This window comes from Staurois parvus, unplaced genomic scaffold (assembly GCF_062004578.1).
Source record: "Staurois parvus isolate SC_StPar_1 unplaced genomic scaffold, SC_StPar_1.0 ptg000289l, whole genome shotgun sequence".
Classification (NCBI taxonomy): domain Eukaryota; kingdom Metazoa; phylum Chordata; class Amphibia; order Anura; family Ranidae; genus Staurois; species Staurois parvus.
The window spans coordinates 526,922-599,010 of NW_028318085.1; the positions used below are offsets into that span (position 1 = coordinate 526,922).

At 43.5% G+C, this 72,089-nt stretch overlaps 1 protein-coding gene across 2 annotated transcripts; it reads right to left on the reverse strand.

Moving 5' to 3' along the window:
* Positions 1-10,468: 10,468 nt before the first annotated feature.
* On the reverse strand, positions 10,469-47,464 carry LCMT1 (leucine carboxyl methyltransferase 1). Of its 2 annotated transcripts, none has more exons than XM_089682412.1 (11): positions 47,312-47,464; positions 44,307-44,398; positions 40,070-40,191; positions 35,500-35,576; positions 33,431-33,492; positions 29,538-29,640; positions 27,110-27,230; positions 26,406-26,507; positions 18,540-18,631; positions 14,413-14,510; positions 10,469-11,694 (listed from the first exon to the last, which is right to left on the reverse strand). In XM_089682412.1, the coding sequence occupies exons 1-11, from the start codon at positions 47,380-47,382 to the stop codon at positions 11,672-11,674; spliced, it is 963 nt and encodes a 320-aa protein (XP_089538538.1). In that variant the 5' UTR covers positions 47,383-47,464; the 3' UTR covers positions 10,469-11,671. The 2 variants fall into 2 exon arrangements, with proteins under 2 accessions (XP_089538538.1, XP_089538539.1); XM_089682413.1 differs by having other exon boundaries at positions 47,319-47,453.
* Between the last annotated feature and the right edge of the window lie 24,625 nt (positions 47,465-72,089).

Below are 72,089 nucleotides of genomic sequence, written 5' to 3' on the forward strand. Positions count from 1 at the left end.
CACACAGGTGAACATTGGTAAAAGGCACAAACTGGGTGCACAAAGTCCTACCTTGGTCAGGAACAGTTGATACACCTGTTCCATGCGTGTAACGTGGACGTGAAGCTTTCCACACCACCAAGCACACTGAAGTGCAGGGGGCAGTGCACAACTCACACATTTTAAGTTAGAATTGCAGTATTTAACCTAAAGGTAGCTTGTGATTTTCACACTTTTTCCTCTTTGCTGCTCATGTAAAGTGCACAGCTCACAAATTTTAAGTTAGATTTGCAGTATTTAACCTATAGGTAGCTTGTGATTTTCACAGTTTTTCCTCTTTGCTGCTCATGTAACTGGAAAAAACACAGAAACCTGTAGAGTGGGCACTTGAGAAAGTTGCACATTTCATATGAAATCACTTTACATAGTTGCCTTAATAACTGTTGAGATAGAATGTCTGCCACACACTGAGTGTCTTCAATGAGAAGGCCAACCTACAGGCTTACATTGTTTGAAAAGCTATAAAGCAACGTGAACCAGGGCAAAGTGGGAAGCATAGACTGCATAGGTAATTGGAAAAAATGGCTCCCGTCATGTAGTTCAGTAATTGCAAGCTATTACATGGAAAGGTTTTTAAAATACCAACAATGATGAGACTATTCACAATAATGGATCTCTTTCACATAAGAAAAAAAAATGAAAATAAATCCAATCTTTTCAAATATATATTAAAACCAATGGCTGTGCACTCATTATGGTAACAGATCGCTCAGCTCATGCTTTAGCAAATGACATATCAGTCAGAGGGAGAGGAGCCACATCTGCAGTTAAAAAAAAAAAGAAAAAAAAAAGAAAAAAAAAAGGGAGCTGGTGGAGCTCCGTAGCAATGTCACTACACGTTCTGGTGACAAAATGGCAGTCAGCAGGTCAAGTTTTTGCATTACATCAGCAGTCGGTAGAAAAAAATACACAAATTGACTTCAATCTAAAATGTGGGCTGAGTGCCTTCATGGAGAAGTAAAGGTGCCCATTTAGAAGCTAACTAATTCAAGCCGCTTCAAACGCTGCCCCTTTTCTGCTTGGGTAAGTGCTGCCAAAATGCCGCAAGACAATTATGCGCCACTGGCCTGCAATTTGTCATCAGCGTGTTGTGTTTGGAAAGAGAGGCACTTTAGATGGTTGTGGGATGTATGATGCCAGATTCTTCCTTCCAAGGTCACCGCTGAAATAAAGAGGACCTGCAGCGAGAGAGCGTGCTGTGAGAACAACAAACACAGCTGAAGTACGTGGCCAGAATTTTTGTTTCAGGGGAAAAAGGAGCATTACAACATCTAATATTGACTCAGGATTATATTACACTCCCAGAGCTTCGGTGTGATTAGCGGATGCAGTCATGTCAGGCAGACCATATATACAAGGAGCAAATATGATAATGCACATCTGAGAGCTAAAGTCCAATCAAATAAGGCATTTTTGAACTTATGATAAATAATAAGAATATGGACAGCGCCACTAAAAATCAATCACCAACCAATATGCAACTTAATATGCAAATTAGAAAGAGCAGCTCACCCAAACCCTTAACAAGGTATGCATATAGATCAAAAAAAGGCAGCGCTCCTTCTTGCTATACGTTTACAGTGCTAAAACAACTCTAAATAGATTTAAACCAATCATATATTAAAATCAAAATAAATAATCAAAAAGTAAATAGTCCCCAGTAAAAAGTGTCTTTATGTGACTTATTCAATAAACACAAATTGTGGAAAAAAATATATAAATGTCCAATACCAAAAATATATGAAAGTGCTTATTTCTTCAAAGTTTAAACTTCATGTGAAAAAACACAAATCACCGTGCACAAATCCACCGCCAGAAGCCCCACCCTACGTGTTTCGTCACCCTTATGGAGGTACAGGCAAGAAGTTGAAGGCAGTGTCCGCAGGACCTGGGTGTAATGCTCTGCAAGCTCCTGTGAAAATGATAATAAATGCACGTCTTTTTCCTGCAAATATACACTATATTGCCAAAAGTATTGCCCTTACACGCACATGAACTTTAATGGCCCCCAGTCTTAGTCCGTAGGGTTCAGTATTGAGTTGGCCCACCCTTTGCAGCAATAACAGACTCAACTCTTCTGGGAAGGCCGTCCACAAGGTTTAGGAGGGTGTCTATGGGAAGGTTGGACCATTCTTCCAGAAGCACATTTGTGAGGTCAGGCACTGATGTCGGACGAGAAGACCTGGCTCGCAGTCTCCACTATAATTCATCCCAAAGGTGTTCTATCGGTTTCAGGTCAGGACTCTGTGCAGGCCAGTCAAGTTCCTCCACCCCAAAATGGCTCATGATGTCTTTATCTTTTTGTGCACTGATGCGCAGTCATGTTGGAACAGGAAAGAGCCATCCTCAAACTGTTCTCACAAAGTTGGGAGCATGAAATTGTCCAAAATGTCTTCCTATGCTGACACTTTAAGAGTTCCCTTCACTGGAACTAGGGGCTCAAGCCCAACCCCTGAAGAAAAAAAAAAAAACCCACACCATAATCCCCCCTCCACCAAACTTTACACTTGGCACAATGCAGTCAGGCAAGTACCGTTCTCCTGGCAACCACCAAACTCAGACATGTCCATCGGATTGCCAGACAGAGAAGCGTGATTGGTCACTCCAGAGAACACGTCTTCACGGCTTTAAAGTCCAGTGGCGGCATGCATTACACCACTGCATCCGATGCTTTGCATTGCACTTGGTGATGTAAGGCTTGGGTGCAGCTTCTCGGCCATGGAAACCCATTCCATGAAGCTCTCTACACACTGCTGTGCTAATCTGAAGGCCACATGAAGTTTGAAGGTCTTTAGCTATTGGCCCTGCAGACAGTTGGCAACTTCTGTGCACTTCAGCATGTACTGACCCCACTCTGTCATGTGACGTGGCCTACCACTTCACAGCTGAGTTGTTGTTCCCAGTTGCTTCCACTTTGTTATAATACCACTAACAGTTGACCGTGGAATATTTTGTAACAAGGAAATGTCAAGGATGGACTTATTGCACAGATTGCAACCTATCATGGTACCATGCTTGAATTCACTGAGCTCCTGAGAGCGACCCATTCTTTCACAAATGTTAGTACTGTGCAAAAGTTAGATTTCTCTTCTGTTCATTTACTTTCCATTTTAATGAATAAAAAAAACTATTAACACTTCTATTTCTGAAAGTATTTTTAATTTACAGTATTTTTCACAACTGACTATTACTTTAGCACAGCGATGTAAATGTGGTATAGTAAAGATGGAGGATGAAAATCATCAAAATCTGTGAAGAGATTATGTTTAACCAAATCAGACACTAAAAGATTATTCTTAAAGCGGAGCTCCACCCAAAAGGGAAAGTTCTGCTTTAAGGACTGCTCCCCCGCTCCCCATTAAGGATTGGCACCTTTGGGGGGTGGGGAGCGGGTACCCAAATTTGACAGGTACCAGCTCCCACTTCCAGTCCGATCGCCTAGGTGATCGGAAACAGAAGGTGTCCTCCCCCCCGTAGTCTTTTGGGACACTGACAGGTCCCAGAAGACTACAGGACCATTCATGAAGTGCAGCGCTACTCGCACATGCGCAGTGGGTACCCAGCTGTGAAGCCGCAAGCTATCACAGCCAGGGGCCCACACTGAAATTGCCGACCTCCTGGAATACAGGACAGCCGGTGAAACAGACTGCGGAGGACACACCACGGGACCGAGGGCCAGGTAAGTGGCTGTTTTTTAAAAGTCAGCAGCTACAGTTTTTGTAGCTGCGGACTTATTTTTTGACAGGGTGAGTGGAACTCCGCTTTAATACCTACAGAATGAAATCAATAGGGTACGAGTCCTGATGTATTCCATCTCTGGTCTGGTATCTGCAACTTCCTTTGATGAGAACTGAATTGCTCAGTTGGAAGGGCCCCTACTTGGGCTGTCCTGGTTATCCCCTATGATGCACCTGTATAACTGAAGGAGAACAGCAGGAAATTGCTAGGAGATCATTGGCTGAAGAGGAGACTTCCATCATGTTAGAAAGTGTTGGCCCCTTTCAAAAACGAATGAAACAGGTCAATTATGCCACAAAAAAAAAAGTAAAAGTGTCTTTACAAAAACTGTAGCATTCTAGTTCTGTCATAAAAAGTATTTTTTTCTATTGTTTTCACACACTTCTTTCCTTGTGCTTCTGTTGTCTCTTTGCTGCTATGTTCATCGTTGTTTAACTTCAACAATTTGGAATATTTTTCAAGGAAAATAGAACCCCATAAAGCCCTTATATTTCATCAAACGCATCTGAACATAAATGGAGAGATTTCGGAGTGTAACTAAATATCAGTGTTTTCTGGACAGCAATTTCAGTTAGCTGCTTGATTTTCCTTATTTTCCTACAGCTGCTATAGTCAACAAAAAAAAGTCGTAGATTCTTTCTTCTTTTTCTAAGCAGCTGGTCCTCGGTTCCATCTGTGTATACAGAGTCCAAAAAAAGAGCTGAGAGTGCAAAAACATTTACTATTGTTGTCTGTTCAGCAAAACATAACATTTTTATACTTTAAAGCGGTATTAAACCCAAAAAGGTTATATATTGCAGCTTACCAATCATTATATGTGGTGGATGCATTAGTTTTCTTTTTCAGGCTTTTTCCCTCGGTTTTCACCTGGTGATCTGGCCAGTAACACCTTCTGTATTAGAGCCGGTTCACATATTTGAATTGGATGTGTTTTGAACCGCATCCAGTTTGGATGACATGTGAAAGAACACTGCTTTCTATTGTGCATGTTCACATATGGCCAGTGCAGCTGGAGTGCGGATTCAGTGCGTATTGATAAAGAGTCCTGTCAGTTTTCTGAGCAGTGCGGTCTGGCTCAGGTTCAAGCTCATTGACTTCTATGGGAATTCTTCGGAATCGCACGTCTTGCAGTTGTGAACAGGATAAAATCCTGACCTGATCCTGATGCAAACCTGAACTTAAACACTGAACAACTACTTTGTCAATTAGCTGTGAAAACGGAGAAGCTCCCATGTGTGGATGCACACTAAGAGTGCCTCCACTCTGGATGACAGAGCACAGGGGGAGCAGCAGACAGCAGTGTTAGATGTACTAGCATATTTTGATACAGTAACATATTGAAGCCAAACTCAGGCTCATGCTGCAGTTACACATGCAGTTACAGCAACAGTTTTTTTTTTCTTTTGGAATAAAGGTTTTAGATCAGTGGTCTCCAAACTACGGCCCTTTGCTTGCTTTTATTTGGCCTTTGGGGCACTATTTCAACCACTGATACGAACAATGGGGCATAATTCCCCCCACTAACACCAATGATGGGGCACAATTCCTCCCAATGACATCAACGATTGGGCCCACTGACACCATCGATGGGGCATAATTCCCCCTACTGACACAAATGATGTCATTGGGAGCAATTATACCCCATCATTGGTGTCAGTGGGACCCATCGTTGATGTCATTGGGAGCAATTGTGCCCCATCAACGATGGGGTCCACTGACACCAATGATGGGGCATAATTCCCCCTACTGACACAAATGAAGGGGCACAATTGCTCCCAATGACATCAACGATTGGGCCCACTGACACCATCAATGGCGCATAATTCCCCCTACTGACACAAATGATGTCATTGGGAGCAATTATGCCCCATCATTGGTGTCAGTGGGCCCCATCGTTGATGTCATTGGGAGCAATAGTGCCCCATCAACGATGGGGCCCACTGACATCAATGATGGGGCATAATTCCCCCTACTGACACAATGATGGAACGCTATTCTTCCATGTGACACCAATTATGGGGCACAATTCCTCCCAACAACACCAACGATGGGTCACAATTTCTCCCAATGACACCAACAATGGGGCCCAATGGCACCACTGATGGAGCACAATTCTCGCTGACACTAACAATATGGCATAATTCCTCCCACTGAAGACAAAAAAGTGGCATTGTTTTTGCTCCACTGACATCGGGACCTTTTCTACTTTCAAAGTCTGGCCCCCTCTAAAGTCTAAAGGACAGTAAACTAGCCCTTTGACTAGAAAGTTTGGAGACCTTGTTTTAGATGAAGAAATAAAAGCTGATCACTCTAAGCATCCCTGTCAGTGGGGTAAATGGTTTGTCCCAACAGTATTAAATGAAACATCTACAAGAGAGCTTGTTCTTTTGAAAAACAACAGACTTACTGGCCAGATCACTAGGTGAAAATAATGGAAAGAAAGCATAAAAAAGAAAATGAATACAGTCATATCTAAGAACTGATAAAATGCAAATATAATAAGTGTTTGCTTTTGGGTATAATATATCTTCACATTTTTACGGTCTTGCTGAACAAATACCAATATTAAAATTTGTCTTCTCTCAACTTATTGGTTTAGTGCTCTTTTGTCACATCAGTGACATGTATCTCAGTTGTATCGGTCACCATAAAATACAGCTATGCCTGAAAGTGTGACCCTGTGTTCTCAAACCACCCAAACTCAGCATTTCAGGCTAAGCCAGGATCTTGGACATTGCCAAATGGGAGAAAGTTGGATGTGACTTCAAGAAAGTCAGTATTTTCATATGCAATTTATTGGTCACTGACAGCACTCTTGGGAAACAGGAGAAAAAATATGTCCTGGAATGTTTTGATGATTGCTCTTTTGTGGGCATAGTTTTGAACGTGTAAAAGGATAAGTTGGCAAGTTACACTAGTTTTTAGGGTGGAACATGTGACATGTTCTAGCAGCTGCACTCCGCATCGCCCTCCCTGCGACAGCGGGAAGGGGATCCCCTCCCTGCACTGAGTGCTCTGGTAGTTCATGGATTCTTCCTGCTCTCAAGTAACTGCCTGCCTGTACAATGTACAGGCAGACAGCTATCCTGAGAGTCTGCAAGTGCATGAGATTGCACCCGTGATCTGCTGATTTCAAGTGCATTGCTCTGCAGGCTCCTCAGAAAAAAAAATAAATGTATATTTTTTTTATCCATGCAAAAAATATGCATTTATTATTTTTCTCAAAAGGTGAACTTAACCTTTAACTAATTCACAGGTTTGCTTTTCCATCATAAGAGCGTGAAATACTGGCCTTTCAGGAGACACACAAACAGCAGGTTTAAATGCGTCAGTCAGCTTTCCTCCTGTTCTCTCTCAGGAGCCATTCCTACTGTAAGCCTGATATTAAATTGCACTGAAATATAAAATGCAATACTTAAAACATATTTACTATTAATAGCATTTAAATATGAATTCCAGAAAACAGCTAAATATGACGTTCAAATACATATTCAGTATGTAAACTGTATTACCAGCCAAAGGATTTAATATTCTTTTCAAACACACTTGTGATCTACAGTATATAACCTTCATAGACAGCACAGCCAGGCAGATGACCCCACTATTCTCTGCTGCAGTTAGGTAATACAGTTTAGTCATGGACATACCCTAGCCTGTTGGACAGCGGAGCAGCGGAACACTGATGACATCCACGCTACTCTTTCTGCTGGTTGCACATGAGCACTACAGCAGAGGCCTACTGGCTGGAATGTTGTCTATCCCATTCTGAGGCCTCAAGTACAGGGGATATCAAGACAGAGTCAGATATGTATACTGGTTGCATGTAAAAACACATTTAATTATCAAGAAAATAAAGATGCGATCTCCATATATTGCAAGATCTGTACTTGAAATGCATATATACAGCTTGATGAAGAGCATTGTTAGGGCTCATGTACATGGGACGTTTGGAAAACTCTTCTGAACACTAGAGACTGACTGCTGGAAAACAAAGGTTAAAAAATGCCAGTTTAGCCACGTTTGCATACCGCGTTTATGTCAGTTTGCATTTAGAAGCGTTTTTAAAAGATAACCTCAGGAGACCTTCCAAAATGTCCAGAATGCACTGAAAAACAGTAGATAATTAACTATTTCAGACATTTGTGAGAAATGGAGTGAGCAGAAGCAGAGAGCGCAGTATGTGTGGAGATGACCTGTCATTTCTGGTTGTATTCACTATGGATCCCATCATGAGCATAATGCGGCACGTTCTACCATTTTTTTGCTTCACATGAAACCTGGAACTGACTGCGCTGGTGTACCGGGTCCATTTGAACACATGGAAAATGCTCTGCATGCATTTCTGATGATGAAAAAAGGCTCTGGACAGCATCTGGATATGGAACAGTTAAAAAACGCTTCTAAACGCAAAAGCTTATAAAACACGTTTAAACGCCGGTAAAATCTACTCCTGAACGCAAGTTTGGTGTGTTAAAAAAAAAAAAGGACTGTAAACTGAACTGCCTGTAAACAATGATGTGTACATGGACACAAAGGAAAACATTAGGGAGAGTTCAGGGGCTGATGAAGAAAACCGCTAAACAGTTCCTAAACGTCAGTCAGTTTATCAGCTGCAGTGTACATGAACCCTTATGCTTGAAACTGTACAGTTTTCAAATGAAGATAATGCAATATATGGAGATCGCATCCTCGTTGTCTTGATGCATATGTAAGTGGATGGAGTGGGAGCCCACTTTTGATCTAATTTCTATGTGAGAAACTTGTGGCAAAATTGGAAGTAAGTGTGTGTGTGTATTTATTACACACACACACATATATATATATATATATATATATATATATATATATATATATATATATATACACACATACATACACAGTGGGGATCAAACGTTTGGGCACCCCAGCTAAAAGTTTGTAATAATGTGCATAAAGAAGCCAAGGAAAGATGGAAAAATCTCCAAAAGTCATCAAATTACAGATTAGACATTCTTATAATATGTCAACAAAAGTTAGATTTTATTTCCATCATTTACACTTTCAAAATAACAGAAAACAAAAAAATGGCGTCTGCAAAAGTTTGGGCACCCTGCAGAATTTATAGCCTGCACTGCCCCCTTTGCAAAGCTGAGACCTGCCAGTGTCATGGATTGTTCTCAATCATCGTCTGGGAAGACCAGGTGATGTCAATCTCAAAGGTTTTAAATGCCCAGACTCATCTGACCTTGCCCCAACAATCAGCACCATGGGTTCTTCTAAGCAGCTGTCTAGAAAACTGAAACTGAAAATAGTTGACGCTCACAAAGCTGGAGAAGGCTATAAGAAGATAGCAAAGCGTTTTTAGATGTCAATATCTTCTGTTCAGAATGTAAGAAAGAAATGGCAGTCATCAGGAACAGTGGAAGTTAAAGCAAGATCTGGAAGACCAAGAAAAATATCAGACAGAACAGCTCGCAGGATTGTGAGAAAAACAATTCAAAACCCACGTTTGACTGCACGATCCCTCCAGAAAGATCTGGCAGAAACTGGAGTTGTGGTACACTATTCCACTATAAAGAGATACTACAAATATGGTCTTCATGGAAGAGTCATCAGAAGAAAACCTCTTCTACGTCCTCACCACAAAAATCATCGTTTGAACTTTGCAAATGAACATATAGACAAGCCTGATGCATTTTGGAAACAAGTTCGGTGGACCGATGAGGTTAAAATTGAACTTTTTGGCCGGAATGAGCAAAGGTACGTTTGGAGAAGAAGGGGCACAGAATTTAATGAAAAGAACCTCTGTCCAACTGTTAAGCATGGGGTTGGATCAATCATGCTTTGGGGTTGTGTTACAGCCAGTGGCATAGGGAACATCTCACGAGTAGAAGGAAAAATGGATTCAATAAAATTTCAGCAAATTTTGGATGGTAACTTGATGCCATCTGTGAAAAAGCTGAAGTTAAAGAGAGGATGGCTTCTACAAATGGATAATGATCCTAAACACACCTCAAAATCCACGGGGGATTACATCAAGAGGCGTAAACTGAAGGTTTTGCCATGGCCTTCACAATCTCCTGACATCAACATAATTGAAAATCTATGGATAGACCTTAAAAGAGCAGTGCGTGACAGACAGCCCAGAAATCTCAAAGAACTGGAAGACTTTTGTAAGGAAGAATGGGCAAAGATACCTCAAACAAGAATTGAAAGACTCTTGGCTGGCTACAAAAAGCGTTTACAAGCTGTGATACTTGCCAAAGGGGGCAGTACAAGATATTAACTCTGCAGGGTGCCCAAACTTTTGCAGACGCCATTTTTTTTTGTTTTCGGTTATTTTGAAAGTGTAAATGATGGAAATAAAATTAACTTTTGTTGACATATTATAAGAATGTCTAATCTGTAATTTGATGCCTTTTGGAGATTTTTCCATCTTCCCTTGGCTTCTTTATGTACATTAATACAAATTTTTAGCTGGGGTGCCCAAACGTGTGTGCGTTTGTGTTATACACACGACACATACATTCATACATGCACACACTCATTCCACCACACATAACTCCAGAAAAAGAAAGTTTTCCAAAAATAGCCATTTATAGTAAAGTACATTATATATTATAATAAAACTAACACTTGATAACTTTCATAGACCTGATTAATAGGATATACCAAAAGTAACAGATTCTCTTAAAACAATCATTTCACAATCTATGATAAGAATAAGCACTTTTAATAAGACAGATCATTAAGAATGGAGTTACACAGCCAATAAAAATACTGCAACACATTCCAGCTTAGCTTGTGACACTTACAATTTGTGGACATCCGTGACACTTGCAATCATTTTATATTATTGAATCTGTAATTTATGGCATGAAGAAACTTCTGACATTATGGGTAATCTCTCCTGGCAGATCATCAATCGTTCCCTACACATGAAGAGCTCAAGCCTTCCTCCCCATATGATATAGTTGGCTGGGTCAGGAAGAAGTCCACACCCAATCCTAGTGGTTGTATGATTTTCACTAAGACTAGCAGACACCTCATCAATAATCAGTCATTATGAAAGAACTGCCCATCTGTGGATAAAGGTTTTATATGAATAAATAATAACTAACCACTGTCATCACCCTGTCAGTGGTAAATGGTTTTTTTTTCAACCTTCTAACTGCTACATCAGCAGAACAGCTTGTTCTGTTGAAAAAGAACAGACCTACAGGCTTAATCACCAGGAGAAACAAAAGAAAGAAATCCTAAAAAAGAAAACTAATGCAGACATTACATCTAAGAACTGGTAAGCTGCAATATAATACAGGTTTGCTTTTGGGTTTAATACCACTTTAAATTCACTGGCGTTCCTGAGTGGATATCCACAAACAGACACCATCACCAGGACCAGAGAGTATAGGTCTAAGAATTGAAGATTTGTTGTACTGAAAATGATAATGGGCACCCTTATATGTCACTATGGGCTTTACAATACTTGCAAAAACATTTCAAATAATGGAATTTAAATTAGCTGCAATCTCCAGACAACAGAAGAAATAAAAGGAAAGCTCAGGAAGGGAGCAGTGCCAAACCTTGTACTGTGTAATATTTGCTTATCATAATAAAAAGTAACATAAACAAGCAAACTGTCAATGAAGTTTGCACTTTGGAGGCTACTGAGTACATGCAAATTGCACATTAACTTCATTCCATGCTTGCAGCCAGACTTCCACAGACATGGGAGATTTGTTTATGACTCTGGAAACACAGAAGGCTCACAAAGCCCTTAGCATCAGGAAGATTGTATTCTGTTAGGTCTTGCTAGGAAAATAGAAAGCCAAAATGTCTTCAGTCAGCCAACATTTACCAATATGAATAAGTTAGTGTGATAGGAATATCACGGTCGGTTCACTTTTCTGTACAGTCAAAACATGATTTCCGACAGACCTAGAAAGACAAGAAAGAGGGATGACAGCTATCCGGAACAGACATTAGAATCTTTTATATGTGTGGTCATCTCTTGGATTGTAAGCTCCCAGGGTCAGGCCCTCCTAACCCTCTTGTATTGAACTGTATTGTTGTTGTATTGTCTCCCCTTATATTGTAAAGCGCTGAGCAAACTGTTGGCGCTATATAAATCCTGTATAATAATAATAATAATAATAATAATATTTTCCATTTGGCAAGACAAGAACACATCCCAGGTCTCACAGGGGCAAGGATGAATATGTACGTTAAAGGATAAGTTCACCTTTTGGAACATGTTATATGTTTCACCCATATTAAAAAGGTGGAAGATGTAACATGTTCCAGCAACTGCAGTCTGTCCTGCTCCCCCCCCCCACCCCCCCAAAGCGAAAGCGAGCAGGATCTTCTCCTGACGCCCGCTATCACTATTTGAATATAAAGCGGCCATGCAGGGCTCCACCCACAGAGCCTCGTCATTCTTTCACAGTTTTCTGTGAAACACTTAAACTACAAGCACCGTCATCCTTTGTGGCTGATGGCTTGTAGTTCTGAATGGACTGATGAGCGTCCTTGTAGTTCATTCACAAGCCCTGCAGTTTGTGAACAGTCAGCCCATGTGAAGATATGGGCTGAAAGCTGCAGAGCTTGTCAGCAAGAGTCTGGCATTGCACCCCTGATCATGGGTGCAAAGCTATCCAGGCTGCTTAAAATAAATAAATGCATGTTTTTTCCTGCAAAAATAAGTGCATTTATTATGTTTCCCAAAAGGCGAACTTATACTTTAAAAGAGAAGTGTGGGTTAACAAAAAAAAAAATATATACTTACCTAGGTACCAATGCTGCATCTGTAGCCCCTCCCCCCTGTGAGCACTAAGAGCTGAGCGATTCTAAGACTCTAAGAGCTGAGCAATCAAAGACCACTGTTCTCTCAGTTTTCAGTGTTCCATGAGCAGAGCCAGTGACTGTCAGTCATCGGCTCTCTGCTCCTCCAGTGCTCGCTGGAGCACTGAGCTGTGCATAGGGCAAGAGTGGCCCCCTAGCTGAGAAAGCTGGCGATCCAGACTTCTGGGCAGATCCCGACCATATGATTCGGATCTTTTCAGAGCCTGTACCAGCTCTGTGACCTCAAGCGACAGCGAGATATAACATGCTGACAGCTGAAAACGGGTCATAGAAGTGCAGAAAGAACTGCACTCCTGTGATCCCCAGAAGTACAGCCAAAAGAGCTTTGGCTATACGTCTTCTTTAAAGAGTAAAAGGTTTTCTGTACATAGGAACTGTTTATTGTTAGATTGAAACTGAGCTCAAAAAGTGAATTTTGGATATGTCGTAGCTTATGCCTAAAAGTTTTATTTGTACCTAAGCAGTCACCTTTAAAATCTACCTCTTGTCTGCAATTACTACTGAAGAACAGTATGTGAATGTACCTAGGCATCCTGTGCCTAAAGCCCCATAACTGTATATCTACAGTGTGAGATTTAAGGTACTGCTGCCACTGACTGATAGTCTCAGGAGATTTGGTGATATCACACTACTGTGCTGCCCACTGTTCTCATTGCAGTAGGTTCGGACATGAGGAAGCAAGACCCTGCCTTTGTCTCTGTGTGAAGGCAGCCATCTTAATAAAGGCAGGGTGTATGAGACTCTGGCATTTAGATGTGGGCAGAAAGTACAGGCGCACCCATCCAGCCCCGCTGTCAGCACCCTGTAAAACTCTATAAGAGGAGGAAAGCTTCTGCGGTTGGACAGTGCGCCGAGTGCTACCAACTTTCACAGCAGTATGCGCCCAGAAATGAAACCTTGGAACGTAAACAGATGGTCTTGTGAGAATTCGTCCCTGGGCGTTAACCTTAAAAATTTTGAAATATGTTAATGAGGAACTGAACTCTGGAAGATGTGCGCAAAAAGGCAGGCAGCGGATCTTTTCTACTTTACTGACTTACCATGCCTTGATCTGGACTGTCTTTGTGTGAAAGCAACTCTGTTGATAAAGTGCAGAACAAGGCATGGTAAATCAGTAAAGAGGAAAAGATCAGCTGTACTCTCTGCACCGTTCAGCCGGAAGCAGCTTTCAGCCTCCTATAGAGTTTTACAGGGTGCCGGCGGTGGGGCTGAACGGTGCGCCTGTGCCTCCCCTCGGCACATGTCCGTAGATGACGTCATGCAGGCGGGTGGACTCCCCACGGACAACGTTCAGTTTCTTTTTGAGTGCATCAGTGCTTCTAGAAAGCAGCACAGTGCTTTCTGCAGCCTGACCAGGCTCCTTCTCAGTCTGTCCTGCACAAATATGCGGACTGAGCAGCTCAGCGGCCCTTCTGTCAGACAATTACATGCTCTCCCTTACATATTCTATTTGTTTTTTAATAAATTGAATTGTCTTTAATTACTACACTATAAAAGTTTGTGCTGGATTCTTTGTTTTTCTATCCTGAATCACCTACTAGCATTTCATCTCTTGGATCTTTGCACCTAAGCAGCACCACAAACTGCTATGGCTAATGCTCTTGAATCTCTATATGGTTTATAAGTTTGTTCTATTTTTACAAAAAAAACTTCTATAAGACCATCCACCTGCTGAATTTCCACAGTCTCCATCTCCGAGGTCAGAAGACTCAATTGAGAGAAAAAAATTTAAAAGAGTGGTCCACGATGTACGCATCAGTTTTTTTAAAATATGCTGAGACAAAATGTCCTTACCCAAGTGTAATGAGTCTTTTGTACCCCAGGTGATGCAGTAGTGGAGAAGCAGCTGTTCCAGTAATTCCTTCTCATCCAAAAATTCCAGCTTCTCAATCCTGGGAGAGGGGAGACAAAATGGTATTTTACTTATTTATTGCATTCATTTATATAGTTTCAAAAAACTTTACAGTGTAAAGTTTTACAGAGTACATCGACATCAATCCCTGCCACTGATTACATCACGTCCCCAGCACAAATATACACCTATCAGGGCAAATAACCAAAGCAAAATAACCTACCATTATAGGTTTAAAATTATGGACAAAAGCTGGAGCCCCTAGAGAAAATAAAACATATTGGGGTTGATTTACTAAAGGCAAATAGACTGCACTTTGCAAGTGCAGTTGCACTCATTTTCAGTTGCACATAGTAAGTGTAAATGTGGTAAAGCTTGACTGTAAATAATATCCAATTAGGTGCAGAGAAATTTTTTAAAAATGTCATTTTGCTTGTACATGATTGGATGATGGAAATCAGCAGAGCTCTACCACGTTTACTAAGCTCTAGGGAAATGAATGCAACTGTATTTGCAAAGTGCACAGTCTATTTGCCTTTTGTAAATCCACCACCTCCATGACTCCTTGTACAGATGAGAGATTTACACAAGACACCTGTACTAAAAAGTAACATAAAATGTACCTAAATATTTTTTTTAGTAGGATGGTGTAAGGAAGAGTTAGAACCCCTGTCAAGTTTTTATTGGTGTCTGTGCCTACTACTAGGGCGATGCAGCTTCTCTATTTGTTCTGATTGACCTTCCCTGTTTGCTTTGCTGACCATTGTCATTCAGACTAAAAGCCACTGTTTACAGCTATCACCAGATGAAGAAGAGAGGAGAAATCTTAAACTCACCACTCATTACATTCTGACTATACATTCTTCTTTATATTTACCAAACAACTATGTAGTGCAAGGGCCCATCTGATTGGATACAGTTTATTTTAATAATTTAGGCCTGGTTCACACCTATGAGTGTTGCAATCTGCTGTGAACCAAAAGGTCCCTGATCCTTTGCAAAAACATAACGGCTAAAAACCCATAGATGTGACATAGATGTGAACGTGTCCCATAGGAAACCATGTTGAATGAATTGTAGTGAGATTCTGCAAAATGCAAAAAGCACTAAAAAAAACCCAAAAAAAACAAAACATGGGTGTGAACCTGGCCTTAGTAGGTTCCCCTATTACATAGATTAGGTAAATCTAAAACAGGATAGTACAAAGATTGTAAGATGTAAGGATAGCCATATACGTATACACTTAAAGGATAAGTTCACCTTTGGGAACATGTTATATGCTCCACCCGTTTTTTTAGGATGGAACATGTAACATGTTCCCATAGCAGCAGCTGTGCCTGCCACCCCCCCTCCCTCTGACAGATAGTACGGGGAGAAGATTCCCTGTACTGTCAAATTTGAAAACAACGTGACCATGCGGGGCTCGGCCCACATGGCCGCATCATTTGCGGACTTCCGTGAATTAATGAACTGCAAATCCCAGCTGCCTTAGTGAATGTCGGCTTGCAGTTTTCAATGAACTACCACGGCGCTGTGGAGCGCTGTGGTAGGTCAATTAAGCTTCGGGTCAGAATATCTGCTTGGCTGTACACCCCGTAGGGCAAGCAGAGATTCTGATATTTACTGATCACTGGTCCAAAGCTTTCCAGGCTCCTTTGGACAAAAATAATAAATGCACTTTTTATTTTTTACCTGCATTTATTATTTTTTTCCAAAAGGTGAACTTATCCTTTAACATCATTCAGAGAGGAATCTTCCCTGCTGGCAATTGTAACCAAACAGCCAGCACCAGCAGCTGTCTGCATACCTGGACAGTGACTGCATCAGACTGGATGTAGTCACTCTGTAGCTGATAATTTCCACCTATCTCCTTTGAATTTTCAAAGTTTGTTGAGCTGGGTAGTGTCGGCAGTACCAACCATGGCTTGAATCTTAGCCAAGTAGTAGGAATGAGCCAAAATTGTAGTTGTGTCTAACATAGTGTGCATGGCTTCACCCTACACCCCAGCAGCAGTCTATGCCAATCGGATCTTACAACCATGCCTCTCCTCTAGTAACAACGGTGAATCTTGTTCCCAGTAACAGGAATCTGCTAGTAAAACGGCCAGTGCTTTACATAGCTCAACCTTGTCTTCCTACTAGGACCGAGCAGGATGAGTGTAGAACTACAGGAGGGACACTGTCCTTTTCCTGAGAACAGTGCATGTGCGGTGCTCTCACTCTACAATCAGCTCAAATGAGCCCAGGGGCTGTAACAGGAAACAGAACGCAACCTGCATATGTTCCTCCCTTGGGAAAATTACAGAACTCCCTCTTATAGCGCCAGGTTTTGTGTTAAAAGTATACCTTATGGTGCTACTCCAAGCTACGGGTGGAAGGAAAAGGATCACCCCACCGGCACGTCAGAAGAGGGGAGCATGAGTCCGGGTGATTCAGGTGTCAGCCAATACAAGTGAAGGGATGGACGCAGCTCAACCAACCCCAGGAGTCCAATGTTAAGGAATGGCCTCAGCCACCATACTGGCCATGCCCTGTGATGTATTTTGCCCCCCCCCCCCACTGGGGGGGGCTTGGTCCAAGCCCCCACCCCCCGGTGGGCGGGGCAAAACACATCAGAGGGCATAGCCAGTACGGTGGCTGAGGCCATTCCTCAACATTGGACTCCTGGGGTTGGCCATGCCCTGTGATGTGTTTCACTCCGTCCACCGAGGGTGTGTGGCGGCTTGGACCAGGCGCGCCCCCTCCCCCCCTGTGGCTGGTACAAAGTGCATCAGAGGGCGTGGCCAGTATGGTGGCTGAGGCCATTCCCTAACATTGGACTCCTGGGGTTGGTTGAGCAGCGTCCATCCCTTCACTCACCAGGTTTTCGTTATCATGAATATCATCCACAAGTATGATTGAAAGATTTGTTTTGCATATAGTGCTGCAATGGTGTAGTGTGACTGCATTACCGGGAACATCCCACAGGAGTTGTAGTTTTGGAGTTGCTTTGACCCAGTCAAATTCTAGCCATTACAATTCGGCCCTTGCCAAAGTTGCTCAAATCCTTACGCTTGCCCATGTTTTCTACTTTCAACAAACCCACTTTAGGGTGCCAATGTCATTCCCTTTACCCGTCAGCGGTCATAAGGCTATGGCTGATCAGTGTATGCGTTTTGTTCTGCCAGTCTTAGTGGCGCCCCGGTGCCCAGCAGTTCCCCACTATCATTATGTTCATTACGCCCAGGGTTGGCATGCCAGGAGTCATTAGCCATGGGCACAAAAGCTTGTCATATCTCCCAGGTACACCTCTATGGCTACAGATATGGGTTTCCAAGCAAATTGTTTTGTTAATCTGCTTCTTCCATTCATCCAGTGTGGGGGGATTTGGAGAGGTCCATCTCATAAGAATAAGCTTCCTGGTTTGAAACAGAGCTCTTCAAATTGCTTCCTTTGAGTTTTGTATGGAAGGTGTTCAGTATATCCCACAATACACATACAGTAAGAGTCACCAATGATGTCAATCTGAAATACTGCATTTACCATACTAGTGACTGCACCCCAACAGCGCATTTAGCCAGTGATATACTCACAAACGACAATGGTGAAAAAGCTCATCATGAAGAACAGCAATATCCGGTCCGCCTGTTACGGTAATCCCCACAGGAACAATGGACCTCCAATAGGCTAACACGTTTCAAAGACTTGCCCCTTCCTCAGAGCCTGCGTGCACAGAGCCTGTGCCTCCTTTATAAATGGCCTGTGAATACGGTTCTGTCAGGCTATTTGCATGGGCGGCTATCACGCTCTCACAAAGTGCATCCAACAGTGATCAGGTAATTGCTGGCTGGGTGTACAGCCACAGATAGCTGTGGTCACCACCAACCTGTCATTGAAGTGAACAGGGCTCGGTGGCTGCAGCTAGCTGTTCACAAGTGGCGGAAATAGCTACAGGCATCAGCAATTCCAACTGCTGTCATTCCCACTAGCGCTAGTTTCCCGTGCAAATGTAGTATTATAGCAGGAGAGGCATTAAATAACTGTATGAATATTCAGACATGACACAGGATAGATGTATGAGGTTACATACCGCGCTACATCATTCTGAGGTAGACTGCCATATACTCGGATCATGTCCAAGGCATCTGCTGCTTCCCACCCATTAGACAACAGTCGATCAATCTGCAACAAATACAATCATGTAAAATCACCACTTTTTAAAGAATTAAAACAGAATTTCCACATTTTTATAAATGTCAATATATAAAATGTATAAACATAAAATTTGTACTTAACCTGGTCTAACAAATCAGATATTGCAAGACAGGACATAACCTACATGTCTGTATATATTATTTAAAACACATCTTGTAACTTCATGCTGTTTCTATTTTTCTATTTTTGCCTTAATTCTTTGGAAGTTTAGAGATCCTGGCTTTAATGCAAAGAGACAGTTTATTGTCAGTCAGACTTTAGGGGGGCCAGAACATGGCCAGTAGATAATGCCTTAGGCTTGGTGGTCAGTGGGAGTAATACAATTGCATAGTACCCCTGTAGTCAATAGGAAGAAGAATAGTGCCCCCATCGTTTGGAATTAGTGGGAGGCATAGTGCCCCCATCGTTTGGAATCAGTGGGAGGCATAGTGCCCCCATCGTTTGGAATCAGTGGGAGGCATAGTGCCCCCATCGTTTGGAATCAGTGGGAGGCATAGTGCCCCCATCGTTTGAAATCAGTGGGAGGCATAGTGCCCCCATCGTTTGGAATCAGTGGGAGGCATAGTGCCCCCATCGTTTGAAATCAGTGGGAGGCATAGTGCCCCCATCGTTTGAAATCAGTGGGAGGCATAGTGCCCCCATCGTTTGAAATCAGTGGGAGGCATAGTGCCCCCATCGTTTGGACTCAGTGGGAGGAATAGTGCCCCCATCGTTTGGACTCAGTGGGAGGAATAGTGCCCCCATCGTTTGGACTCAGTGGGAGGAATAGTGCCCCCATCGTTTGGACTCAGTGGGAGGAATAGTGCCCCCATCGTTTGGACTCAGTGGGAGGAATAGTGCCCCCATCGTTTGGACTCAGTGGGAGGAATAGTGCCCCCATCGTTTGGACTCAGTGGGAGGAATAGTGCCCCCATCGTTTGGACTCAGTGGGAGGAATAGTGCCCCCATCATTTGGAATCAGTGGGAGGAATAGTGCTCCCATCGTTGGGAGTCCGTGGAAGGTATAGTGCTACATCCTTAGTATAAGTGGAAGGAATAGAGTCACATCATTTGTGCTAGTGGGAGGAATAGTGCAACATTATTGGTGTGAGAGGAAGAAGTCATGCCCCATTGTTTATGTCAGAGTGAGAAATAGCGTCCAAAGCGTGGATAAAAGCAAGCAAGGGGTTGCATGTGCATAGAAATGTGCTTTTATTAAAGAAGAATGGTAACACTTATACAGCATGTATTGGCTTTTGAGCATCTTGTGTACACAATAGGGTATTATGCTATAGGAAAGCTGCATACAGCTGCCCAGGGAATGGCAACAAGGACAACTTGAGCAAACTCCCAGCTTGAATTCCATGATGCAAAGAAAAGAATCCTTGCTCATCTCCTGCGTAAGCTGAGCTGTCATTAGTACAGAGCATTCTAGATAAGGGTGGCGGGGAGGGGAGGAGGGGGTCACATTCATTTCTTGCAGTTGTCAGTTTTTGAGGATTATGCAAAAGCTGCTTGTCTATTGGCCATAAAAGAATAAAAGTATTGCCTGTCTATATTTAGTCATTTCCATTCATCCATATTGAAAATGATACATTGATTTTTAAAAGACACCTCTGATACAAAAGCATTATTTAAATGGAAAAAGCTGATTAAATCACCAACTACATTTAACCTCCTTTTCTTGTGATGAAAAAAGCCACTGATATCCAGTCTAGCGCCTGACAGCTTGGAACCTATTCTGTTTAAGTCATAAGCAGTGTAATAGACATTCATTAGAAATCTGTCTCGCGGTAGTGCGACTATTGGTGTCACTTATGACAGACTCATATATGTGTCAGTAAATTGAATATGTATCTGTCCCATATACGTGGCCCAATGCTTACACCTGCGGCACCATCATCCATTATGGAAGAGATCTTATTTACCCACCACTTTCCTTTTCTATATGGGGGTGTTTATGTATCTGTTGCAACAATAGCAACAGACAGTAAAAGCAAATAGGATCTGCACAAACTTGTCGCACGTCACTACCCACAATGAAAATGTCACATGGGTCTCATGAATTTTCTGCAAGGCTTCCTAATACTTCTTACACATTGTCAGAAATGCTCCACAAATGCGTTATTAACCACTTGACCTCCAGAGGATTTAACCCCCTTAATGACCAGGCCTCTTTTTGCTACTCGGCGCTGCACTAATTCAACTGATAATTGCGCGGTCATGCAATGCTGCACCCAAACCAAATTTACGTCCTTTTTTTCACACAAATAGAGTTTTCTTTCGGGGTAATTTGATCACCTGTGCGCTTTTTATTTTTCACGCTATAAACAAAAAAAGACCAAAAATTTTGAAGAAAAACAATATTTTTTACTTTCAGCTATAAAAAATATATAGTAAACTCAAAGTTAGTTATAAATTTAAGCCAAAATGTATTCTGCTACTTGTTTTTGGTAAAAAAAATCCCAATAAGTGTATATTGATTGCTTTGTGTGACAGTTATAGCGTCTACAAACTATGGTATAAATACTGCAACTTACGCCATTTTTCTGCTATACAGCGCTGCGCTAGTTTAACGGACAATTGCGCGGTTATGCAATATGGTACATAAATGAAATTTACATCCTTTTCTCCCCACAAATTGAGCTTTCTTATTTGGTATTTGATCGCCTGTGCGGTTTTTATTTTTTGCGCTATAAAAAAAAAGGCTGACAATTTTGAGGAAAAAAAAAACAATATTTTGGACTTTTTGCTATAAAACGTGTCCAGTAAAAAAAAATGCAAAAATCAAATTTAGTCATAAATTTCTGCCAAAATGCATTCTGCTCCATGTCTTTGCTAAAAAAAACCCAATACGTGTAAATTAATTGGTTTACGTGAAAGTTATAGCGTTTACAAATGGCGGGAAAGATACTGGGATTTTTAGGGGTTTTTTTTATACTAATAATGTCAGCGATCAGTGACTTAGGGCAGCGACCAACGACTTATGGCCGGACTGCGGCAGACATTCTGACATTGGGGGGTACTGACTTGGGGTCATTGACATCCCCAAAAACACCAATACAGTGATCAGTGCAAAAAGAAAAACACTGACACTGTACTAATGGCACTGGGGAGGAAGGGGTTAACTTTATTTTGCAGGGAAGGGTTATAGGAATGAGGGGGAGTGTTTTACTAGGGGGCGGGGGTGTGTGCTGCACGGGACACCGCTGATCGAGAGAAACTCTTCGGTCTCGATCAGCTCGTCCTCGAGCTGACAAGGAAGTGACAGACAGCACAGCTACTGCAGCTGTGCTCTCTGTCACTGTTTAGCGCCGATCGCCGGGAAAGAGCCACTAAGGACCGGCTGTGACCCGGCGACTGCCATCTGCGGCGATCGGCGGGACAGATAGGGCGGCGGCGCGACCCGTTTACAAAACACACGTTTTAAAACGTGGTTTTGCCTGCCAGTGCCGCCCTGCTGCCGTATTTCTACAGTGGCAGGGTGGCAAGTGGTTAAATTGCTCCCATTGTACCTGTACCCAACCCCTCCAACGCATCATGATGACCATACAGTGGCATAAGTTTCCATACTATTTATTTTTTCCTGACTCGGACCTACCAAAGCATGGCTTTCTGAGGAGCAGCCGACACACACAAATTTGTCTACTTTTGACTAATCACAATAAATACATTTTCTTTTATGTATTTATTTTCACACAAAAATTGTGATTTTCCTGAAAATAAAAGAAGTTTGTAGCCTCCCTAGCGGTCTGATTATGTCCATATTTCTGTGCTCAAAGCTGTAAATTTTTTTGCATGGAAATACATATTTTTTTTTATTGTAGGCCTGTAATTTTTAGGAATAACTCACTGAAATCTGTCCGAACAAGAGTCTAGTAAACATTCCATGTAGGATAAAACTTGGAACACGAAATCATAATTTAAAAAAATTATCATAAAAAATAATATAATAAATTTAATTAAATGATTAAATAATATAATCAAACCAAAAACACTGAAATTTGAAATATAGCGCCAAGTTCGCACATCACTGAGCAAAGTTGAAAAATCGTTTTCAGTGTCTGATGACGAATTTCCCCACAAATAATTATCGCTCAATTCTGCAAGTGGTTCTGATTTACTATCACTGTTCTCTAGCCGGTCTAAAACCGCTTTTGACCTAAAGGGACGCTTTTTTGACGCCATGGACTTTTCTCAGTTTCAAGGCAGAAAGAACAATAAAAATGCAGGCAGGGCGCCGGACAAAGCACTCGGGACAAAATGTATGTGAAATGGTTTGATACAGTAATGTTTTACTATGTGATTTTAGTGAATGTCACTTTTAAAATTTTAAGACATTGCCAGGGAGACTGCAGGGGGGATATCGCGGGAGCGCAGAACAAGGTAAGTGCAGAAAAGATCCCGGAGCAACGCTGCAGGGTATTCCTGAGTGTAGCTCGAGGTTACCGCTTGTGGTGCTGAAACTTTACCCCGAGCTACACTCGGGAATACCTCCAGGGAGGTTAAACTTATGAACAATTCTAATCACATGTACTTAGGACCGTTTCACACCAGAACGCAGGACAGAAAACCCACGTTCTGTGAGCTTTTCCGGCACCGTATTAAAAACGCGCTGCAGTTGCGATCTGCCACTGGTGTCAATATTAAATTAATGACAGCCCAAGTGCAGGTCGCAAATGTAGTGAGTTTGTCTACACGGGATCATATGGTACAGAAGCACCAAGAAATGCAGTTGCAGTGAGTTTCCAAAAGTAGTGCATGCACTAATTTTGTTGCGGTGCGGCTTCAGCCCATTCAAAATGTGTATGTATGTGAATTGCACACAGCGTGTTCCTGTGCTATTCCTGGTGTGAACCGACCCTTTATGGGGTCTCTCCTAACACACAAAAAAAATTATTATTGGGATTGTATGTCAAACAAGATCCAACAGTAGTTGTCATGTTCTATAGATCTCCTGTTCATGAATATTCATGCACGCATGATTGCACAAAGCTGCTGCTATCTTATCTACACAACAGTAGAGTGAGTCAAAAAGGTTTTCCATCTCAAAATCGATTGTTTCTGTACACTGCAAAATGAACCTTAGGATAAACTGAGGTCAGCTTAATCGACAGGGATGAACAGGTAACTTGTCTAGTAAAAGATTAATGAGACAAACAAAGCCTTGTATCTGAGTTCATGATGAGAACGCATTCGTGGCACATACCTGTGTAGAATCTGCCAAGTCAATACTGACCCTTTTACTGCTCGGCATTGGACATCACAAGACCTCTCAATTGACTGAATTAAAGAGAAGCTGTACTTTGCAGAATGAGGGTCAATTAATAGGTGGAATTTTTTTTACTTCAATAAACATAGTTCGTCAAGAAAACTATAACACCTTGCTGGAGAGAAATCTGTAATTTCTTTTGCGGTGCAAGGAAAAAGTAATATTTTGACAAAACAGGTTGCATTTTGACCATCTTAGAGATAAAGTGGTCAAAATCATCTGGCGAGTGCCTTTTCAGCTTCCTCAGCCTTTAAAAGTATGCAAAAAAAAAAACTTAAATGTTACTCATCAAATGGGAAACCAGTGCTTGATAAGATGCACACAACTATAATAATGAAATCAACTTCACTGAGTCTTTTCTTCATGCCAGAGTCCCCTCTTCATGACAGAGGTCCTACCATCACATCAGAGTCCCCATGTGACATCAAATGTCCCTTTATGACAGACCCCCATGACATCAGGGTACCAAACGACAGAGAACCCATCCATTACATCAGAGTCCCTCATCAGAATCCTCTGATCACAGAGCCACCTAAATCACACCAGAGCCCTATCTTTTGGTTCCAGCAGCGAGGAAGAAGGAAGGAGGTGGAACACGTCTTGAGGAAGCAAACTTCTATCCTCTCCTGAATGCTGGAGACAGCCATGCCTCCAGTCCTGGGTCAGCATCATGAGTTACCATGGTTGGGCAGGATGGCTGCTAACACCATAGCAATAAATGACGCTGTGCATCCTGCCCTAGAGCACCATTGGATGTAATGGTCCTGGCGGCCGACCTGCTAGCATCATGATGTTGATTGAGGGCAAACTGGGTCCTGTGCTTACAGCAGTCTGGGGAAATCCATACAGCATCCCAAGGTGCTGTGCCATCCCAACTGAGAAATACGGTCTTAGAGTGTGTACTGTGGTAGACACTGCACAAAATTGGTGGAAGACACAGAGGAGCGACTGAAAATAGTTTAAGCACATTTAGCACTGGGTGCTTTAATAATTTTTAACAGGACACTGAATTGGAAGACGATGAATTGTTTTCAGGATGGAGTTTTTATGGTAAGCAACATTTTTCTTGGACTTGTATATATGGTTATAACAGAACATGATTATTACAAACAATTCTAAAGTATCATTTGTGATAATTGTTGTTTGATGGTTTAGACACAGTTTACACATAGCACTTATTTAGTTTTCGAACAATAGAAGCGCAGGGCACTTACAGCTTTTCTTCTGCAGTGTGCGCAAAACCTCTGCCTATGTTCAAGTGTGCCACATTGGAAGAAGAGAAATTGTCTAGGGCCACATATAAAATTCACTAATAAGGATAGCTGATGAGCAGTTGCTCCTGAAGCTCAGCAGGTAGCCGCGGCCGCCATTCACTATAATGACAGGTCACTCGTGGCTGCACCTATTTGTGGCTCTCTGCACAGCCAGTGATCACCAGCAGTGATTGCTGCTGGACGAAAAGTGTGTCCAGCAGTGATCATGCAGTTAATCTTTGGCGTAGAGAGCCACAAATAGGTGCAGCTGCTGGTCAAGCAGCCACACCTATCCGCTGAGAGCCACAGGAGGAACTGCTGCTACAATTCATACCGGCCCTAATCGCTGGTGTGAATGTAGCCTATGTATGTGCTGTGTGGGATGGTGGGGGGGTTGTGGGCCCATGCACATTACTGAACAGGTGGATGCCTGATTAGGGGAGGAGAGCAATTCTCCATTTATAAGTAGAAAAAAAAAAGTATGTAGGATCTTTATTTGTACATGTATACTTTACAAATTAAAAGTTAGGTTGAAAAAAAAAAAAAAGTCCTGCTGCAAGTTAACATAATGTGCTAGTATGCACTGCATACTAGCACATTATGATTGACTCTATAAAAGTGATCCGTCCAGCGGTGTGCTGTCATTGCTGACAGGACTTCCATCTTCACCCGGTCTTCCTTCCAAGTTGAACAGCCATACCGTGATGAAGTTACTTCCACACATGAGCCCAGGAGCCACAACTGCAGCACAGTGCTCCATTGAGAGTGCAGAACATATGCACCGGCGACGTCACCAGCTACTATAGATATGAATATCTGCCAAGCAGTGCACATTTAGGAGATATCCACTGTACCTACAGATAAAATTTATCATAGGGTTTACCTGTAAGTACAAGTGACCAAGCGGTGTTTACTACCACTTTATGTCAAAAATGTTCTGTCCCGTTAGTATGAGCCATATGTGCATGAATGTTTCCTCCTCTCTTCTGACTCTTCGACTGTATGGCTTTATTTTTACTTTATTGGCTATTTTGCACAAAGTCATACTTTGTGCAACGATGCAAAAAGTTAAAAAATTGTGTAAATGTCACACTTTATGCTCATGTGCAAGGAGCTTAAGAAAAGTGTCCAACCCTAAAAAAAAGTCTGCTAGCTCACCATAGAGATAGACCACACAGAGTAAAACGTCATTGGAGAGGCTTAGACCTTACAAAAGGGCAGTCAATGGGCTCCTCACCTGAGACTGGAGTGACTGGCAGGCCTCCACTCCTGCCAAGTTGCATTGTCTCCTCTGCAGGTTCTCTACCATGATCTGTCCAAAGCGGTCTGCCATGTTGACCTGGTCAGTAGAAGAACAGAGGTTAACAGAAATTTCTTATCACGGTCTTGCTCTTAAAATCATCAAATAAAACCTTAGTCTGTTCCCGTCAAATGATTGACATCTCGTAAACGGTCATATTCCCATCCTGCCAGCTGAATCAGGTCCAGGAAGTCTGGCGTTTATAGGAGAAGCAGGCAAATACAATATTCTACAACTCTTGAATATTTCCCATTTTGTCAGCTCAGTCACAGGGCGCCTTCCTGGCCGAACGATTACTTCTAGTGGCTATAGTCGTAGGCAGTAATCGTATATAAAAAAATCTAGCTGGTTGCATGTACCCCAGTTGATTAACTTGGGTGCAATCAGCCTGCCTATACATGAATCGAAATGCAGCCAGTTCAGCAGGGACTGGCCAAGATTCCATTCATGTATGGCCAGCTTTAATGGTTTACCTTTTTCACAATTAATCTTCAACACCCCAAGAGCAGTCAGATAGAAGGGAAGTGAGGGGTTTGCTGCTGCCATAAACATGAAATGGTCACAAATGCTAAACAATGTTCATTTATTTTCTAAACAGGCAAGTAACAGACTGCAAAGTTAAGAACATCACAATTCTCTACCTGTTCATAGTTTACGAACATGGCTGTGGGGAAGGTGTCAGCTGCCCATCTCAGGAGGTTGGCAGACTTCTCAGGGGTCATGTAAACCAGCACGCACTCCGCCACAAGCAGTGTTGGTAGCCTGGAAATAAAGACAAAAATGAAGATTTCACATAAAAATCAACACAACCTGGCCAAAAAGAAATTCCGATTGAAAGGGAGTGTGTAAAAGATTAATTGGTAAGTCAGTAGAGTTCATACAATCATAGCTGTAAAAGGTTGGTAACCAACATGTTTGAGGGTTTTGATCATTTCCCCTCTTCTATTCTCTGTGCGTGTCACAGTTTATGTGTGGCTAGTCTCTGTGAACACAATTTGAGGTGCATCAGTAAAACCTGAAGAACCCCAAAATGTGTTGATTGCCAACTTTTAATAAATATAACTGTTGGGATTTAACGGATTCACCGATTCATCTTTTAGGCACTCCACTTCTTTCTACACATTCACTTAATGTCTCTCAACGCAAAAAGGGTAACTGTAGTCAAGCAGCAGATTTTTTGTAAGATTTTTAGTTGCTTCAAAAAATAAATAAATAAGTAATACCCCCCCACCCCCTCTTCTTCACACCATCAAGATATCCAAACTATATTTAGATCCAGCACCACTCCCAACCAAGTTGTTCTAAAAACTGATGTGAATGGACAGATCATTAGAATTACAACAATTTTCAAGAGGACTCGAATTTTAATATTTTTATCACACAAAAAATAAAATACAAGCCATGTACATGTTACTACACAGATACCATCCACTGTATGACAATTTAACTGCCCTACTAAAACTCCCTAACAACTTATAACTGCTAAATCCAATGGCCACTACTCTGTACGGTATATTATTAGACCTTCTTCTGCCTTTGATACAGCTGACCACTTGTTTTTCCTCAAAAAACTCAATTCCTTCCCTTGGACTCCAGAACTTTGCTCTTTCCTGGTTCTCTACCCATCCAATCGTTGATTTTAGGCTCCATCCTTGGATCCTTTCCATTCCCTATCTACACCTCTTTTTTTTGGTCAGCTGATAACCACCCATGGCTTCCAATACCACCTCTATACTGATGACAACCAAATCTACCTCTCTACTCTACCCTTCAGTCACCTCACGCATCACTAATTTACTGACATATGAGTATGGATATCACACCCCTTCTTAAAACAAAATATTTCACTAACGGAGTTCATAATATTACGCCCCACTTCCCCCATGCCCCCGCCGCTGACTTTGTTACTGAGATCACAACTATCAGTCCCATCCCCCCAGGCCAGGGTGCTTGCTTTAATCCTGGATTCAGATCTCTCTTCTCAGCCACATATCCAATCACTGTCGAAATCCTGCCACCTTAACCTCGGTACTAGAATTACTGCCCTTGATCTGATATTCGTGGTGATATCTCACATGTGTGGTGGGATCGCTGTTTATATACAAACGTGTGGATTCGCCTTTGCAGACAAGCATGTGGGGAGTGGGGCGCTTTTGTTTTTGTTTTTTTTACACTGCTCTTGTACATTTGTTATCACTTTCATAGTTATCACAGGGAATATAAATATCCCCTACGATCGCAATAGGAAGTGACAGATCCGCTTTACTGAAAAATCTGACATCTATTAGAACCCAGATCACTCCTCTGCCCTTCAAAGCTTGAGATCACATGGTCTGATGTGGTTTTCAAACCCCTAAGAGTTTGTTTTCATTAGGCAAAACCGGAGGTGATGAAATGCTCATCACTTTGTTTCTCAGACCATAGAGATGGTCTGAGCTGTTCCGGTGTCCGACCAGTTCTATGGTCAGCCGGTGGTTCTGGTTTTGGCCGGCTGAACACTCTGGTTTCTCGGTGGGAAGGTGGGGGAGACATCCCATCCCGCTGCTTGTAAAAGCAATCCAGCAGCCAATTAGCTGCTAGAATTGTTTTTACAAGAAAGCCAACTGCTGGCTGGAAAAAAGCAATACCTGCAGCTGTGTGCATCATCCCAATATAACCCCTGCAACTGAAGGATGTACAGGGACGTCCTTGGGAGACAAGTGGTTAAACTGCCTATGCCATTCAATAAACACTTGATTTCTTCATGGAATGTTGAACATAAGCCTGCTGGAAGGGAGCTAAAGTGTCACCAAATTCCTGTCCCTCATTTTCCACTAACAGTGGCACACACACGTGTTATTTCTTCTACTGCTTAAACAGAGTAAACTGGTCTGCGACCCAAGCGAGTGAAAGTCAGAACACACTTGAGTGCAAACGGCTGCGTGACACACCACCATAGTGCTATGCCCCAGGCCTTCCGGAAGCTGAACTGTCACACCTCGTAGACTAAGCACAGGTTCACATTAGGGTAACATTAAGGTATATTGTCTGTGGGAAATTCTGGGTTTCCTTTTTAAATAAACACCTTACTGTGGGTCCATGCCAACTTTCTTTAGCTTCTCCTCCATGTCCTTCAGGTTTCTCAGATCTGCCCCAATGATAGAGTATCGGGAGGAGTCAAGGCTGTGAGCATCTATAGAAAAAAAAAAAAAAATCAAACAAAAGTATCTGTACAAGTGTTTTAAGACTAGCCACAGACTGGCAATAATCTGTTATGCAGCTGAAATCTATAACCCACAAGATCTTTCAGTGCCTCTGCCTATGTTGGAGGAGGCCATACATACACACGCCTGTCCAGGAGCATTAAATTACTCAGTAACAGGGGCGGACTGACAACTCATGGGGCCCCCGGGCAATAGGGGATCATGGGGCCCCTGTGTCCTTGCCCAAACTCAAAAAAGCCTATGAAAAAGGTACCAGGGGCATCTCATAGGGCCCCCTACTGACCCCAGGCCCTCGGACAGTGCCCGAGTTTCCAAATGGTTAGTCCGCCCCTGCTCTGTAACCATGCAAAAGCAAATTACTTTCTATGGTGACAACAGAAAGAGAAAAGCACCAATCTTTACCAGGGTGAGTGAAATAGGATTTGCCTTGCCTGTATATTTCACCCAGACCAACTTGCATTCTAACCGTTTATCTACTTTTTGACAATTCTTTAATGGATGTCTCCATTGCCGCTCAGCAACTGGTATCATGTTGTTCCTCTACGAGGACAGTTCAGCACTGGTTCTAATGTAGATCTGTGCAGTCCCTGTTTTCTCTGAATCCATCCAAGTTTTATCCTGTGTTGAGCCCTGATGAAGGGGGAGTGAAGTTGCTCCTGAAATGCACTGGCTAAATTTCTAAAACAATTAAAATGATCTTGGATTATTATGTGGTGTTGGTCTGGCGCTCCTTTCTGATTTCTATGGTTTCAGCTACTGCTGGGTGCCCATCGAAGGAATCCTTGCTGCGTGGACACTGCCTCTCAAGAGCTAGAGAACTTGTTTAAAGTTTTCCTTCACCTAATTAGATCTGCAAGTATAATTTGCAAAGTTATATCCTTGTGATCAAGCCAGTCTGGTGAAATGAGTTAAGGAGGAACAGTCCAGGGCGGGGATTATGAGAGTATGCAACCATCCTATCAAATGTTTCAATAAACACCTTTTTTGCATGGAGATTGATGTGTTTTTTCCTTTCATTAGATCTATGATCTAGTCTACTGAACTGTCAGTCACCGCTCTGCCCCTCTGGAGAGGGTGACTGAGCAGCATGCTTGGAGGCTGAGCCAGCTGCCACACAGCCATCTGGGTGGATACCGACATTATTGTTAGGATCCTTCCAGAGCTCTGTGACATTAGCTGACAGAACAAACATAAAATGTATTTGCTTTCAATGCAACTCACAGGACGTGGCAATGGCACTGCATTTTTGACAGGATCAACTATTATGCAGATGATCCGGTATCTAGGACATACTAGTCACACCAGTAAATCTCCAAAAACATATATAATATCTACTGTAATAATATCACCCCAAACCATCCTCTGTTCCTACCAAGACCTCCTGCTCTCAAGCTCTAGATTCCTCCTACCCATGCTCGTCTTCAGGACTCTTTTAGAGCCTCTTCCATCCTCTGGAACTCTCTACCTTCAGGTGATCCCTAAAGAGATGAGCTTTCAGGGAAGTCTATCACAGTTCCAACTAACTGAACTTTTTTCGCTTCCATCAACTCACGCCCCACTGTTAAAACCTTTTGCACCACTTGCCCCACCCTATTAGATTGAAAGTCCTCTTAACACTCGTGTATCTTATTGTATTGTAACTGTATTGCCTCCCTTTAGATTGTAAAGCGGTGCGCAAACTGTTGGCGTTACAGAAAGGCTGTATAATAATAATAATAATAAAAGAGCACCACAGTGGCTAAGTGGTTAGCACTTCTACGCAGCAGCACCTAAGATTGTAAGCTTCTTGATAGCAGGGACTGATGTGAACATAGAATATATATGTAAAGCGCTGCATACATTGACGGCGCTATACAAGTATCTGAAATAATAAATAGTAATAATACAGCCACTACTACATGGTGTCTGCAACAATGTGTCTCCTTTATAATTCAGATGTATAACATACTGGCCATTACCAGACTTCCAGTCTGAGGCTTGACACGTGGGGGGAGATTTACTAAAGCTAGTTCACTCAGTATCTCGTGCACCTGTCCATAGTGATCAATCAGCTTCTAACCTCAGTTTGTTCAATTAGGCTTTGGCAATAAAACCTGGAAGCTGATTGGTTTCCATGCAGAAGAGCACGAGATTCTGAGTGAACCAGCTTTAGTAAATAAACCCCATATCGTCATCATGGTCACATGGACTGCCAGCCTCAGACTACATCTCCCATCATGCATTGTGTAGTCATTCAGCAATGCAGACGTGTGCCCCCACATTCTGCGTTACGTTGCTAGTACCTCCTTCAATGATTTGGGCAGTGCTGTAGCGAAAGCAGTTTGCTGGCTTAATAGGAGGAGAAGATGGAAGGAGGTTTTACGTGTTTGCATTGATTGCATACTATTGCAGCGCAGCATATGAAGGTGCTGAGAGGGATGACTATGTTAGTTTACTATAGGAACACTTAGAAAGGACGTGCTAGAACCATACTTTTGAAATTCATCATCTAGAAACACTCAAAGATAACCTTACCAACATATCCCTTTGCAACTTGTATGTCTCTGCTGTGATGATAGCCTGTCTGCTCGGAGTCTATTGTAAAATGCCTTCTGTGTCACTTTATGGAAATGCAAATCATATTTTTATTTCTAGCATAGCTTTAGTGTCGCTTGAAACTGCCAAAAAATTAATACATTAGTATTGAGTGCAATTACCCTTTAGAATGTTTAATTTCACTGTTCTTTATTGCACTGCTTTCTTATTATATATTCACGCGGCGTGTGTGTTATTACACTTAAGTATACTAATATTGGTGCAATATACTTCTAAAACCGGGAAAAATATATTTCCACCCATACAGACAACAAACAAGTGGTACACAAATAACAATGTGGCTTTTTGAACCTACAATTTTAGGGTAGAAAAAAAAAAAAAAAAGTTGACAGTTGAGCAAAGTGCATGGTCCCTGGAGCAATTTACACCTTTCCCCTTGATATGAGCCTTTTACAATGGGCCAATTTAAGTAGATAAAGTAAATGGTGAAGTTTACGGTTTACGAGCAGCCATAATCAGTTATACAGTGTTGTGCACTATTGGCCATCTATAAAGGTAGAAAGTTTAGTGTGAAAGCAACACTTGACTTACTCAAGACTGAATATGAAAGCTTTTAAAACATGTTATAATAGAACAATCATCAAATTTTATCCTCCTCCAAAAAAAATGTGCCAAAACCCTGAAAAACGGCCGACCAATTAACCCAGTAACGGTGTGAAAATCTGCCAATTTTTTTTTTTCGGCTGAAAAATTGGCCGATTTTCGACCCGTCTATGACCTGCATTAGGCTGCTTATAACACACCAGAAAAAAAAAACATGTACTTATGGAAGAAGTGCCAGATGAATGGATAAAAGAGTCCAAATTCATTTATTGCTCACTCAGATTCTGCTGGCCAGTAACTCTCCTGATCCAGCAATTAGCTGCCTACAAAGATTCACTCAGGAAGCTCTATTTTGAGTCCATTCAAGGTGCTTAAGTGAATGCCTGATGAAGGCGGAGATTTTCTGACCCCCCCTAATGCATTGGCATTTTTTTTTTGTATATACTATAAAATTAATTTGGACTCTCTTATCTTTTCGTCTGGCGCTCCTTCCATTAGTGCATTTTTTTTTTTATTTTAAACATATGAATTTGGTGAAAACATACATAATACAGACGCCCTCGCAGGGGGCATTTTTTTTCCTAGTATCTTTTTTCATGACAGCTATACTAATGTACACACCTATTAGCAGAGAGTCTCCATTGTGGGTTTCCATTATTGGCTTGGAGAGAGGTGGTTTGGACCTATTAAAATAAAAACAAAAATTAAAAGCAGTCAGAAGTTTTCATTTCCAGTTGATGCGGTCCTGATTGGATATTGTGTGTTAGCAGAGAAAAATGACGTTGAAACAACACAGGGCTGTGCCAAGCATTAGATCTTTGTTGAAGTCTGTTTGCATGGCATTGGTGTAAATCCTACAAGCCAGTATATGGCAAAGAATCACTTGAACTATAGATGTGCATGCATCTATAGAGGCATGGCTTTGTGGGCGGCACAATGGCTTAGTGGTTAGCACGTCTGCCTTGCAGTAAATGGGTTATGGGTTCGATTCCCGACCATGGCGCCTCCTGCATGGAGTTTGCATGTTCTCCCTGTGCTTGCGTGGGTTTCCTCCGGGTGCTCCGGTTTCCTCCCACACTCCAAAGACATGCTGGTAGGTTAATTGGATCCTGTCTAAATTGGCCCGAATATGTATATGTATGAATGTAAGTTAGGGACCTTAGATTGTACACCCCTTGAGCGTTAGGGACTGATGTGAATGTTCAATATATATGTATAAAGCGCTGCGTAAATTGACAGCGCTATATAAGTACCTAAAATAAATAAATACATTGGTGGCACTGGTAGTGATCCTTTAAGGATCACTAGTATTCTCATATACAGCTGATAATGGTAATGTTCACATATAGGTTTAGATTACGTTTAAGGGCCAGGCGTAGGAATATCTTTAGAGTAAAGTTAAATTTCTCTTGACATCAGCGTCCTGTAAATCCCTGAACAGCAGTGCTGGGAGAAAGCAGATCACCTTTATTGGTTGCATAGTTCTGTCAGTTTATCACAGGAAAAAAAAAAAAAGAGAGAGGGAGAAGCACAGAGATGACCCCATCAATATGCTGCTGCCAGTTCACTGTTCAATCACAGGCTGGGACCAGGCTTTATTCCTTAACAGCAGTGTAGTCTCAACAAAGGTCAACGACCTGGCTGTGCTGTCTGTACAGATGCCTGGATCACATGACTAGCTGAAAAGAACTGCAAATCCTTAGCCAAGTAAAACAATACAGTACATATTTCAACTGTGCATTTGGCTTTTTGCTTTGAATTCTGCTTCAAGCATCAGGTGGAGGTATGAGGTTAAGTTATGGCTAAACTTGTTTACTTATAGATCAGAGTGCCTGTCTCTGTGCACAAATTTCCCCATCAGGTCTGACGGACAGCAGATAGTGGGCAGATTCCATAGCCATAGCAGGCTCTCTATTGGCTATGAAATTCAACCACTGCCAATCACATGATGGAGAACGAGTGAGAATCTCTGAATCCCCATCAGGCATCCACCCAGATGCAAAACGCCTCGGCTGCAGCGCTTTCTGTACTTTCGGCTTTCGGCTGCAGCAGCCATTATCTATATGGACACTCCGGCCTCAGCACACCTCTGCATGACAATTATCAGTGCTTGCTTCAAATTCATGTACTTATTTCCAACAGGTACATGAATTTGGCCAAGCCCCAATATTTGTCATGTGGAGGCATGGCAGAATTCTGGTTCCTGATCTAGACACTTGTTAGGAATTCCCCAGAGTGTCTTTCTTCAGCCTTTCTATCTCCAGTCTCACCATGCCTTACATAGCTATCATCTCCTAGATTGTAAGCTCAAAAGAGCAGGGCCCTCGATCCCCTCATGTTTTGCATTGTATTGGTATTGTTCTGTCACATGTTCTGTCCCCCTTTGTAATGTACAGCGCTGAGCGAACTATTGGCGCTTTATAAATACTGTATAATAATAATAATAATTGCTAGTGTGGTAGAAAGAGTAGCAAGTTGACAGGAATAGGGGATAAACGGGGCACAAGACAGCTAGACTAGGGGTGAAGGAAGTGGATGCCCAGCTGATGGCAGATCACATTATACCCACAAGGCACTTTTATTAATATATAAAATAAGCGAATCCCTCCATACCTACATACATTTTAGTAAACAAAGTATCTTAACGTATTTCAATCCGTTTACAGAGGTAAACAGTAAAACCCTCTTACTTTATGTTGTAGAGCTTTCGTGCAACTATTGCAGGGAAATCCACTTCAAAATATTTCTTGGGTAGGAGATTTTCATCCTGGAATGATAACACAATAAGCTCTTTACTGCATATTGAAAGTCATTTTTTTAAATAGAATTTCTACCACTGAACCACCCCAAAGTTTAACCCCTTCACACCAATGGTACGCAAATTGGCACTGGGCTTTACGCCGTGGGGCCGCTAATTAGCGTACCCGTCTTTGCCACAGGGTGTTCTCCCATCACAGAGACCGGGGTCTCACCGAGAGCCCGGGTCCCGTTCTAACGATTGGGACCCAGAACTCTATCACAGTCACTGTGAAGCCCATCCTCAGGTTTGCTCTCTCTGAATGGAGGAGAGAGATGCGCTGTATCGCTTTCTGTACTTTCAGAGAGAAAAACAAACACGTGTGTGTATAATAAATAAAAAGTAATAAAAAAATTGAATTAAAAAATACTTGAGCCAGTGTTAGTATTTGAGTCAAGGTCAGGGTCAGCATTTTTTTTTTTAGTCAGGATTTTTTTTTTTAAATTTTTAAATTCGTATCAGTGTCAGGATAAAGAAAAAAAGTAAAATATGCACTATTGTTTCTGGGCCATACTACAGGTACAAACAACAACTAACAAGCACGCGTGGTATCACTGTCATTGTTAGGAGCAGGAGAAATTATTTTGGGTTGTTCTTTGGTGGTAGGTTATGGTAGTAGAAAAATATACAGCTACATTTAAAAAAAAAATATTTTTTTACTATTTTGGGCCAGATTTACTTTGATAATAGAAAAAATTATTAATAAAAAAAAAAAAACTGAAAATATCTATTACCATTTACCACCAAATGAAAGCCCAATTTGTAGTGGAAAAAAAAAAAAGCGGTATAATCCACCTGGATACACAAAGTAGTTGTGATGATATGTAGGGTTTTGCTAACACATGTCAAAGTTGCAAAATTGTGCTTCGGCGTTAAGATTTGTTTTACCCTTAGGCGTGAAGGGGTTAAAGAAGATGAGACAGTTTGCCAATTATTTTTCTGCTTTTTAAGTCTAATCAACCATACTCGAAGCAGATGAGACAAAAGGGTTACTGCACCACTGGACTGCTGAAATGCAATTTCACTGTATCGTGGCAAACAGGATTACATATTTCACACTGCTTACAGACCTTTTCCAAAGAGCAGAGAAAAACACGTAAAAAGTATTTAACTTCCACTGCCACCACTGTAACAACTACGTTGGGAGTAATAGCTGCTACAGCAGACAGGAAATTGTTGATTTTTTTGCTCCTGGTTGCTGGCTTTCAAGTAAAGCGATCCAGGCAGCTGTAACTTTCGTCCCACCACATGTCCCAAACTTACCTGTCCATCCTGGGTGCCCGAGATCATCACTGCAGGTGTCAGAATGGAGAGCATCAGGAGACCAGTGAACATCTGTTCTCTAATCTCTCCTGTAAAGAATGAGCTCCGGAACGTCAGGGTTCAGAGCTAATAACCAACACTACCAATGTTTAAATTCCTACATTCTCGCTTATTTCCAAGACTCGGCAGATGTTGGGCACTCATCCCCAGTGTGTTTCCGATTTAAAGACCAGATATGGACAGTCTCTTCAGTGGCACATCCCCACCAGGATGGTAAGCTCCTTTCCATCTCATATTCTGGACTACAACAAAATGGCCACCAAGCCCCCTTTTTTTTTTTTTAAGAACAATTAAAAAGATCATCACTCGGAGGTGTCCTCTTAACAAAACGCCTTAGGGTACTATGTCTATATACCTCTTGGGCTAAGTAACACGCTTGGGGGTAAGGGGAGGCACACGTGTGTATGAGTGTGTGTATATAATAGAATGTAAGCTAGTGTACTATTTGTTTTGCCTCTGAACCTGGCCGCACAATGCAACTACGTGCATCACCTAATTATGTATTCAGTGTTCCATTTTTACTGTACAGTTATTTGCTCGGTAGCGGTAAGCTGTTTTGTACTCAATATACTCTATTTTCCCTATGCAAAAAAAAAAAAAAAATTGGAAATAAACCCCTTAAAAGAAAAAAAAAAAAAAAAAAAAAAAAAAGTTTGTTGTAGCCCAAATCCTGAAAATAAGTCAGGATGTGAGAATAAAAAGCCATTGGCTCCTGCTGCTGTCAATCAAATCCAGTGAAGAGGATGTAGGGTGAGGAGCTAAGTCCCACTGTATGAGTCTATGGAGCACGGCTCCATGGACACAGCTCAGGAGCAAGCAGACATTATGTGCCTCCATAGGAAATGGCTTGCTATGGGGACACACTAAGAAGAGGAGGAGCCAAGTTCGCCAGCAGGGGACCCAAGAAGAGGAGGATCGGGGCTGCTCTGTGCAATACTACTGCACAGAGCAGGTGAGTATTGCATGTTTGTCATTTTAATTAAAAAACGCACAGTAAATTTTAAACTACTGGGACCTCTTCTCTGCAAGGGCCAGTTTATGTTAAAGTAAACTGAGCCTTTAAAAGAAAAAAAAAAAGAAAAAAAAAAGAAGTTTAAAAATAAATTTTAACCACTTCCAGTCTGGACACTTTTACCCCCTTCCTGACCAGGGCAATTTTCAGCTTTCAGCACTATCACACTTTGAATGACAATTGCGCGGTCATGCAACACTGTACCCAAATGAATTTTTTACCATTTTTTGGAGACAGATAAAGCTTTATTTTGGTGGTATTTATTCACCGCTGGGATTTTAATTTTTTTTGCTATGTAAATGAAAATGTCCAAAAATTTTGAAAAAAAGTGTTTTTTTAAATAAAATTTTGCAAAGAAATAATATTTCATCATAAATCTTGGCCAAAATTTATTCCGTTATCTTTTTAGTAAAAAAAAAAAAAAAATACAAATTAGTTTATAACCAAAAATTATAATTTTTAAACATTTTGTTTTACTGTCACCCTAGCAGTACAGTGTCACCATGGTGACACTGTACTACTTGTGGGGGGTGATGAAGATTTTTTTTTTTTTTTTTACACTGATTGCTTTTACACCCATATAGGATGTAAAAGCAATCATTTCTCCTTCTCTGTGGCTGCATTCTTGCAGTCATTGAGAAGTACTGAGTGAGCTGTGATTGGTCACAGCTTGTCACATGGTACAAGGCTGTTGTGAATAGCCTTGTACCATGTGACCTTTGTGATCATTCACAGATTTCACACGTAGTAAGCAATGATGTCAGAATTTACATCTTGCTTACTACTTTGCATGTGATCACTGATTGGCCAATCAGTGATCACATGATCGGGACCTCGTACAGAGGTCCCGTCCGATGCTCGGTGTTTCACTGTGTCCGGAGGACACAGCGGGCACTAGATCGTGGTGCTGTGCGCTCCCAGGGAGCGCGCACAAGCATGGTGTGGGGAGGCAATTTATAAACGTCCACCCGACCCTGCACTGCCGCCATCCGGCCGTTTATATACAACGGCCGGTCGGGAAGTGGTTAATAAAATACATTTAAAAATTTTTTTAAAGCCCCTGCCTCCCTACTTACACACACACAGATGTAAATGTGAACACTGTGTGCAAAAAAAAAATAATGGATGTACCACATGCATATTAGGTATCGCCTTGCATGCTGGATTGAGATCAATAATATTTGGGGCATTATTAAACTGATTAGTTCTACAAGCTTTTAAAGGGTGGCCTATGCCCAAGTTTGGGTATTCCAGTTTTTCACCATTTCACAGGCACATACAATTTTGAGCCTTGAAATATTTATTACCCGAGTGCAATCTACCATATTCTGTCTTGGGTGCTGAATATATTTATCTCATGTAGCTGGGACACTGGCACTCGCTTCTCTACTTGGATATCTCCCTTGAAAAACATGAAGTAAGCAGGAATAGAGTTGTTTAAAGAATATGTTCACCTTTAGACAAAAAATAATAAATGCACTTTTTTTTTTTACAGGTACAAAAAATGTGCATTTATTTTTTGTTTTGGGAGCCTGTAAAGCATTGCACCAGCAATCAGCAGATCGCTGGTGCCATGCAGGTCTCCTGCAGATATATCAGTACATCTGCTTGCTGTATGGGATGTACAAGCAAGCAAATATACTCATGAGAAGAATTAGTGAACAGCGTCCTGGTAGTTCATTGAGAACTACAAGCCGACAGCCTCTAAAGCTGTCGGAACTTGTAGTTTCTCATTCACAAAATCCAGGGAATTATTTTTTTTTTTTTTACAGCTAGCGAGGGGGAAGAAGATCCCCCGCTAGCTGTCAAAGTAGGGGAGTGGGGGCCGGTGCATTCATAATGTGTTACATCCTGAATATGGGTGTAACAAGTTGTGAAAGTTGAACTTATCCTTTAAGTACTGTCTCTGTCACGGACCTGCAATGCAGATTAGCAGTTCTAGTTTTATTCTGACTTGGCTGCTGCCTGCCTGTTCCAGGGCAGGGACATTGAGCCTCATATTCTTCCTGTTATACATACAGCAGAAATGGGTACTTTAGAAAGACTTAATGTCAGACTCTAGTGAAGCATTGGATTGTCTCTGTTTGGTGCAACTGGCCTTTTGAACTTTTGATGCGTTAGAACTTACCTTTAACCTCCAGAAAGTTGTGTCTAGCCCCGCCCCAAGGTTAATGACTTGACAATTGCATTCAGTCCTCTTTAGAAAGGCACGGAGTAGTTGGCCGACACCCTGCACCCGGGCATAGTACCCTAAGAACAGCAAAAGACAAACCAATGAAGATTTATTCAAATGCTTATAGTTCACCTTCAAAAACATACTGAGAACTACAGAACAGGAACTGCAGTGCCACCTATTGATAAAAAAGGGTATTTATGTGAAAACCTGCAAGGCTGCTTGTTTCTCAGTAAAATATACGTACTTCTCTTGATTAGGATTAACTTCAATGAAAAATGGCAGCTTAAACCTAGAGATGGGTGTAGGAAGCACGGATACTCTGCTCAGTTCTTTAGTTTTCCTTCCAGCCATAGCTGTTGCAGTTCACTGTAGTCATTTTGTCAATCTGGTGACCCCTAAAGGAGAGGTATTCCGAAACAAACCCAAGACATACTCCATGCTGTCCCATTGGCTCCTGCTGCTGTCATTCAAAGGCAGTGAGGAGAAAGCAAGGGGTGGGGGGGGGGGCACTAAGCTCCACTGTGTGCGTCTATGGAGAATGGCTCTATAGACACACACAGCACTGGAGCAAGCAAGCGGCTTACTATTGGACCGACAAAGAAGAGGAGATAAAATCATCAACCGAGGGAGGTACTGGGCTGCTTTCCGCTTTGTGCGATACTACAGAGCAGATGAATATAACATGTTTATTATTATAATGAAAAAAACATTTTTATCTTTAGCAACACTTCAATCCATTATTATTACTTTACATAAATATATTGTACATTCACATCAGTCCCTAACCCTCAAGGGGTGTACAATCTAAGGTCCCTAACTCACATTCATACATACACATACTAGGGACAATTTAGACGGGAGCCAATTAACCTACCAGCATGTCTTTGGAGTGTGGGAGGAAACCGGAGTACCCAGAGGAAACCCACGCAGGCACAGGGAGAACATGCAAACTCCAAGCAGGTGATGCCGTGGTTGGGATTTGAACCAACGAACCCTAGTACTGCCAGGTGGAAGTGCTAACCATTTATTACAGTTTGTAGGAAGAACTGGGTGCGATGTACACACCAGACAAGTATTTTGGGTGCATGAGATTGGTGCGCCGAATATCAGCTGGTTCAGCAGAAACTGGCTGACATTCATCCGGCATGTACAGTACCCTCTCTCACTTCTGTGGTATTCATTCAGAAAATACAAAGCTCTCTGTGAGTGGCTGAGTAACCGTCAACTCGATCTTGTTCCAGGAGTGGGAACATCCCACTGCCAGAACACAGCGCTGTATAGCCCTGGCCAAAAGTTGTAAGAAAGTCACAAGTATTCATTTTCACAAAGTCTGCTGCTTCAGTGTTTTTAGATCTTTTTGTTACTATGGTATACTGAAGGATATTTACAAGCATTTCATAAGTGTCAAAGGCTTTAATTGGCAATTACATCAACCACTTGCCCTCCTGAGGATTTACCCCCCTTCCTGACCAGGCTAATTTTTGCGTTACGGCGCTGTGTTATTTTAACTGAAAATTGCACGCTCATGCAATGCTGCACCCAAATGAAATTTAGTCTCTTTTCTCCCCACAAATTGAGCTTCCTTTTGGTGGTATTTGACTGCCGTTGTGTTTTTTATTTTTTTGCGCTATAAGAAAAAAAAAAAACCTACAATTTTGAAGAAAAAAAAAAAAAACCACCCTATATTTTTTACTTTCTGCTATTAAACATGTCCAGTAAAAAACATTTTAAAAATCAAATTTCGCCATAACTCACGCCAAAATGTATTCTGCTCCATGTCTTTGCTAAAAAAAAAATCCCAATACGTGTTTACAAATGGTCGTATATATATACTGGGATTTTTTATTTTTACTAGTAATGGCAGCGATCAGCGACTTATAGCGGGACACTGGGGGGGGGGAAATGACTTGGCGTTACTGACATCCCCAGTGACACCAATACAGTGATCAGTGCTAAAAAAAGCACTGACACTGTACTAATGGCACTGGGGAGGAAGAGGGTAACATGAGGGACGATCAAAGGGTTAAAACAGAGTTCCACTTACTCTGTAAAAAAAATAAAAGTCAGCAGCTACAAAAACTGTTTCACAGGCCGTCTTGTATTCCAGGAGGCCGGCATCTTCAGTGTGGGCACCCGGCTCTGACAGCTTGCAGCTTCACAGCCGGGTGCCCACTGTGCATGCGTGAGTAGCGCTGCGCTTCCTGAACGGCCCCGTCCTCTTCTGGGACCTGTCACGTGTCCCACAAGACTTCGGGGAGGGAGGGAAGGAGGACAACTTCCGCTTCCGATCGCCTAGGCGATTGCAGTGGAAGTGGGAGCGGGTACCTGTCAAGTTTGGGTAACCGTGTCTACCCCCCCCCCCCCCACACTCCCCAAAGGTGCCAATCCTTAATAGGGAGCAGGGGACCAATCTTTAAAGCGGAACGTCCACTTTTGGGTGGAACTCCGCTTTAACTATGTGCAGGGAGTGTTTTACTGGGGGGGCGGTGTGTTGGTGCTTCACTGCAAGCACACTCCAGAGCAGTGTGTCTAAGCCGACAGGGAGGAGGACTGTTAGTAAACAAAGTAGCCTCCTCCCCGTCGAAGATCCTCGGTAATCACCAGGCGCCGGCAGGTAATCACCGGACGGGCAGAAGCGTTAACTCTCCAGCGCCTCGAGGGAGCCAATGCCAGGGGGAGGCCAGGGGATCAGGTTTGTGAATGACCTACGGATAAAGTTCCAGAGATGCAGCCCTCCTCAGATAGGGAAGTCAACAAACTGGAAGAGAGCATACAGGTGGTGCAAACCTTTTTAATAAATCTTGGATAATACTCCAGGAGTTTGCGCCACCTGTATGGCTTTACTACCAGTTTAAGACAAAAGGGGGAGATTTACTAACAATGAAGCACACAGAATCTGGTGCAGCTGTGCATAATAACCAATCAGCTTCTAACTTCAATTTGTTCCCATAAGCCCTGGTTCACACTGGTGCGACATCAAGTGGGACATGCGATTTACAAATCGCACCTGCAGTTGCATCTAATGTATTTCTATGGCATGGTGTGATCTGAAGTACTGCAATTTCAAAATTAGTTCCTGCACTACTATTTTCCGATTTCATTGTGACCTGTTAAGTGAAGTCGCAAGCCGCAGTGAAATCGGAGGTAGAAATCGCACTAATCTGCGGCTTTGAAATCGAGCTACTTCAAGTGAAGTAGCGCAATTTCAAAGTTGCATTCAGTGTGAACCAGGGCTAAAAACTAGAAGATGATTGGTTACTATGTACAGCTGTACCAGATTCTGTGTGCACCAGTTTTAGTAAATCACAGTGGCTAAATGGTTAGTACTTCCGCCTGGCAGTACGCGGGTCGTTGGTTCGAATCCCAACCATGGCACCACCTGAATGGAGTTTGCATGTTCTCCCTGTGCCTGCGTGGTTTCCTCCGGGTACTCCAGTTTCCTCCCACACTCCAAAGACATGCTGGTAGGTTAATTGGATCCTGTCTAAATTGTCCCTAGTATATGAACGTGAGTTAGGGACCTTAGATTGTACACCCCTTGAGGGTTAGGGACTGATGTCAACGTACAACATATATGTAAAGCGATGCGTCAACTGACGGTGCTATCAGGGGCGGACTGACAACTCATGGGGCCCCCGGGCAATAGGGGATCATGGGGCCCGTGTCCTTGTTTTGTTTTTTTTGTTTTTTTATCCTTCCTTAGATCCAAGCCTTGCAATAATCCTGTCTCTGAGCTCTGCAGGCAGTTCCTTTTAACCTCATGGTTTTTGCTCTGATACAGTATGCATTGTCAGCTGTGAGGCCTTTTATAAAGAGGTGTGTGTCTTTCCAAATCATGTCTGATCAATTTAATTTACCACAGCTGACCTCCAATTAAGGTGTAGAAACATCTCGGCATCCATCATTACCAGGGGCGGACTGACAACTCATGGGGCCCTGGGCAATAGGGGATCATGGGGCCCCTGTGTCCTTGCCAAACTCAAAAAAGCCTATGAAAAAGGTACCAGGGGCATCTTATGGGGCCCCCTACTGACCCCGGGCCCTCGGCAGTGCCCGAATTTCCAAATGGTCAGTCCACCCCTGGGCGCTATACAAGTACCTGAAATAAATCTCCCCTAGTGCATGATAAAACCGATACAACATCAAACACAAAATCGGCTTCTTTTTTGTTCTACTGCCGTTGACTTGCCTCTGTTGATCTCGGGCGCCTTGCGCTCTTTGGCCTGCCTGACGAAATACTGAATGTAGGGATCTTTCCAATAACCAACGCTCACTGCAAACCTGCATGGAGAAAAAACAAACGTAAAGGGTTGGTTCACCTTCGGGATTTACAAATTAATCTCTTCAGCAATAGATCCCAATCAACAAGTGCCAAGTCACTTTTCAGAGCTGGATCTTGTGGCTTGTCCACATGATCTGACACTGCAGTTCAGTGTTCGAGGATCAAACTACAAGTCCCACAATCTAATGACAGTATGCCCAGATTTGGGGGGGGGGGGGGTGGAGTGAGCACATGTTGCTTATTTCTCTGCAGCCAAGATATGAGTTTGATGGAAAGATGAATGAGGAGCATCCAAGGGGCCACTGCACATGAGGATGAGCGAAACAGCAGCTCCACGCTTGTTCTTGTGATCATGAAAGTGGATGAAAGATTATATGGTATGCTCACGTGGGGGGAGGAGAGGGTGTGCTCAATGGGTGCAATCAATCGACATCATTTCTCTGAGCTTGAAAACATACCATCCACCCTTGGGCTGCTGTGCAGTATGGTGCCACTCACAGAGAGCACAACATTTCCAAAACCTGGTCGGCCTACAAGTGTTTCTCAACTTCATTCTTCAAGTACACCTAACAGGCCATGTTTTAGGAATTTCCCTTAGATAAAATAGTTCTCATATATACTGAGCCATTGACATTGATTTAAGGCCTCGGCAAAAAAAAAAAGTTTTCCAAGCAATGGGGCTGCACCCGCACTGCGCGGGTCAACTGCTTGTCTTGTCTAGGGGTGAGGAGAAAGATTATACTCACCTGATCCTTCATTCCAGCAGAAACCGGTGCTCCCCCACAGTTCCAGTGTGGACTGTTCCTGGTTTCTGGAGCCTGCTCTGGGTGTGATGATGTCAGGAACAGACCGCTATTCAAAACCACTGGAGTGCAGGGGTGACAGACCAGTCTTGTGCTGGGAGAATCAGAGGATTAGGTAAGTACATCTCCTTTCTCCTCCCCTAGAGAAAAATGAGCAGGTAACGTGCATGGTGTGGGCACGGCCCCACTCTGAGGAAACCTTTCCCCCCCCCCTCCCCAGAGTTGGGTGAAGACGGAGGTTGGGAACCCCGGCTCTACAGGTATACAGTTTGAGGGAAGTTGAATTTCTCTGCACTTCACAATGATTACTAACCTACTGGGGCCCCTCGACTGCTCTGCAGTGTTTATTATAAAGGTGAACCTGAAAAAACGCAGGTGGTGCTCACAGGATGAATGGATGTGTAGTGCATTTAGCCAACAGCTTTCCTATACAATGCAGTCGGATCATGGCCGGTGGGGGGCCGGCAGGGTGCTCTATATGGCTTCCTGAAAACATCACAGCCCCACCTCCCCCCCAGTACTCCTCTCAAGAACCCTAACCCTAGGTTCACATCTGTGCGGGTAGTGCCGCTGCGGATCGGCATGAAAATCCGTGCAGCCGCACCACCCACAGAGAGAAATGCGGACCCGAGGAGCGTGTGCCATTAGTTCTAATGGCATGTCGCTCGCACTGGGAAACGCAACCGTACTGGAAACCGAGGGTCCCGTGTGGACTGCGTTTTCTAAAGTAGTGCAGGGACTTCTTTCCCTGCGTGGCACGGGAGTCCATTCAAATGAATGGGCTCTCGTGCCCATGAAAAATGCAGCCCGCACAGCCGCTTAGATGTGAACCGGGGGTCAGCCCTGATGTAAGCAGTGGGCGGGCTCTTGGGAGGAGTTATGCAAATATCAAAATCCCCTTATTATTATTATACAGGATTTATATAGCGCCAACAGTTTGCTCAGCACTTTACAATATATGAGTGGGTTTGATTGGGCAGAGTGGGCATTCCTAGTTGGGATGTATTTGCATACAGACACATGGGATGCACTACCTCCATAACTAAAATCCAATGAAAGTGGGCGGGCCGAGGACAGTCGGGTTGGGGAGGAAAGATCTAGATGATGTTGGACGTCCTCCAGCCGGGAAATGAGGTGGGCCCTATCTGGCTTGCTGCCGCTTCCAATGCACACTGTAACAAGCCCACAGACCCATTGCAGCCCAGGAGAGGAGCCTGTACAACTGCAGGACTGAAGGGATGGCTGAAAGGTCAGCTTTAAATGACCTCCCTGCTGCTACACCCTACAAAGGGGGACCTGAAGGCCTCATACATAGGGGAGTGGGGGCAAGGAAACATCCAGCACCTCCATTGTCCCACACTGCTGGTCCTTCCTGCCACTGAAATGAAAGGGCCACTGCAGAGCAATGTGGTGCCCAGTGAATGGCAGTATATAAATGTAGATGGCTGCGTCACCCTAGGCCAGGGGTAGGCAACTTGCTGCTCTCTAGCTGTTGCGGAACTACATTTCCCATGAGGCATCGCAAAGATTACAAAACTGAGTTATAGCTATGACTTTCAGAGGCATAATGGAACTTGTAGTCCTGCAGCTCTCAGGTTGACTACCCCTGCCCTAGTTTCACACAGAAACGCACAGCAGTCCATTTAACATGATTTCCTATGGGACAGGTTCACATTTCCGCGTTTTCACCCAATGCGTTTTTTTTTTAAAGGGTTGGGGACTTTTTTGAACGCAAAATGTTGTATGTTTGGTTCTATAGACTTCAATGGAAACGCTGCAGAAAAGCATGTCATGCGTTTAGCATTTTAAATCTGCCTAGCAACAAGAAAAATGTAAAATATGGGGGAAAAAAACCCCCCGCAAAACGCATCAAAAGCACAAGGGCAGAAACGGCTCAAACGCAACCTGCATAGGTGTAAACCTAGCCCCGGGTACTGGTCTGCCAACCAATCAGGTTTTATCAATTTAAATTGATTTGCCAAGGGGGGGCCTGTGTTGTAAACCTTGGCTTGTCAATAAAGGTGTGCCAATCTGAAAAAAAAAAAAAAATATATATATATATATAACAAGGCGTCGTGTACGTGAGCTGCTCTGGTGGTCCCTCCTCACCTCTTACATATAGAGGCGTCATCACAGGTGCCCCTCACAGCCTCATCCGCGGTGTCCGAGTCTCCGGACATGTCTCCTCCGTCACTTCTCACCACAACAGGGATCTGGCCGCAAAATGGAGCTCCATTGTCGACAGGAAACACGTGACCTCCACTTCCCCACTCTTTTTTTTTTTTGTGAACTTTAATGTAACAAACAAGCAGAGGATGCAGAGTGGAGCTCCACTCGAGGAGGGACAGCTGTCTGCAGAATGGAGCTCCATTTTTGACAGGAAACACATGACCTCCACTTCCCCCCATTTTTTTTTAGTGAACTTTACATCCTCATTAATATTATTATTATTATTATTGTTATTGTTATACAGTATTTATAAAGTGCCAACAGTTCGCTCAGCGCTGTACATTACAAAGGGGGACAGAACATGCGACAGAACAATAACAATACAATGCAAAACACGAGGGGTTCAAGGGCCCTGCTCTTTCCAGCTTACAATCTAGGAGGGATATTATTATTATTATTATTATACAGGATTTATATATTATGATTATTATTATTATACAGGATTTATATATTATGATTATTATACAGGGTTTATATAGCGCCAATAGTTTGCTCAGCGCTTTACAATATAACGGGAGACAATACAGCAACAATACAGTTCAATACAAGAGGGTTAGGAGGGCCTGATCCTTGGAGCTTACAATCTAGGAGGGATATTATTATTATTGTTATTATACAGGATTTATATATTATTATTATACGGGATTTATATATTATTATTATACGGGATTAAAAACACAGTAAAACGTGGTAACAGGTGGTAAAACGTCACAAACATGGCGTTATTGGACTTTTTTTGACCCAAAAAAATTTTTTGGGGTAAAAAAACTTAAAAAACGCAAACACGGGAAAACGCCACTAAACACTAATGCAGAAATGCTAAAGAAAAAGCTGTAAAACTCACATGTTTAACAGGACTTTTCACAGCTAATGTTACCAGCGTTATCAAAGCGCCCCGTGTGCATGGAGTCTTTTAGTTGTAAAAACGCTCTAATGTGGCAAAACGTGGTAAAATGCCTCAAACTGGTGTTTTTGGCCTTTTTTTTACCAAAAAAATTACTTTTGGGGGGGGAAAAAGCGAAAAAAACGCAAACACGAAAAAAAGGAGAAACAGCTGCTAATCACGGCAAAATGTCGCTAAACACTAATTCAAAAAACGTTAAAAAAAGGCTGAAAAACTCACGTTTTTAATGTGACTTTACACAGCTGACGTTACCAGTGCTACCAAAAACGCCCCGTGTGTGTGGAGCCTTTTAGCTGTAAAAACGTGGTAAAATGCTGCAAACTGGCATTTTTGGACTTTTTTTGACCCAAAAAAAATTTGGGGGAGGAAAAAAAGTTAAGAAATGCAAACGCGGAGAAACACAGGAAACAGCCGCTAATCACAGCAAAACACCCCTAAACGCTAATGCAAAAGACGTTAAAAAAAGGCTGTAAAACTCACATTTTTAGTGTGACTTTACACAGCTAACGTTACCAGCGTTACAAAAAAAAAAAAGCTAACAAAACGCTAAAAACCACAAACACAGGAAAACGCCGCTAAACGCTAATGCAGAAAACGCTTAAAAAAAGCTGAAAAACTAAAGTCCTTTAATGTGACTTTACACAGCCAACATTACCAGCGTTATCAAAACGTCCCGTGTGCATGATAGTTCAAAAATCCGTGAGTGTCCCGGGCAATTTGTGACAGTTGGCAACTATGATTAAGGTGGTAAATGAACTCACTTAGTGCCTTATTACATTAAATTATCCTCAGAACCTGTGTAATTACTATTTGTTGGGGTTTAAAGGGATGAGGTGGCAACCCTATGCCCACTGCGCATGCGCGAGTAGAGCTGCGCCTTGAGAATGGTCCTGTAGTCTTCTGGGACCTGTCACCTGTCCTAGAAGACTACAGGGAGGAAGGACAACTTCAGCTTCTGATCACCCTAGGCCAGGGGTAGGCAACCTGCTGCTCTCTAGCTGTTGTGGAACTACATTTCCCATGAGGCATTGCAACATTACAAAACTGACAGTTACAGCTATGACTTGCAGAAGCAGGATGGAACTTGTAGTCCTGCAACAGCTGGAGACCCGCGGGTTGCCTACCCCTGCCCTAGGCGATCGCAGTGGGTAATTTCAGGTACCCGCTGCCCAAAAGTGCCAATCCTTAACGGGGAGTGGGGGATCCTTAAAGCGGAACTTCCCTTTTGGGTGGAGCTCCGCTTTACTGTAACAAACAAGCAGAGGCTGCGGAGTATAGTTCCACTCGACAAGAGGGGTCTGGCTGCAGAATGGAGCTCCATTTTCGACAGAAAACACGTAACCTCCCCCTTTTCTAAAGTGAACTTAAAGTTGGGTTCCACCCAAAAGTGGAAGCTCCGCTTTTTTGCCTCCTCCCCCGTTCAGCTGCCACATTTGGCACCTTTTGGGAGGGGGGGGGGGGCAGGTACCTGATTTTGACAGGTACCCACTCCCACTTCTGGCAGAGTACGCAGCAGTGAACTGAGCCGGAATTTCAGCACCCCCCTGCATAGCATGTTTCATACATGCGCAGTAGGAAACTGGTAGTTAAGCCGCACTTAGACAGGTCTACACCAGAGGATCTCCATGTCACACCATCATCATTGGGGTGATCTCTACATTGCCACTTTATTGAAGGAGTCTCATTAGCACCTGCCCCCAAGGAGCATTGCCACCACCTCTCTTCTAACAAGATTGCTACAGTTTCTTTACCGCAGGTGTGTGTTGGACCGACAATCAGGGGAGGTTGGAGACTGGTAGACCCTTTTTCCTGCAGGTGTGCTTTGGACCAGCTATCATAGGAGGTTGGAGGCCGGTAGACCCTTTTTCATGCAGGTGTGCATTGGAATGGCTATCGGAGGAGGTTGGAGGCCGGTAGACTTTTTTCCCACAGGTGTATGTTGACCCAGCTATCAGGGGAGGTTGGAGGTCGGCAGACCTTTTTCCCCACATGTGTGCATTGGACCGGATATTAGAGGAGGTTGGAGGCTGGCAGACCTTTTTCCTCAAGCAGGTGTGTGCTGGACTGGCTATTGGGAAGTTGAAGGCCAGCAGACCTTTTACCCACAGGTGTGTGTTGGACTGGCTATGAGGGGAGGTTGGAGGCCCATAGATGTTTTTCACACAGGTATGCGATGGACCAGCTATCAGGGGAGGTTGGAGGCTGGTAGACCCTTTTTCATGCAGGTGTGCGTTAGAATGGCTATCAGAGGAGGTTGGATGCTGGTAGACTTTTTTTTCCCACAGGTGTATGTTGACCCAGCTATCAGGGGAGGTTGGAGGTCAGCAGACCTTTTTCCCCACATGTGTGCATTGGACCGGATATTAGAGGAGGTTGGAGGCTGGCAGACCTTTTTCCTCCCGCAGGTGTGTGCACAACAATACTATCTGTTACAGTTTGCGGTGCTCAGATACTCAGATAAACCAATGTGGTGACTGGCATTTCTGTAATTCAGTGTTTCCTCTGCTCCTCTTATTTGTGTACCACCATGGTATGCTTTGTGTCACCTTAACAGTTAAAGGGTCAGTTCACCCAAAAGTGATAAATCTGTGTTACAAGTGGAGTCTACTAGGCTTAGTCACTCACTGGCTTCTTATGTCTCATTTAGTGTTATTACCAGGGGCGGACTGACCATTTGGGAACTTGGGCATTGCCCAAGTTCCTTGGGTCAGTAGGGAGCTGCATGAGATGCCCCTGGTACCTTTTCATAGGCTTTTTTGGGTTTGATTTGATTGTGGGCGAGGACACAGGGGCCCCATGATTCCCTATGGCCCGGGGGCCCCATGAGTTGTCAGTCCGCCCCTGGTTATTATCTTACAATAATTTCTTGCTCTGTTCCCACTTCTGCTGCATACTCCATCCAATAAACTGAATTACTCATTCAGGAGAGTTGAACCCCCTTCTGCATTGGATGTGAAGATATGGGATCTCAATTTCAGATATCTCACCACAATATATGAGAACTTATTAGGTTGTATAACTCTGCTCCATCTTTTACTGAAAGCTTTGGGTAGAGTGACCCTCCAAAAATGAGCATAGGTAAGATTGTGTCATACTGCCATAATACTTCCTGTGCTCTTATCCTGTCCTGAAAATCAGCATCAATCTAGGAAGATGGGCATCTATAAAGCAGTAGCACAGCTTTACCACGGCCATACTGCTGCTTTAGCCAACTGAAAACAGACATGTTATCCCTTTCTTGCCCAGCCTTGGTATCTCTGTAACAAGGTCTGGCCAATCACATGGCCACTGGCGGATCACATGACCTGGGAGCAGGACCCACTGGCTCCTGATCCTTAGTGGAGATGAAGATCTGTCCATGACAGCTTGGCCACTGTGTTAGGAGCAGGACTGACAACTCATGGGGCCCTGAGCAATAGGGGATCATGGGGCCCCTGTGTCCTTGCCCAAACTCAAAAAAGCCTATGAAAAAGGTACCAGGGGCATCTCATGGGGCCCCCTACTGACCCCGGGCCCTCGGGTAGTGCCAGAGTTTCCAAATGGTCAGTCCGCCCTTGGTTGGGAGCGTGTTCTCAGCACAGAAAGCCATGTTGCGCATTGGGGCATCTGTGTGTGTTAAAGCCCACCTTCTTTGCATATATGTGTTGTGTGGGTTGCAAAATGCTAAATTTCTTTCCTGTCCAGACCATTTTTCAGCACTGTGATACTTTGACTGACAAATACTTGTGCAACACTGTCCCCAAATGCAATTTATATCCTTGTTTTGAGACAGAGCCTTCTTTTGGTGATATTTACTCACCACTCCTCTTTTTTTATTTTTACTGTATAAAGAAAAAAGAACACATATTTCTATTATAAAACTTTGCAAATAAAAACTCTTTTTCATACATTTAAGACAAAATGTATTCTTCTACACTTCTTTAGTAAAAATAACCCAAATCTGTGTATATTATTTAGTCTGTGGGAAAGTTATAAAGTCTACAAAACTATAGTATGTATATTTGGAAATTTATCTTTCTTGATGTACTTTCTTGAGTCCCTAAAATGCCAACGCAGTACAAATACCTCCCCCCCACATGTGAAAGACGTGAAAGGGTCTGGAGAAGCCATGGAGAACGTTCTGCTGCCTGTAACATCATTCAGTATGACCGTTTTGGTGGTGGGTCAGTGATGGTCTGGGGAGGCATATCCATGGAGGGACATACAGACCTCTACAGGCTAGACCAGGGGTGGGCAAACTTTTTGACTTGAGGACCGCAATGGGTTCATATATTGGACCCGGGGGCCGGACCAAGAGTAGATGAATGATGTGTATGTGTCATCCATAGTAAGTATAGTAATATTCCCCCATAGTAAGCATAGTAATTAATCCCCCATATAGTAATTCATCCCCCATAGTAATTCATCCCCCATATAGTAATTCATCCCCCATAGTAATTCATCCCCCATAGTAATTAATCCCCCATATAGTAATTCATCCCCCATAGTAATTCATCCCCCATATAGTAATTCATTCCCCATATAGTAATTCACCCCCCATATAGTAATTCATCCCCCCCCTTATAGTAATTCATCCCCCATATAGTAATTCATCCCCCATAGTAATTCATCCCCCATAGTAATTCATCCCCCATATAGTAATTCATCCCCCATATAGTAATTCATCCCCCATAGTAATTCATCCCCCATATAGTAATTCATCCCCCATATAGTAATTCATCCCCCATATAGTAATTCATCCCCCATAGTAATTCATCCCCCCTATAGTAATTCATCCCCCATAGTAATTCATCCCCCATATAGTAATTCATCCCCCATAGTAATTCATCCCCCCTATAGTAATTCATTCCCCATATTAATTCATCCCCCATATTAATTCATCCCTCACAGTACTATTCCCCCCAAGTAGTAAGCCAAGTCCCCCCTGTGTCAATTCACTTACCTTTGCTCCGCGCGTTCCTCTCGCTGTGTTCCCGTGCCGTTCCGGTCTTCAGGGCGGACTGTGAGAGGAGCCTAGCTCCCCTTCCCTCACGTTCGTCACGCTGCCCCGCCTACACACATCCTGACAGCCACATCCGCGGGCCGGATGAAAAGGTCAGCCGGGCCGTATATGGCCCGCGGGCCGTAGTTTGCCCATTGCTGGGCTAGACAATGGCACCCTGACTGCCATTAGGTATCAGTATGAAATCCTCGGACTCATTGTCAGACCAAAAGTATGCAAGCAGTTCCTGGAGGATGAAGGAATTGATACCAATAGAACACCTCTGGGATATCATGTTTCGCTCCATCCAACGCTGCCAAGTTGCACCTCAGTTGCATGTGGGGGTCATACAAACTACTGAGGACCATTTTGAGTTGCTGCAATTAAATTTCAGCAAAATGGACTAGCCTGCTGCATAATTTTTTCACTTTAATTTTTGGGTTGTCTATGAATTCAGTCCTCTGTAGGTTGATAATTTTCATTTCCATCAAACGATGGGGCATCCTTACATTCCTAACACATTACCCTGTCCATATCAGTATAGATATCCAGCATGAGATTCTTCCCTGTTGAGATCTGATGTGTTTTTAAAGTGATCCTTTCATCTTTTTGAGCAGTGAATGTAGCGAATACTACTACAATCCGCTACAGCGCACAGCAGCCACATCATTCTGTAATGGAAATAGTCTGTTTGGACCTAACTTGGCCCAAGAAGATTAGTTAAAGTGAAACAGAACATGAAATTCTACTTTAATAGCTTGCTGACTGCACCCTATAGTTTTACCACTGCAGTGCGGGCCAGCTGCGCAGAATCACATATATATACGTATATATATATATATATATATATATATAAAATTGTGTTTTACCAGGTAGGGGGCATGCATGAACATGCCCGCCAACCCGGCTGTGCTGTCACCAGCTCCAGCACCTGCTATTTAGCAGGACCCAGCCAATAATTCATGGCCAAGACCCTCTGAGTGGATGACACTGACTGGTAAACAACACAGATCTCTCTACAGACAGTGGAGATGTGCTGGTTTTTGTCTACCTGCAAAGCAGTGAAAAAAACCTTCACATGCCTTAGTAAAAGCACCACACGGTAAACTCATGAACACTTGCTAGGTACGCAGTTAACCCCTTGATTGCCCCAGATGTTAACCCCTTTATACCCAGTGTCATTAATACAGTGACAATGTATATTATGCCCGCAGGGACTTCGTCGCTGCTCAAACTCTCTCCAACCCCCTTCACCCTCACTCAGCTACCCCCTCATCACCCCTCTCCCACGGCCCCACCACTGCTCTGACCTCCACTCCCACCCCACCCTACATCCCTCATACTGAAGCTCCCCCAACACTCCACACCTTTGACCTTACTACCATCGAGGAAGTCTCCAAGATCCTCTCTGATGCCCGCCTCACCACCTGCCCCCTCGACCCTATCCCCTCACAACTCCTACGACCTTCCTCCTCCTCCATCCTACGCTCCCTCACCCACATCTTCAATCTCTCCCTCTCCTCAGGCACTTTCCCCTCCCCTCTGAAACATGCACACATCACCCCCATACTTAAAAAGCCCTCCCTGGACCCCAATGACCCGAACAACCTCAGACCCATCTCCCTGCTCCCATTTACATCTAAACTCCTCGAGCGCCTAGTCTACACCCGCCTATGCTCTCACCTCAACGACAACAACCTCCTCGATCCCCTACAGTCCGGCTTCCGTCCCCTACACTCCACCGAAACTGCCTTACTCAAACTCTCCAACGACCTGCTAACCGCCAAAGCTAATGGCCATTATTCAGTGCTCCTACTCCTTGACCTCTCTGCGGCCTTCGACACAGTCGACCACCCCCTCCTCCTCAAAAAACTACACTCCCTCGGCCTCAGAGATTCTGCTCTCTCCTGGCTCTCATCCTACCTGTCACAACGCTCCTTCAGCGTTACCTATAATGCTACCACCTCCCCCTCACTCCCCCTCTCTGTTGGGGTCCCTCAAGGCTCTGTCCTCGGACCCCTTCTCTTCTCCATCTATACCTCCTCCCTTGGCCAACTCATACACTCTCACAGCTTCAACTACCACCTCTATGCCGACGACACACAAATCTATCTCTCATTCCCCACCTCACCCCCTTGGTCTCAGCCCGAATCACACACCTACTGAGCGACATATCAGACTGGATGTCGCTCCACTTCCTTAAATTTAACCTCTCCAAAACCGAGTTTCTTGTCTTCCCCCCAGCCCAGACACCACCCCCCATTGATTTCTCCGTCACATCCAACAACGCTACCATCAAACCCGCCCTGCAGGCCAGAGTACTGGGTGTCATTCTGGACTCCAACCTATCCTTCCAGCCCCAAGTCCAATCTTTAACAAACTCGTGCAGACTCCACCTCCGCAACATCGCCAAAATCCGCACGTTCCTAACCCCAGAAACCACTAAACAGCTCATCCACTCCCTCATCATATCACGACTCGACTACTGCAACTCCCTCCTCACTGGCCTGCCTCGCCGCTGGCTATCCCCGCTTCAGTCGATCCTGAATACGGCTGCCAGACTCATTCACCTTTCCAATCGCTCTGTCTCCGCCACCCCCCTCTGCCAATCCCTCCACTGGCTTCCGATTGCGCAACGGATCAAATTCAAAATCCTAACGCTGACGTACAAAGCTGTCCACCATACTGCCCCGTACTACATCTCTGACCTAATATCCAAGTACCGCCCAGCACGCACACTCCGCTCCTCACAAGACCTCCTTCTCTCTAGTTCCCTGGTCTCCTCCTCCCATGCCCGCCTCCAGGACTTCTCCAGGGTGTCACCCATCCTCTGGAACTCCCTGCCCCAACCCATCAGATTATCACCTACTCTCCTCTCCTTTAGGCGCATCCTGAAAACCCATCTCTTCAGGGAAGCCTACCCCACCCCCTGCTAACTTGCCGACCTCCTCCACTCTTCCTACCACTCCATCCCCCACAGCTATCTCCTCCTGTGCCACCATCCCCTCCCTCCTAGATTGTAAGCTCGAAAGAGCAGGGCCCTCGATCCCCTCATGTATCGCATTGTATTGGTATTGTTCTGTCACATGTTCTGTCTCCCTTTGTAATGTACAGCGCTGAGCGAACTATTGGCGCTTTATAAATACTGTATAATAATAATAATAATAATTATTAGCACTGATCACTGTATTAGTGTCACTGGTGATCTAAGTGTCAGTTCCCACTCAGTGTCCGTTAGTGTCAGATTGCCTGCTGTACTATCACACTCAAGCTATAAGTCACTGATCACCGCCATTACTAGTATAAAAATAAACACATAAAATAAATAAATACAAATAAATAAATACAGATTCCATTATATGTAGCATAGTTTGTAGACACTATAACTTTCACGCAAACCAATTAATAAACACTTAATAACCTCCCTAGCGGTCTGATGTCTGATATTTCTGTGCTCAAAGCGGTACATTTTTTTGCATGGAAATATGTAGTTTTTTTTATTGTAGGTCTGTATTTTTGGATCAACTCCCTGAAATCTGTCCGAACAAGAGTCTAGTAAACATCCCGGGGATGTTAAAATTTGAAACACAAAATCCTAAATTATAATTTAATAAATAATCACAAAAAATAATATAATAAATTTAATTCAATAATATAATCAAACCAAAAACACTGAAATTTGAAATATAGCGCCAAGTTCGCACATCGCTGAACAAAGTCGCAGAATCGTTTTCAGTGTCTGATGAGGAATTTCCCCACAAATCATTATCACTCAATTCTGCAAGTGGTTCTGATTTACTATCGCTGTTCTCTAGCCGGTCTAAATACGCTTTTGACATAAAGGGACGTTTCTCAGTTTCCAGGCAGAAAGAACAGTAAAAATGCAGGCAGGGCACAGGACAAAGCACTCGGGACAAAATGTATGTGAAATGGTTTAATACAGGAATGTTTTACTATGTGATTTTAGTGTATTTAGTGAATGTCACTTTTTGTCATTTTCAAATTTCCTGCCAGTTCCGTCCCCCGTACATCCCGACGCCGCAGGGGATGGAACCCAGATGACAGATGCCGGCATTGGCCGGAGGACATTACAGGGGACACTGCAGGAGGGACATCGCGGGAGCGCAGGACAAGGTAAGACAAGAACAGATCCCGGAGCAGCGCCGCATGGTAAGCCCGAGTGTAGCTCGGGGTTACCGCTTTTGGTACTGAAACTTTACCCCGAGCTACACTCAGGAATACCGCCAGGGAGGTTAAGGAAACAGAGCAGGGCGCCAGATTAGTGTATGTTTAAAAACAACACTTTAATTCCATTTCTCACATCTGAAAGACCTGTCGACTTCTCCAGGTGTCAGAGTGGCAGTACGGCAGCTCACAGCAATCTGGATGGACTGCTGCAGGGGACAAGTAGGGACCCGCTGCGAAATGACAGATCATTGGATTACTCTTCAGAGGGCAGTTGATAGACCTGTTTTTAGACCTTGTACCCCACACTAGCGTGCTGCAACAGTATGCATTGAATGTAGCTGCAAGTGCAGTTGAAGGGTGCTCCCATTCAGTTGAGTCAAAGGGGATAATCTTGCTGGGCTGCGATGCAAAGCATCACAACAGTGACGTACAGTATGTACACCCCCTTCTGCTGCCTCTGCAGCATAAGGAGGAGCGGTTGGGGGCTGGTAAAAATGCTACATTTTTACCCCCCAATCGCAAGTGTAAACTAGGCTTCAATGTACGTCTTTTATATCTGCCTGGAATTCAGCTTTAACAGCTACACCTGTAAACAGCTGAATGCGCCGTCCTATTGGTGTAATACCATATTTCTGACACTAGATGGCAACATTGCATGTGCAAATGATGATCCATCTGTCTCCTCTCACCTTATATGGGAAACCAAAATCCATTGAAAAGAACAAAAATGTTATTTCTACTCCTTTAAAGTGGTTGTAAACTTCAGACATGGAATATGAACAAAGCATATCCCTCTATAGTGTGTAATTGTCTCAATTAGGAGCACTAAGTCTCATTTCTGCCTCCTGCTTCGTCCCTCTGCTATCAGCATGAATCACTTCTGACAAGTTTTCCTGACACCAAGAGAAAAAAAGGTGACAGTGGAGGGACCTCCAGCAGAGTTTGTGATTGACAGCTTCAGCTCTGTTCCTGTATGCTGCGTGAAAGGGGGAGTGTCCCTTCCCTCCAATCAGCTCTCACTGAACTATGTCGAGTGTAACATCAGCTCCCCGCCCCCTGCTTTCTGGAAGCTCAAACAAGCTGTATAGTTTCTGGACTTTGAATGGATATAGAGAAGAGAATACTGCAGATAAACAGGCACAACTTATGTAGGATATTTGTTTCATCTCTGTGGATCACCTGAGGCCAGTCACTTCACTGGGTATGTGTAAGGGTTTACAACCACTTTAAGTAGTTCCTGTTTGTATGTATTCCTGTTTTGGCGGCAAAAAGAGGACCTTTAGTGGTCATAAAGTTATGGCTGATTGTTGTTTATCTATTCTGCAGATGTCGTTTCATGTAAAGCCCATGCTACATACATTGACTTGCTGCCTGGAAGTGTTCTTTACTGTTCCTGTAAAGCTAAATTCTAGGTCTGGGTTATTCTTGCATGGTCACATTGGTCCAGCTTGCACCAATGTAAAAAAAAAACAAAAAGACAACTAATCTCAACAAATATTGCTCTCTCTGCTTCTGCTCTCTATTTCTTTCAAAATGACTTCTGCACACCTGTGGGACACCATTTCGCACAACCAGACCACACAATGGGAAACTTCACTATTTTAGTTCTTAAAGGAAATTTTAAATCCATTCAGGAAAGAAAAACTTTTGAACTAAGAATGATAATTCTATTTGACACAAGAGATAACGGCCTGAATTTGTTCATGGGATTCCTCACTCATTATCCAACAGTTTTATGACTATCAGCTCAAGCTTGACTCCCTCTGTGATGTGAGTGTTGTCTCCCCCCCCCCCCCCCCCATTTGCTTTTGCTGTGTCTTATCCCTAGCCTCTTTTTTTTCATCTCTTCTAACATTCTGCTAAAACTTTGTGATTTGTATAGTACTTCTTGGACCTTGAAGAATGGGACATACCCCGAAAGCTTGTCCTCAAAATTGTATGTTCGTGCAAATAAAATAAGTATCACGGACAGTACTCAATTGTTTCTGTCGCAAATGCACTAATACGGCTACAATCACCTTAAGCTTTACCAGGAAATTCGATCATTCCTCCCATTGAAAAGCCTCAGTCAGTGTGCTTCGCTGTTCCCCACTCCAGCGCCTTAACCACTTGCCTACCAGGCACTTATACCCCCTTCCTTACCAGGCCAATTTTCAGCTTTCAGCGCTGCCGCACTTTGATTGACAATTGCGCGGTCATGCAACATTGTACCCATATGAAATTTTGATTATTTTTTTCTCACAAATAGAGCTTTCTTTTGGTGGTATTTAATCGCCACTGGGCGCTTTACGTTTTGCGCTATAAACAAAAAAAGTGCAAAAAATTTGAAAAAAAAAAAGTTTCTTTGTTTCTATTATAAAATTTTTCAAACAGGTAATTTTTCTCCTTCACTGATGTGCGTTGATGAGGCAGCACTGATGGGCACTGATAGGCGGCACTGATGGGCACTGATAGGCAGCACTAAAGGGCACTGATAGGCAGTACTAATGAGGTGGCACGGATAGGCGGCACTGATAGGCAGCACTAATGAGGTGTCACGGATAGGCGGTACTAATATGCAGCACTGATAGGCGGCACTGATAGGCGGCACTGATAGGTGACACTGATGATGGGTACTGATAGACGGCACTGACTGGCATCACTGCTGGGCACTGACTGGCGGCACTGACTGGCACAACCGCTGGGCACTGACTGATTGTTTCTGTCGCAAGTGCACTAATATGGCTACAATCACCTGTTTCAAAATGTCTGAAATAGTTAATTTTTTACTGTTTTTCAGTGCATTCTGGGCATTTTGGAAGATCTCCTGAGGTTATCTTTAAAAAAATGCTTCTAAATGCAAACGCTCATAAACGTGATATGCAACCGCGGCTAAACAGACGTTTTTTAACCTACGTCTTCCAGCAGTCAGTTTCCATCGTTCAGAAGTGTCCCGTGTACATGGAGCCTAAATCCTCAGCTGGTTAATACTACGTCTCCTGCAGAAGACAGCAATCACCCTAAGCCCTTAGCCTCTGTATGGATGACTGCATTGTTTTAATTGAGATGAGAAACATCTAAAGCATGGAAAGTGGTACAAGTAACATGTCATTATCCGGCAGCCGTAGTGCACCCCACTCCCTGTAATAATCAGTTTATAGCCCATTTCACAACCTCATTACGGCTATGAGGATATTTGCATATGTTTTACTTTAGTTAAGAGTTTTATGAAGGCTATACTACAGCCAGGACAATATATGCAAAACCCAATGACAACTGCAGGTCTCTGGTATTCTATTGTTCCTCTTGTGAGTAACTGCAATTGGCTGTACTGGTAATCATTCTCAAAATGACGGTAATAATGCAGGAGGAAGAAGCTATTTAAATTGTAATGAAGCCATCAGATGAGGTCAAAATACAACACAGATGAGGTGGCCGAGCTATGAGTTACAATGATGGCAATTTAGAGCTTTGCTGGACCTCAGAACATCAAGGGTTAGATGTGCTCATTAGGCCTCATGCACACAGGGCGTTTTTTCAACCACTTTTAGGGGCGTCAGGCGTTTTTTTTTTTTTACTGCTTCTAAACGGCCCTCCATGCTATCCAATGTGTCCATGCACACGTAGAGTTTTAGAAGCTTTTAGTAGCAGGGAAAAAAAAAACAGGGCCAGTGCGTTCAGGAGCAGCAGCGTTTTGGCAGAAAAAAATGCTTGATGCGGCTAAACGCGCCTAAAGGCATCTAAATGCTAGTTGCGTTTAGCGCTTGAGCGTTAATTCATTTCAGTGGCTAGAATAAATGATCATTCTGGCCAATTACATGAATTAAAGCGGATTTCCACCTGAAAAAAAAAAAGTCAGCAGCTACAAAAACTGTGTCCCTCAGTCCAGCGGTGTCCTCACCATGGCTGGTTTTACCGGCTGTCTTCTCTCCCTGGTGCTGGTATTTTCAGTATGGGCACTCGGCTGTGACAGCTTGCGGCTTCACAGCCGGGTGCCCACTGCACATGCTGCACTTTGTGAATGGCCCCCTAGTCTTCTGGGACCTGTCACGTGTTCCAGAAGACTACGGGGAGGGAGGGTTGAGGACAACTTCCATTTCCGATCACATAGGGGATCGCAGCAGAAGTGGGAGCTGGTACCTGTCAAATTCAGGTACCCACCCCCCCCCCTTGGTGCGATTTGTGAATTGAAATCACACCTGAAAGTGCATCTAATGAATGTGAGGGCAGCACAGTGGCTAAATGGTTAGCCCTTCCTCCTGGCAGTACTCAAGTCATTGGTTCGAATCCCAACCACAGCACCACCTGCCTGGAGTTTGCATGTTCTCCCTGTGCCTGCGTGGGTTTCCTCCCACGCTCTCAAGACATGCTGGGAGGTTAATTGGATCCTGTCTAAATTGACCCTAGTATGTGTATGTATGAATGTGAGTTAGGGACCTTAGATTGTACGCCCCTTGAGGGTTAGGGACTGATGTGAATGTACAATATATATGTAAAGCGCTGCGTAAATTGACGGCGCTATATAAGTACCTGAAATACCGTATTTTCCGGCGTATAAGACGACTTTTTACCCCTTGAAAATCTTCTCAAAAGTCGGGGGTTGTCAGTGACACCAAAGATGGGGCACTATTCCCCCCACTGATACTAATGATTGGGCGCTATTCCTGCCACTGATACCAATGATGGGGCACTATTCCTCCCACTGACACCAATGAAGGGGCACTATTCCTCCCACTGACACCAATGATGGGGTGCTATTCCTCCCACTGACACCAATGATGGGGCACGATTCCTCCCACTGACACCAATGAAGGGGCACTATTCCTCCCACTGACACCAATGATGGGGTGCTATTCCTCCCACTGACACCAATGATGGGGCACGATTTGTCGCTCTGACACCAATGATGGGGCACTATTCCTCCCACTGATACCAATGATGGGGCACTATTCCTCCCACTGATACCAATGATGGGGCACTATTCCTCCCACTGATACCAATGATGGGGCACTATTCCTCCCACTAATAACAATGATGGGGCACTATTCCTCCTATTGATACCAATGATGGGGCACTAGTCCTCCCACTGATACCAATGATGGGGCACTATTCCTCCCACTGATACCAATGATGGGGCACTATTCCTCGTACTGATACCAATGATGGGGCACTATTCCTTCTATTGATACCAATGATGGGGCACTAGTCCTCCCACTGATACCAATGATGGGGCACTAGTCCTCCCACTAATACCAATGATGGGGCACTATTCCTCCCACTAATACCAATGATGGGACACTATTCCTCCCACTGACACCAATGATGGGACACTATTCCTCCCACTGACACCAATGATGGGGCACGATTCTTCCCACTGGTGTGCATTGGAAGAGGGGTAGTCTTATAGGGCGAGTATAGCCCAAACACTACATTTTAACAGGAAAAGTAGGGGGTCATCTTATACGCCGGAAAATATGGTAAATAAATAAATGTGAATGCCAGTGTCTTAACATGTGTGATTTCTAAAGTAGTTCCGGCATTACTTTTTCTGCAGTTTATTGCATTTTCACATACTTAGAATGTAATGAAAATCGCAAAGCAAATGGCAAGAAATTGTTGAAAATCTTCATGTCTTCAAAAAATCGCACCTGAAATCGCACTTTCAACTGTAACGGTGTGACCGGTGACTAAAACCAACAATAAAAATAAAGTGATGAGCTGAAGTCAGGAAGTCTAATGTTTGTCCGATGGCACACCTGCTGTACAGTTGATATCGTCACCCGTTTACATGTCACGCTTCACACGGCACAAGCTGTCCTTCGTGTTGTGTTTGTCATTATTAATGTATGTGGAAGGCTTGTGATTCAGCCGAAGGTTTGGGAGCTGTGTGTCATTCACAAGAAAGCTTGTTGTGTCGCAGCGTGCTACCTGTCCAGGTAACAGATCGCCTGTGTTACTGGAAGGGGAGGAGCTTTGTCCTCTGTTGTCCTCACATTTCTGCCTGGGATCAAAGTGTTAACTGCTGAGAGCCAAAATGAAAACTATCCTAGTCAATCAATTACCTGAGTACGTCATCTTTCACTGGCTGCCCTGCCTGGGCAGGAAAGTCTGCCCTTTCTTCAAGCATTAGTAGCCCAGACCCTCCATTGTACCAACTACATGTACTAAACTTTTATATAGAAGTATCTGTGTTATATACAGGCAAGCCTATTTAAACATCTCAGAATTATTTTTAGCTGGCAACATTGGGTTACATGTGTCTGGAGACTCACAGCAATATATTAGAACAACTAACCAGATTAAAATAATATCACAAGACTCTTAAAGTCAAACGAAAATTAAAAAAAAAATCCTTACCTCTGTTCCAACCAGGGGTGGACTGACCACTTGAGCACTCGGGTGCTGGTCAGTAGGGGGCCCCATGAAATGCCCCTGGTACCTTTTATAGGCTTTTTTCAGTGTGATTTGAGTCAGGGCAAGGACACAGGGGCCCCATGATCCCCTATTGCGCGGGGGCCCCATGAGTTGTCAGTCTGCCCCTGGTCCCAACCCTCCGACGCCTGCAAGCCCCCCCCCCCCCCCCAATTTTCCATTTTCTGTCTGTATGAGACAGGTACACCTGTGGTAGTATCCTTCAATTGACTGGCGCCTGGAAAGGAATATTACAGTAAATATATGATACAATTTTCTGTTTGTAAGTGACAGGTACATCTTCTGTTTATATATGATAGGTACACTTTCTATTTATAAAGAGAAAAATTTGCCATCATAATTAGGTGCGATCACCTGATCTCAATATCCCCGCCTCACTTCATGTATACAGTGTGGATTTTAAACCAAAAAGCTTATGGAAACAAAATGCAGCTGACTAGTACAGACCTGCCAGAAAGTGTTTTTTAATAGAACCAATGCGGGGTAATAATCACTAAGTAAGTGATTCCTATTTCCTATTATATATGACAGGTGAACATCTGGTCCCATATGTGACAGATGCTCTTCTCTTTCTGTATAAGTGACAGGTATACCTCCTCTCTGTATAAGTGACAGGTATATCTCCTCTCTGTATAAGTGACAGGTATATCTCCTCTCTGTATAAGTGACAGGTATACCTCCTCTCTGTATAAGTGACAGGTATACCTCCTCTCTGTATAAGTGACAGGTATACCTCCTCTCTGTATAAGTGACAGGTATATCTCCTCTCTGTATAAGTGATAGGTATACCTCCTCTCTGTATAAGTGACAGGTATATCTCCTCTCTGTATAAGTGATAGGTATACCTCCTCTCTGTATAAGTGACAGGTATACCTCCTCTCTGTATAAGTGACAGGTATATCTCCTCTCTGTATAAGTGACAGGTATACCTCCTCTCTGTATAAGTGACAGGTATACCTCCTCTCTGTATAAGTGACAGGTATACCTCCTCTCTGTATAAGTGACAGGTATATCTCCTCTCTGTATAAGTGACAGGTATACCTCCTCTCTGTATAAGTGACAGGTATACCTCTTCTCTGTATATGTGACAGGTGCACTTAGTGTGGATTCACACATATGGTGCGGATTGTAACTCAGGTTTCACAGCTAATTGACACAGTAGTTGTTCAGCCGTTCAGGTCAGGTTTACATCAGGATCAGGTCAGGATTTCATCCTGGTCACAACTGATGACGTGCAGTTTAGAAATGGTTCCCACAGAATTCAATAGCCTGTAATCCACTCCGGAACCAAGGCGCACTGCTCAGAAATCGGACAGGACTCTTTTTCAGTCCGCACTGAATCTGCACTGCGAGTGCACCGGACATACACTATATTGTCAAAAGTATTGGTCTGCCTGCCTTTGCATGTACATGAACTTTAATGGCCCCCCAGTCTTAGTCCGTAGGGTTCAATATTGAGTTGGCCCCGCCCTTTGGAGCTATAACAGCTTCAACTCTTCTGGGAAGGCTGTCCACAAGGTTTAGGAGGGTGTCTATGGGAATGTTTGACCATTCTTCCAGAAGCGCATTTGTGAGGTCAGGCACTGATGTCGGGGGAGGAGGCCTGGCTCACAGTCTCTGTTTTAATTCATCCCAAAGGTGTTCTATTGGATTGAGGTCAGGACTCTGTGCAGGCCAGTCAAGTTCCTCCACCCCAAACTCGTTCATCCATGTCTTTATGGACCTTGCTTTGTGCACTGGTGCGCAGTCATGTTGGAACAGGAAGGGGCCATCCCCAAACTGTTCCCACAAAGTTGGGAGCATGAAATTGTCCAAAATGTCTTGTTATGCTGATGCCTTAAGAGTTCCCATCACTGGAACTAGGGGGCCAAGCCCAACCCCTGAAAAACATCCCCACACCATAATCCCCCCTCCACCAAACTTTACACTTGGCACAATGCAGTACCGTTCTCCTGGCAACCGCCAAACCCAGACAGGTCTATCAGATTGCCAGACCGAGAAGTGTGATTGGTCACTCCAGTAAACACGTCTCCACTGCTCTAGAGTCCAGTGGCAGCGTGCTTTACACCACTCTTTGCATTGCACTTGGTGATGTAAGGCTTGGATGCAGCTGCTCGGCCATGGAAACCCATTCCATGAAGCTCTCTACACACTGTTGTTGTGCTAATCTGAAGGTCACACAAAGTTTGGAGGTCTTTAGCTATTGACTCTGCAGACAGTTGATGACTTCTGTGCACTGTGCGCTTCAGCATGCGTTGACCCCACTCTGTCATTTTACGTGGCCTATCACTTGGTGGCTGAGTTGCTGTTGTTCCCAGTTGTTTCCACTTTATTATAATCCCACTAACAGTTGAGCGTGGAATATTTAGTAACAAGGAAATGTCACGGATGGACTTATTGCACAGGTGGCAACCTATCACAGGACCACACTTGGAGTCACTGAACTCCTGAGAGTGACCCATTCTTTCACCAATGTCTGTAGAAGCAGTCTGCATGCCTAGGGGCTTGATTGTATACACCTGTGTCCATGGAGGTGATTGGAACACCTGAATCCAATGATTTGGAGGGCTGGCCCAATACTTTTGGCAATATAGTGTATATCAACAGGAACCATAGGAAGCAATGTTATTTCACATGTTGTGTGGATCAGATCTGGTTCAAACCACATCCAATCCCCATAAATGTGATCTGGCACTTACCTTTCTGTATGTGAGAGGTACATTTCCTCTCTGTATATTTGACAGGTGCACTTCCGGTGTGTATGTGAAGGGTAAACTTCCTCTCCATATATGTCACAGGTATACTTTCTTTCTATATGTGACAGGTACACTTGTTCTCTGTATGTGACAGGTACACTTCCTGTATGTGACAGGTACACTTCTTCTCTGTATGTGACAGGTACACTTCTTCTCTGTATGTGACAGGTACACTTCTTCTCTGTATGTGACAGGTACACTTCTTCTCTGTATGTGACAGGTACACTTCTCTGTATGTGACAGGTACACTTCCTGTATGTGACAGGTACACTTCTTCTCTGTATGTGACAGGTACACTTCTCTGTATGTGACAGGTACACTTCTCTGTATGTGACAGGTACACTTCTTCTCTGTATGTGACAGGTACACTTCTTCTCTGTATGTGACAGGTACACTTCTCTGTATGTGACAAGTACACTTCTTCTCTGTATGTGACAGGTACACTTCCTATATGTGACAAGTACACTTCCTATATGTGACAAGTACACTTTTTCTCTGTATGTGACAAGTACACTTCTCTGTATGTGACAGGTACACTTCCTATATGTGACAAGTACACTTTTTCTCTGTATGTGACAAGTACACTTCTCTGTATGTGACAGGTACACTTCTTCTCCGTATGTGACAGGTACACTTGTTCCTTGTATGTGACAGGTACACTTCTCTGTATTTGACAGGTACACTCCCTGTATGTGACAGGTACACTTGTTCCCTGTATGTGACAGGTACACTACCTGTATGTGACAGGTACACTTCCTGTATGTGACAGGTATACGTCCTTTCTGTATTTGACAGGTACACTTCCTGTATGTGACAGGTACACTTCCTGCATGTGACAGGTATACTTCCTCTCTGTATTTGACAGGTACACTTCCTGTATGTGACAGGTACACTTCCTGTATGTGACAGGTACACTTCCTCTCTGTATGTGACAGGTACACTTCCTGTATGTGACAGGTACACTTCTCTGTATGTGACAGGTACACTTCCTGTATGTGACAGGTACACTTCCTCTCTGTATGTGACAGGTACACTTCCTGTATGTGACAGGTACACTTCTCTGTATGTGACAGGTACACTTCCTGTATGTGACAGGTACACTTCCTGTATGTGACAGGTACACTTGCAGTTGAAGCAGAACTATTGCCTGTTCTAAACAATGTCTTTAGCTTTGTTGATCCTTGATGTCATAACGGAGATGAAGTGGGAGCAGTGAGGAATGTATATGACGTGTACCTTCTGCGTACTTGTAAACTTCTTTTGCACAGGAACAAACAGAGCCAGTTTAATCCCTGGGCTAGAAACATACCTGGTAGTGACAGCTCAATCCTCACTTAAAGTGTATGTTATCCCTAACAATGAACTTTTCTTATTTGCTTCTTTATGGTTTGTTAACTCTGAACTCCAAGTATGGATTTTACTAGATAGATACATATGGCACAATGTAAGTATACATCTGGCATTCCTATGGGACCGCTAAGGAAGCGGAGACTCACTGTAGTAGGTAGCACTACTACAGTGATGGTTGTTATGCAGCAGGGCAGCAGGAAAAAAGGAAACTTTTTTTTACAAATTATTACTTTTTTTTTCATACTGCCGCCAGTCAGTGTCCCTGATCATCAATCATCATCAGTTATATGTTGATGCTGTACTGCACTGTTGACAGTATGTAAATACAAAAGAATTGTGACATTTTTTTCTCTAATTTCTTCATTTTCAAAAAAATTATGACAAAAAATACAACTTCAGAAAACTCCTAACTAATGACCACACAGTTGTCATTCAAATTGCAGTAGTGCTGGAAACTGGCCTGGGCAGGAAGGGATTGCCCGGTATTGAAGTGGTCAAAGACACTAGATGTAGAAGCTGAGAATTGAAACGTATATACTGTATGCCATTTTTAAAAATTATTATTTATTTACAGTTTAGCCCAGTTTACACTTGAGTGGTGCAGCATATCGCTTGTGATTCGCACAGGAACCGCACTGCATTCCTCTGCCAATCACATGAGAATTCTGTGTGTTGCGATTTGAGCCATACATTTTTTATGGCTCAAATCGCACTGCATCCGCACCAAAAAGGTGCAGGACCCTATTTTTTTGTCCACACTAGAATTGGATCACATGGGTATTCACAAGCATGCGATCCAATTCTGCACATCGCACTGCGTTTTGCAAACTGATTTTTGGGTATTGTTAACTTAACATACACACAGCGCAGCGGTTCGCATGAACGGAGTGCAATTCTGATGCGGTGCAGAATTCGCACAGAAACCGATATGAATTCCGTACCGCATCAGTATGAACCCAGGCTTAACCCTAGGTTCACATCTATGCGGGTGGTGCCGCTGCAGATCCGCATGGAAATCCGTACAGCCGCACCACCCGCACAGAGAATTGTGGACCCACGGGCGGGTGCCATTAGTTCTACTAGCACACCGCCCGCACTGGGAAACGCAACCGTACTGGGAACCGAGGTTCCTGTGCAGGCTGCGTTTTCCAAAGAAGTGCAGGGACTTCTTCCCTGCATGTCACGGGCACGGGAGTCCATTCAAATGTATGGGCTCTCATGCCCGTGCAAAATGCAGCCCGCACGGCCGCATAGATGTGAACCGGGGGTAAGTGTACAAATATTTTGGACTCGGTACACCTTTTAGGTCAAAACTGCCTCCTACCCATAGCTACATATCTGGTTTACATGTCCCAAAAAAGTATGTTTCTATGGATAGGTATCTGCTCCATAAGTATCTGCTCCACAAATCTGACCCAAACGTTATGTGTGACCAGGGGCAGACTGACAACTCATGGGGACCCTCGGGCAATAGGGGATCATGGGGCCCCTGTGTCCTTGCCCAAACTCAAAAAAGCCTATGAAAAAGGTACCAGAGGCATCTCATGGGGGCCCCTACTGACCCCGGGCCCTCGGGCAGTGCCCGAGTTTCCAAATGGTCAGTCCGCCCCTGTGTTCGACCTTACAGTGCCAAGTGCTATATGTCCTCCATACAACAGGGTAAAGACCACCTTGGATTGTCTGCTGTACTCTACTCAGTTGACCTGCTACATTGTCCTATCCTTTGTCTTCATTTGCACATTAAAGGGATTGTCCATTGTGTAGCTTTCACTTGACATCTGTCAGCTCCTGGAGCTATGGAGCAGCCTGCGGCAGCTGGGCGCCCCCATCTCCCGGGAAGACAAGAACTGCGCATTATACTATAAGTACCACCTATACAATACAGACTTTCAGGTATGTACTACAACGTAAGATTTCCAGGATCCATCGGTCAGTAAACAGAATGCCGATGAAATGCAAAGTGCGGCAATCTAGAGCAATAATTAAGATCTTCGTCAAGTCAGACTGGCAAAAGCCGATTGCTGATTGGTTGCTATGGATTATTGGATTTTGCATATCGCTCTTCTTCGCCTTTCTGAATAAACCTAATTGTGCCGGGTTAATGCCAAGAGGCCTTCCACTAAGCCAGTCGGTGGAGACCACACATTTTACAATACTTCAAGCTGAATTCCAAGAATTCAGCAACTTTGCAAGAGGTGCAGGCACACTATGAGTTAGGAGCTTGAAGTTTGCATGTTCTCCCTGTGCCTGCGTGGGTTTCCTCCGGTTTCCTCCCACACTCCAAAGACATGCTGGTAGGTTAATTGGCTCCTGTCTAAATTGTCCCTAGTATGTGTATGTATGAATGTGAGTTAGGGACCTTAGATTGTACGCCCCTTGAGGGTTAGGGACTGATGTGAATGTACTATATATATAAAGTGCTGGGTAAATTGACGACGCTATAGAAGTACCTGTAATAAATAAAAGTGCAGTTAAATGCATGTCACCTCCAAGATGTACAGGTACCTCTTTTACTTACATGTTACAGGTTTACTGGACTCCTGGAGTGTACACTCTACCTGTGAGAGGAGAAAAGCCCACAGAGCACCTATGCCTGCTCCTCCCCTCTGCTGCCCATTCACAGAAGCCTTTGCAGTTTGTGAATGGGTGCACATAATACAAAGGCTTCTGTGAATGGGCAGAAGGAGGGCAGGGACAGGCATAGCAGTTCCAGCGATTTTGCTTTTGAAAGAACTGAGGCCACAGTGAGCAGCTTCAGACCCCCGATAATTATCTGGAGCACAATAAACCTGTCAGATGTGAAGAATAGAGATGGGTCTAGGAGGGGGCAGGCACCTTGTAAGACACAAAAGCAGAAGCTCCGCTTGTTTGCCTCTTCCTCCCCCCCTCCACTGCCATATTTGGCACCTTTTGGGGGGTAACGGATACCTGTTTTTGACAGGTACCCGCTCCCACTTCAGACTCAGTTCGCCGCGGGGAAGTGAGCTTGAAGTTCGGCCCCCTCCTCCTTCCCGCAGTCTTCAGGGACCCTTCACAGGTCCCAGGAGACTGCCAGACCAATTAGGAGGTGCAGTGCAACTTGCGCATGCGCAGTGGGCACCTGGCTGTGCAGCTGCAAGCTGTCACAGCCTGGTGCCCAGAGTTGAGATGCCGGCGCCGTGGAGGAGGGAAGGGGAGAAGGGACGGCGTAGGTGAGAACATCGCTGGACCCCAGGACAGGTGCGTGTATGTTTATTAAAAGTCAGCAGCTACAGTTTTTGTAAAATCAAAGCAGAAAAGCGAGCGCTAAAACCATAAGCAGCTGATGCACCAAAAAGGTAACCAAAAAACAACCTCCAAGCTAATATGATATATATGGGTGCAGAACTAAAATGTATAAAGACAAAATACTCCAATGCAATATGATCATATTTATTTTATTTATTTCAGGTACTTATATAGTGCTGTCAATTTACGCAGCACTTTACATATATATTGTACATTCACATCAGTCCCTAACCCTCAAGGGGCGTACAATCTAAGGTCCCTAACTCACATTCATACATACACATACTAGGGACAATTTAGACAGGAGCCAATTCACCTATCAGCATATCTATGGAGTGTGGGAGGAAACCCTAGTACCCGGAGGAAACCCACGCAGGCACAGGGAGAACATGCAAACTCCAGGCAGGAGGTGCCATGGCTGGGATTGAAACCAACGACCCTAGTACTGCCAGGTGGAAGTGCTAACCATTTAGCCACTGTGCTGCCATATGCATCATATCATGTGAAATAAAGATTTGTGCAAAGTAAATGATATTCAAACATAAAGTGACAAAGTGCAAATACTGTGCTGTTAGAGCATACCCATTATCAGGGGTGGACTGACAACTCATGGGGCCCCCAGGCAATAGGGGATCATGGGGCCCCTGTGTCCTTGCCCACACTCAAAAACACCCAAAATAGCCTATACAAAGGTACCAGGAGAATTTCATGGGGCCCCCTACTGACCCCGGGCCCTCGGGTTGTGCCCGAGTGCTCGAATGGTCAGTCCGCCCCTGCACACTATAATGTGCTAATAAAGTG

Excerpts from the sequence above, each read along its gene's own strand:
- LCMT1 (XM_089682412.1), bottom strand. The coding sequence starts at position 47,382 with ATGTCCGGAGACTCGGACACCGCGGATGAGGCTGTGAGGGGCACCTGT. Across the intron at positions 33,493-35,499 it reads CGAAAGCTCTACAACATAAA|GTCCAAACCACCTCTCTCCA; the intron begins GTAAGAGGGTTT and ends TTATTTTAATAG. Across the intron at positions 26,508-27,109 it reads TGTTCGTAAACTATGAACAG|GTCAACATGGCAGACCGCTT; the intron begins GTAGAGAATTGT and ends TCTACTGACCAG.